This window comes from Bufo gargarizans, chromosome 2, assembly GCF_014858855.1.
Source record: "Bufo gargarizans isolate SCDJY-AF-19 chromosome 2, ASM1485885v1, whole genome shotgun sequence".
Taxonomy (NCBI): Eukaryota; Metazoa; Chordata; class Amphibia; order Anura; family Bufonidae; genus Bufo; species Bufo gargarizans.
In genome coordinates, this window is record NC_058081.1 from 405518163 (window position 1) to 405590251 (window position 72089).

Sequence of the window (72089 nt, forward strand, 5' to 3'; positions counted from 1 at the left end):
CCCCTCCCACAGACTCTTGCCCCCGGGTGCCAAGCACCTGGGTGGGGGCAGAGGGCGGACCCCCTTCCTGGGATCCCGAGGGGTTCGTGGCGGGTTCATAATAGGATACCAGCTTGCCTAGATCGGACCCCAACAAAACAGGAACTGGTAGCTGGTCTAGGATACCAACTACCTTTTCTTGAACACCCACCCCCCAGTCGATGGAAACCCGGGCTTGGGGAATGTGAGAAAGAGTGCCCCCCACCCCAGTGAGGGTGAGATACTTGTCTGGGATGATGTCCTTTGTGGGCACAAGGTGCGGACGCACCAGGGTGACATCGGCTCCCGTGTCCCGGAAACCGGTGACTAGCTGGTCATTCACTGTAACAAGCTGGTGATTGCTGGTGATGGGGTGAATCTCCTCCCCACCGGCGAACAAAACAGTTGAGGATGATGGTTCACGCTGGGGTGCGCTGGCTGGCTGTGTCTGTCGTGGGCGAGGTACAGGTGGTTCAGATGCTGGCTGTGGCTGTCTCCGCTCAGGACAGTTGAATTTCATATGTCCAGGCTTGCGGCAGTAGTGACAGGTGATTCCATTAGGTGCCCCAGGTCTGGAAGCAGTAGCTGCACTTGGTGGTCTCTGTGGTGGACGGCCCACAGAGGCAGGGGGGTCTGCCCTGACATTGGGCAGACCTCCTCTCCAGTGAGATGGTGCAGATTTACGCAGATCGGGCACTCGGGTTGTGACAAAAGTCTCAGCTAAGTCTGCAGCAGCGGTTGCTGACGCAGGCTTCCGTTCTAGCACGAATTGTCTCACATCCGCAGGGCAAATACAAAGAAGCTGGTCTAGCACCATCAAGTCCTCTAGGATGTCATAAGACCCTTTTGTTAGGCCTAAAGTCCACTGGCGGAATGTAGTGCGTAAGCTGCTGACCACATCCGGATAAGAGTCCGTACGATCCTTTTGTAAGGACCTAAACCTTTTCCGATAGACTTCAGGGGTCAGCTGGTATTTAGCAATGATAGCGTCTTTTATGGCGGAATAATCTTCATCCTGCTCCATGGATAACTCCGCAAACGCGTCCAGCGCTTTGTAGCGCAACAGGGGGGTCAGGTGTCTGGCCCACTGCTCTTGGGGCAGACGATACTGACGGCAGGCTTTCTCAAAGGATCGCAAAAACAAGTCTATGTCAGTGTCCTTTTCAATGGGAGCAAATTTAAATTTTGCACTCACGTGTGATGCTGCTCCTTCTGCAGGAAAGTTGGGTGATGAGCTTCGGCTGGGTTGATGTATTCTGGCCATGCTCAGTTCATGCCGACGTTGGCTTTCTGCAGCAGCGGCCTCCCTCTCAGCTCGGCGTTCTTCGCGCTCCGCCATGTACTGCAGGTACTTTACCGGGTCAGTGTCCATTAGTTTTTGGAGGGCCTGCTGCATCATAGGGTCTGTACAAATAGATAGTCCTGGTACTGGCCGCTTCCGGGCGAGTACTTAAAGAAAAATTAGGATCCGTACTGAAATACTGCGCTGGGGGGCCAACAGGGCCCGCAGGATGTTCCCCCTCCGAGTAGTCAGGATTCTCAGTCTCCGGTTCCTCAGGACTTGAGTCAGATGGGCCGGTGTCTCCCGCAGTAGACACATCCAACAGCCGCAGTTGTTGGTTATCCCATCGGAACAAGTCTTTTATCAGGTCGGTCTTCGTCTTGCGACCGACTTCAATGCCCCGTTCTTGGCACAGATTTTCCAGATCTGCCAAAGCCATTTTCTTGTATTCCCCGGACATTTTCACGCCAAATAAAAGATAGATAAAGAAAACAAGATTTCGGGGAGGGTACTGGACTACACAGTCTCTCTGTACACACAGATAAATGTATTGCACTCAGCCACACCACCACCAAATTGGTTTGGTTCTGACAGAGGTAAATTAGTTAATCTCTGTTCAGATGTTCTAAACACATGCAAAAAGGAATCCCAGTAGCTGCCTACCAATATGTGACGAACTGCGACCGCCGCGGCCACAATACGTCACGAAACCGTCACAGCGCCCCTAGTGGTCAATCCGCAAACAGGCCCCCCAGCCACTTCCAGCACACCGACAGTCTAACTTGAGTCCGTACAGTCGATAGGCTGAAAGCGCAGGGAGTGGACCTCCGATTGACCGCAAGTAAGCGTGCGACGAACTGCGACCGGAACTACACACAGGGTAGTTTAACTGCCACCACCTTGCAATTTATGGGAGCAAGGACCCCACTATCTAGATAACACAACCGAGTAGCTTTCCCTTCGGAGAGGCTAGGGTAAGTTTTTGCAGTGTTTGAAAACAGGCATATGGCTAGAGAAATGACTTGGAGGTCATTTATTATATATCTATATACAATACAAATTATCACGATGCACAGTAATTATTAACACAATAATCAAGGAGAGTATAGTCCAATAAACAAAAAGAGAGAAAAGAAAGAAAATACTTAGTTTCCGCAGAAAAGATGTCCGTTGGGGAAATAGTCCGTTGCAGGGGTCAAGTCCAAGAAGCCTTTGTCCAGTGTAATATGCCTACAGCCCACAGGTTCTCTGGCTGAGGCCCTCTTTAGGTGTTGTTAAAAGTGGAGAACTCCTTTAGCAGATTCTAGATGTGTTATAAAGGGTCTCAGAATCAAGGCGGGGAATTGAGAGTCCGCCTGCTGGGGCCGGCTGTATTCCTGAGGTGAATGTCAGTTCTGAAATATGGCATGTGCCATATCGTGGGATGTCTCCGCTGTACACAAGTAACAAGCACATATTCACATTCCCTACAAAATATGGAGTTCAGGGATACCAAATATTACTATTATAACTGGTTCTATGATGGGGTAACACCATAACTTTACCTGGGCACATCTTAGAGTTATGTTTGTCCTATGTAAACGTCCAGTGAATTCTGAGTGACACGATGATGTAATTTTTACGTCCGTAAGATGCATGGTCTCTCTTGAAAAGGTAAAAATCATATCTCAGATTCATGTTGCAGTCTGGGAAACCTTGGTGCCGGCTTGTCTGCAGCAAGCCAGCTTACAGACCCTGATAGCAGCGACACCAATCGGCTCCCCCCAGGTGCCGTCTTCACACCTAGCTGTGATATCTCTTCAGGAAGAGAAGTTCTTTTGTCAACCATAGGAAGCCAGCTGTAATTGCGTTATCTGCTAGGCATCTATTGACTGACTTGAACAAAAGGACTATGTTGTTCTCTGGGTACAACAGAAGAAGACGCTCTGAATAATCAAATTGTAGGTTCTGGGGCCTAGGGAAATAATTACTGTTTAATAAGGCAGAGTAATATTGATAATATTGGGAGGACAGTTCAATATTCTCGCGGCTCATCCGTGACAGTAACCATGAGGAAAACATCTAGTAAGGGACGATGGTCGTGGTGGTGTTAGTGGACCCTCTGGTGCTGGGAGAGGACGTGGCCGTTCTGCCACAACCACACGTCCTAGTGTACCAACTACCTCAGGTCCCAGTAGCCGCCAGAATTTACAGCGATGTTTGGTGGGGCCCAATGCCGTTTAAGGATGGTAAGGCCTGAGCAGGTACAGGCATTAGTCAATTGGGTGGCTGACAGTGGATCCAGCACGTTCACATTATCTCCCGCCAAGTCTTCTGCAGAAAGCGCACAGATGGTGCCTGAAAACCAAGCCCATCAGTCTGTCACATCACCCCCATGCATACCAGGGAAACTGTCTGAGCTTCAAGTTATGAAGCAGTCTCTTATGCTGTTTGAAGACTCCGCTGGCAGGGTTTCCCAAGGGCATCCACCTAGCCCTTCCCCAGCGGTGGAAGACATAGAATGCACTGATGCACAACCACTTATGTTTCCTGATGATGAGGACATGAGAATACCACCACAGCACGTCTCTGATGATGACGAAACACAGGTGCCAACTGCTGTGTCTTTCTGCAGTGTGCAGACTGAACAGGAGGTCAGGGATCAAGACTGGGTGGAAGACAATGCAGGGGACGATGAGGTCCTAGACCCCACATGGAATGAAGGTCGTGCCACTGACTTTCACAGTTCGGAGGAAGAGGCAGTGGTGAGACCGAGCCAACAGCGGAGCAAAAGAGGGAGCAGTGGGCAAAAGCAGAACACCCACCGCCAAGAGACTCCGCCTACTACTGACCACCGCCATCTGGGACCGGGCACCCCAAAGGCAGCTTCAAGGAGTTCCCTGGCATTGCACTTCTTCAAACAATGTGCTGAAGACAAGACCCGAGTGGTTTGCACGCTGTGCCATCAGAGCCTGAAGCGAGGCATTAACGTTCTGAACCTTAGCACAACCTGCATGACCAAGCACCTGCATGCAAAGCATGAACTGCAGTGGAGTAAACACCTTAAAAACAAGGAAGTCACTCAGGCTCCCCCTGCTACCTCTTCTGCTGCTGCCGCCTCAGCCTCTTCCTCCGCCTCTGGAGGAACGTTGGCACCTGCCGCCCAGCAAACAGGGGATGTACCACCAACACCACCACCTCCGTCACCAAGCATCTCAACCATGTCACACGGCAGCATTCAGCTCTCCATCTCACAAACATTTGAGAGAAAGCGTAAATTCCCACCTAGCCACCCTCGATCCATGGCCCTGAATGCCAGCATTTCTAAACTACTGGCCTATGAAATGCTGTAATTTAGGCTGGTGGACACAGACAGCTTCAAACAGCTCATGTCGCTTGCTGTCCCATAGTATGTTGTTCCCAGCCGGCACTACTTCTTCAAGAGAGCCATGCCTTCCCTGCACAACCAAGTGTCCGATAAAATCAAGTGTGCACTGTGCAACGCCATCTGTGGCAAGGTCCACCTAACCACAGATACTTGGACCAGTAAGCACGGCCAGGGACGCTATATCTCCCTAACTGCACACTGGGTAAATGTAGTGGCAGCTGGGCCCCAGGCGGAGAGCTGTTTGGTGTACGTCCTTCCACCGCCAAGGATCACAGGGCAACATTCTTTGCCTCCTGTTGCCACCTCCTCCTACTCAGCTTCCTCCTCCTCTTCTTCCACCTGCTCATCCAGTCAGTCATACACCTTCCCCACCAACATCAGCACAGCCCGGGGTAAACGTCAGCAGGCCATTCTGAAACTCATATGTTTGGGGGACAGGCCCCACACCGCACAGGAGTTGTGGCGGGGTATAGAACAACAGACCGACGAGTGGTTGCTGCCGGTGAGCCTCAAGCCCGGCCTGGTGGTGTGCGATAATGGGCGAAATCTCGTTGTAGCTCTGGGAATAGCCGGTTTGACGCACATCCCTTGCCTGGCGCATGTGCTGAATTTGGTGGTGCAGAATTTCATTCACAACTACCCCGACATGTCAGAGCTGCTGCATAAAGTGCGGGCCGTCTGTAGTGTACGGGAGAGTAATACCCCGTCACTACAGAAGGGTCACTTGGGTATTGTCGTTCCCCCTTTAAGGGGAGGTTGGTAAAAACATCTTGTAATGTCATGCTATGTATTTTCCTGTTACTGTGAAACGTGCTTATGCAGGCCGGCTAGGGTGTCATTCCAGCTCTGAGTCACTAGAGGGAGCTAGGGAGCCCTAGGTTATATAAGGCCCAGTCAGGAAGTAATAGCAGTTGGAGGATTAGTCAGACAGTGGGAGCAGAGGTCAGAAATGATCCTGTGTCTGAGAGAAAGCCAGGCTATGGGCCTGTGAGAGCATAGCAGGCCTGAAGCCTGCCGGCTAGGAGAGGGTAGTAAAGGCCCTGTAACCGGGTTCCGGATCCAAGGAAAAGGTTCCCCTCCTGAGTCATCATCCGTTTAGCTGAAGCAGCATAAACAAGCCACCACCCAAGACACAGAATACCACAGAAGCCGATCAGATAAAGCAAGAGGTACTCAAGATAACAGAGGAGGTACTAGATAAGGACAGCTTCAAGGGTACGCCAGATAAAGGGCATTAGACCTTGGAAAGAAAGTCACATATGAGTCAGGACCCAGTAAGGAATAGTGAGCAATCCGCCTGTACTGCATCTCCTGCAATCAACACTCTGTATTATACATTGCTAAGACCGGCCATTCTGTGATGTCAAGAACCACCTGTATTCTTCTAAAACCAACCGTCTTTTATGGAACTGTGCTGTACCAGTGTCCGTGTATTATCCTGACTGATATTCAGTAAAAGTTCCAGTTTTTGTTGGCTATCCTGTGCTTGCTTCATTTTTCCACCATACTTTACACGGCGTGTCACCGTTTAATTGACACTGGCGTCACGAACTGTTAAATACCTGCCTGTTCCAGTATTTGCCCCAATTGAAGACGACAGTGGATCCCAGGTTAGTGGTCAATCTGCACTACAAAGCCCAGCATACACTACTGACCCCCTGGGACACTGCATCGCTCTTTTTGGCGTCACGAACAGGATCCGCATACTTCTACAGTGCAGAGAAGTGTGAACTGTGTGCTTTAACTATTCCACCACCGTATTTCAAAGACTGTAACCTTTATTTCTAAAATCTGTGGATTGAAATTGTGCCTGGGAGGAATCAGGGACGCTGTACTGTGTTGCGCTACCCCCAGAGAGGAAATACTGTGTTTTATTGGACTTTTCATCATCCTGCTTGCTGGCAGTGAATTGCGGCTTCAAGACATTTAAAATGGCCGCCGGCGCCATGAGGCTTTTTACTGCGCCATCAGGATGTGCAGAGGCGCGAATGTTTGGCGCCGAAACCTTCCAAGAAGAAGGAGGAGACGACTGCCCTGGAGCGCCGCCCACCTTGAGGAGTGGCGAAGCGGCTAACTACTTTGAAAAGTTACGCCTGGGAGGCGGGGCTCCAATGGAGATAGACTGGCCCAGTGCGTGGGAGGAGTCAGAAGCGATGCAGCAATCAGGAAGTGAAGGGATGGCGTGTGCTGCTGAGAGCGAGGATGAGACCACGTGCGAGTGGGGCGCCACTCCACCAGACTTTCCGGAGTTGGGGCCGTGGGATCCTTTAGCCTGGACGGTCAATCCCGGAGCCCAGGCCATGGATCTGAGCATCACCCGACCCGAGTCCCCACCGATCCGCCGCCGGCATGCAGAATGGCCGGCTATCATGGAAGAGCTGAAAGCCGCGGTGGCAGCAAAGAATACTAGCCGGAAGAAGCGCTTCGAGGAGATGGCTAAGTCGATCCAGGGAGACTCTTTCCCGGGTAAGCCCCAGCTCGAAAGGCGCCGAGGGATAGTAGTGTCATTCGATAAGGACAAAGGCTATGGATTTATCCAGGAGCTGGGGACTGGCCGGGACTTTTATGTCAACCGGCGATCGGTAAAACGGCATTACCTCCCAGAACATCTCCACAATCTAACCATAGGGGAAATCGTGGAATACACTCCCGCCGAGAGCTTAAGAGGCCCCTACGCCACCGCAGTGACTCGGCCGAAGGCGCCGGCTGAAAACTGGGACCCTGCAAAAGACAAGGCCGACCCGGTTGAGATAGCCAGCGCGTGCGTGGACAAGGGCCGGACCACCCATCTTCAAAACCAGGTCTACCTCAGTCCAGATGTCTTCTGGGAGCCGATCGTGCTGCAGGGCCTGGAGGAGCGGTACCCCCCTCCGGCTGCAGTGAAACGAGAGGAAGAGCAGGAGCGGCAGGACAGCTATCGGAGAGCCGAGGAAAGTGCTGAGGCCCGGCGCCAAGCAGCCGCTGCCATTGTTCCCCCAGCGGCCGGACCCCCTGGACCTCCGGTAGATCCGACCACCTGTACCAAAGCAGAACTGGAGGCCCTACGAAAGAGGGTGTACTGGGTGGCGGACCTCGGCTGCGCAGGAGGCGAGCGGTGGTTTCCATTCCCGAGGACGGAGGCCGAGATGGAGGCCGTGAAAGACAAACCTCCCCCTCTAAAAATTGTTAGGGGAGATGGATTTCAAATGTGGCCGTCCTTGCCGGAGCAACTGCTGCAGGTGCCATATGTCGACTCGTCGTCTGAAGAAGAACACGATACTCGGCTGTAAGTACTTTTGCCCTCCTGTTCATTTCCGTTATGGCCGTTTGTCCCTCCAGTTTGGCAGAGCTGGTGAAGCTCGCTGCCAGTTACCCACGGCCGGTGGCATTCTAATTCTATAACGTGCCACTGTGTACCAAGGCTTCCAGCTGCCTTTGTTTTGTTTGGGACATCCGGTTTGCTGCTGAATTCCCGGTTGTGCCTTGAAGTTGTTGCACAAATTTTACCCCTTTTACCCCCATTTCAGGTTGAAAAGACATTTTTATGTCAGCACTATTTTAAAGGGTAAGCAGGACTTGCCAGGATAACAAGGCCCTGGTATTGTCAGAGTCCTGTATTGTCATTTTATATATGTGCTGCTGACAGTATTTAATAACCGGTTTTTCTATTCAAGTATATGTGCCCAGAGATGGACTTCCTATGTGCAAGCCTCTGAGAGGTTAATTTTATTATGGACTTATTTATTGTCATGGACTATCCTGGTTCTTTCAACATCCGCTGTGCCAGGTCAGCGCCCCCGTTCCACTCACTATCCTGTGAAAAAGAGAACGACGCCCCTTGTCACCAGACTTCGCCATTTCCAATTGGGTCTGATAAGAGTGTAATTGACATATATGTATGTATGCATGTGTCTTTCTCTATTTCAGGTCATGATTCCAGTTGGGCGGGCCCTGATGGAGTACGAGGTCGTACTCAGCTTAAAGCAACGGGGTATGTAGTGTACGGGAGAGTAATACCCCGTCACTACAGAAGGGTCACTTGGGTATTGTCGTTCCCCCTTTAAGGGGAGGTTGGTAAAAACATCTTGTAATGTCATGCTATGTATTTTCCTGTTACTGTGAAACGTGCTTATGCAGGCCGGCTAGGGTGTCATTCCAGCTCTGAGTCACTAGAGGGAGCTAGGGAGCCCTAGGTTATATAAGGCCCAGTCAGGAAGTAATAGCAGTTGGAGGATTAGTCAGACAGTGGGAGCAGAGGTCAGAAATGATCCTGTGTCTGAGAGAAAGCCAGGCTATGGGCCTGTGAGAGCATAGCAGGCCTGAAGCCTGCCGGCTAGGAGAGGGTAGTAAAGGCCCTGTAACCGGGTTCCGGATCCAAGGAAAAGGTTCCCCTCCTGAGTCATCATCCGTTTAGCTGAAGCAGCATAAACAAGCCACCACCCAAGACACAGAATACCACAGAAGCCGATCAGATAAAGCAAGAGGTACTCAAGATAACAGAGGAGGTACTAGATAAGGACAGCTTCAAGGGTACGCCAGATAAAGGGCATTAGACCTTGGAAAGAAAGTCACATATGAGTCAGGACCCAGTCAGGAATAGTGAGCAATCCGCCTGTACTGCATCTCCTGCAATCAACACTCTGTATTATACATTGCTAAGACCGGCCATTCTGTGATGTCAAGAACCACCTGTATTCTTCTAAAACCAACCGTCTTTTATGGAACTGTGCTGTACCAGTGTCCGTGTATTATCCTGACTGATATTCAGTAAAAGTTCCAGTTTTTGTTGGCTATCCTGTGCTTGCTTCATTTTTCCACCATACTTTACATGGCGTGTCACCGTTTAATTGACACTGGCGTCACGAACTGTTAAATACCTGCCTGTTCCAGTATTTGCCCCAATTGAAGACGACAGTGGATCCCAGGTTAGTGGTCAATCTGCACTACAAAGCCCAGCATACACTACTGACCCCCTGGGACACTGCATCGCTCTTTTTGGTGTCACGAACAGGATCCGCATACTTCTACAGTGCAGAGAAGTGTGAACTGTGTGCTTTAACTATTCCACCACCGTATTTCAAAGACTGTAACCTTTATTTCTAAAATCTGTGGATTGAAATTGTGCCTGGGAGGAATCAGGGACGCTGTACTGTGTTGCGCTACCCCCAGAGAGGAAATACTGTGTTTTATTGGACTTTTCATCATCCTGCTTGCTGGCAGTGAATTGCGGCTTCAAGACATTTAAAATGGCCGCCGGCGCCATGAGGCTTTTTACTGCGCCATCAGGATGTGCAGAGGCGCGAATGTTTGGCGCCGAAACCTTCCAAGAAGAAGGAGGAGACGACTGCCCTGGAGCGCCGCCCACCTTGAGGAGTGGCGAAGCGGCTAACTACTTTGAAAAGTTACGCCTGGGAGGCGGGGCTCCAATGGAGATAGACTGGCCCAGTGCGTGGGAGGAGTCAGAAGCGATGCAGCAATCAGGAAGTGAAGGGATGGCGTGTGCTGCTGAGAGCGAGGATGAGACCACGTGCGAGTGGGGCGCCACTCCACCAGACTTTCCGGAGTTGGGGCCGTGGGATCCTTTAGCCTGGACGGTCAATCCCGGAGCCCAGGCCATGGATCTGAGCATCACCCGACCCGAGTCCCCACCGATCCGCCGCCGGCATGCAGAATGGCCGGCTATCATGGAAGAGCTGAAAGCCGCGGTGGCAGCAAAGAATACTAGCCGGAAGAAGCGCTTCGAGGAGATGGCTAAGTCGATCCAGGGAGACTCTTTCCCGGGTAAGCCCCAGCTCGAAAGGCGCCGAGGGATAGTAGTGTCATTCGATAAGGACAAAGGCTATGGATTTATCCAGGAGCTGGGGACTGGCCGGGACTTTTATGTCAACCGGCGATCGGTAAAACGGCATTACCTCCCAGAACATCTCCACAATCTAACCATAGGGGAAATCGTGGAATACACTCCCGCCGAGAGCTTAAGAGGCCCCTACGCCACCGCAGTGACTCGGCCGAAGGCGCCGGCTGAAAACTGGGACCCTGCAAAAGACAAGGCCGACCCGGTTGAGATAGCCAGCGCGTGCGTGGACAAGGGCCGGACCACCCATCTTCAAAACCAGGTCTACCTCAGTCCAGATGTCTTCTGGGAGCCGATCGTGCTGCAGGGCCTGGAGGAGCGGTACCCCCCTCCGGCTGCAGTGAAACGAGAGGAAGAGCAGGAGCGGCAGGACAGCTATCGGAGAGCCGAGGAAAGTGCTGAGGCCCGGCGCCAAGCAGCCGCTGCCATTGTTCCCCCAGCGGCCGGACCCCCTGGACCTCCGGTAGATCCGACCACCTGTACCAAAGCAGAACTGGAGGCCCTACGAAAGAGGGTGTACTGGGTGGCGGACCTCGGCTGCGCAGGAGGCGAGCGGTGGTTTCCATTCCCGAGGACGGAGGCCGAGATGGAGGCCGTGAAAGACAAACCTCCCCCTCTAAAAATTGTTAGGGGAGATGGATTTCAAATGTGGCCGTCCTTGCCGGAGCAACTGCTGCAGGTGCCATATGTCGACTCGTCGTCTGAAGAAGAACACGATACTCGGCTGTAAGTACTTTTGCCCTCCTGTTCATTTCCGTTATGGCCGTTTGTCCCTCCAGTTTGGCAGAGCTGGTGAAGCTCGCTGCCAGTTACCCACGGCCGGTGGCATTCTAATTCTATAACGTGCCACTGTGTACCAAGGCTTCCAGCTGCCTTTGTTTTGTTTGGGACATCCGGTTTGCTGCTGAATTCCCGGTTGTGCCTTGAAGTTGTTGCACAAATTTTACCCCTTTTACCCCCATTTCAGGTTGAAAAGACATTTTTATGTCAGCACTATTTTAAAGGGTAAGCAGGACTTGCCAGGATAACAAGGCCCTGGTATTGTCAGAGTCCTGTATTGTCATTTTATATATGTGCTGCTGACAGTATTTAATAACCGGTTTTTCTATTCAAGTATATGTGCCCAGAGATGGACTTCCTATGTGCAAGCCTCTGAGAGGTTAATTTTATTATGGACTTATTTATTGTCATGGACTATCCTGGTTCTTTCAACATCCGCTGTGCCAGGTCAGCGCCCCCGTTCCACTCACTATCCTGTGAAAAAGAGAACGACGCCCCTTGTCACCAGACTTCGCCATTTCCAATTGGGTCTGATAAGAGTGTAATTGACATATATGTATGTATGCATGTGTCTTTCTCTATTTCAGGTCATGATTCCAGTTGGGCGGGCCCTGATGGAGTACGAGGTCGTACTCAGCTTAAAGCAACGGGGTATGTAGTGTACGGGAGAGTAATACCCCGTCACTACAGAAGGGTCACTTGGGTATTGTCGTTCCCCCTTTAAGGGGAGGTTGGTAAAAACATCTTGTAATGTCATGCTATGTATTTTCCTGTTACTGTGAAACGTGCTTATGCAGGCCGGCTAGGGTGTCATTCCAGCTCTGAGTCACTAGAGGGAGCTAGGGAGCCCTAGGTTATATAAGGCCCAGTCAGGAAGTAATAGCAGTTGGAGGATTAGTCAGACAGTGGGAGCAGAGGTCAGAAATGATCCTGTGTCTGAGAGAAAGCCAGGCTATGGGCCTGTGAGAGCATAGCAGGCCTGAAGCCTGCCGGCTAGGAGAGGGTAGTAAAGGCCCTGTAACCGGGTTCCGGATCCAAGGAAAAGGTTCCCCTCCTGAGTCATCATCCGTTTAGCTGAAGCAGCATAAACAAGCCACCACCCAAGACACAGAATACCACAGAAGCCGATCAGATAAAGCAAGAGGTACTCAAGATAACAGAGGAGGTACTAGATAAGGACAGCTTCAAGGGTACGCCAGATAAAGGGCATTAGACCTTGGAAAGAAAGTCACATATGAGTCAGGACCCAGTCAGGAATAGTGAGCAATCCGCCTGTACTGCATCTCCTGCAATCAACACTCTGTATTATACATTGCTAAGACCGGCCATTCTGTGATGTCAAGAACCACCTGTATTCTTCTAAAACCAACCGTCTTTTATGGAACTGTGCTGTACCAGTGTCCGTGTATTATCCTGACTGATATTCAGTAAAAGTTCCAGTTTTTGTTGGCTATCCTGTGCTTGCTTCATTTTTCCACCATACTTTACATGGCGTGTCACCGTTTAATTGACACTGGCGTCACGAACTGTTAAATACCTGCCTGTTCCAGTATTTGCCCCAATTGAAGACGACAGTGGATCCCAGGTTAGTGGTCAATCTGCACTACAAAGCCCAGCATACACTACTGACCCCCTGGGACACTGCATCGCTCTTTTTGGTGTCACGAACAGGATCCGCATACTTCTACAGTGCAGAGAAGTGTGAACTGTGTGCTTTAACTATTCCACCACCGTATTTCAAAGACTGTAACCTTTATTTCTAAAATCTGTGGATTGAAATTGTGCCTGGGAGGAATCAGGGACGCTGTACTGTGTTGCGCTACCCCCAGAGAGGAAATACTGTGTTTTATTGGACTTTTCATCATCCTGCTTGCTGGCAGTGAATTGCGGCTTCAAGACATTTAAAATGGCCGCCGGCGCCATGAGGCTTTTTACTGCGCCATCAGGATGTGCAGAGGCGCGAATGTTTGGCGCCGAAACCTTCCAAGAAGAAGGAGGAGACGACTGCCCTGGAGCGCCGCCCACCTTGAGGAGTGGCGAAGCGGCTAACTACTTTGAAAAGTTACGCCTGGGAGGCGGGGCTCCAATGGAGATAGACTGGCCCAGTGCGTGGGAGGAGTCAGAAGCGATGCAGCAATCAGGAAGTGAAGGGATGGCGTGTGCTGCTGAGAGCGAGGATGAGACCACGTGCGAGTGGGGCGCCACTCCACCAGACTTTCCGGAGTTGGGGCCGTGGGATCCTTTAGCCTGGACGGTCAATCCCGGAGCCCAGGCCATGGATCTGAGCATCACCCGACCCGAGTCCCCACCGATCCGCCGCCGGCATGCAGAATGGCCGGCTATCATGGAAGAGCTGAAAGCCGCGGTGGCAGCAAAGAATACTAGCCGGAAGAAGCGCTTCGAGGAGATGGCTAAGTCGATCCAGGGAGACTCTTTCCCGGGTAAGCCCCAGCTCGAAAGGCGCCGAGGGATAGTAGTGTCATTCGATAAGGACAAAGGCTATGGATTTATCCAGGAGCTGGGGACTGGCCGGGACTTTTATGTCAACCGGCGATCGGTAAAACGGCATTACCTCCCAGAACATCTCCACAATCTAACCATAGGGGAAATCGTGGAATACACTCCCGCCGAGAGCTTAAGAGGCCCCTACGCCACCGCAGTGACTCGGCCGAAGGCGCCGGCTGAAAACTGGGACCCTGCAAAAGACAAGGCCGACCCGGTTGAGATAGCCAGCGCGTGCGTGGACAAGGGCCGGACCACCCATCTTCAAAACCAGGTCTACCTCAGTCCAGATGTCTTCTGGGAGCCGATCGTGCTGCAGGGCCTGGAGGAGCGGTACCCCCCTCCGGCTGCAGTGAAACGAGAGGAAGAGCAGGAGCGGCAGGACAGCTATCGGAGAGCCGAGGAAAGTGCTGAGGCCCGGCGCCAAGCAGCCGCTGCCATTGTTCCCCCAGCGGCCGGACCCCCTGGACCTCCGGTAGATCCGACCACCTGTACCAAAGCAGAACTGGAGGCCCTACGAAAGAGGGTGTACTGGGTGGCGGACCTCGGCTGCGCAGGAGGCGAGCGGTGGTTTCCATTCCCGAGGACGGAGGCCGAGATGGAGGCCGTGAAAGACAAACCTCCCCCTCTAAAAATTGTTAGGGGAGATGGATTTCAAATGTGGCCGTCCTTGCCGGAGCAACTGCTGCAGGTGCCATATGTCGACTCGTCGTCTGAAGAAGAACACGATACTCGGCTGTAAGTACTTTTGCCCTCCTGTTCATTTCCGTTATGGCCGTTTGTCCCTCCAGTTTGGCAGAGCTGGTGAAGCTCGCTGCCAGTTACCCACGGCCGGTGGCATTCTAATTCTATAACGTGCCACTGTGTACCAAGGCTTCCAGCTGCCTTTGTTTTGTTTGGGACATCCGGTTTGCTGCTGAATTCCCGGTTGTGCCTTGAAGTTGTTGCACAAATTTTACCCCTTTTACCCCCATTTCAGGTTGAAAAGACATTTTTATGTCAGCACTATTTTAAAGGGTAAGCAGGACTTGCCAGGATAACAAGGCCCTGGTATTGTCAGAGTCCTGTATTGTCATTTTATATATGTGCTGCTGACAGTATTTAATAACCGGTTTTTCTATTCAAGTATATGTGCCCAGAGATGGACTTCCTATGTGCAAGCCTCTGAGAGGTTAATTTTATTATGGACTTATTTATTGTCATGGACTATCCTGGTTCTTTCAACATCCGCTGTGCCAGGTCAGCGCCCCCGTTCCACTCACTATCCTGTGAAAAAGAGAACGACGCCCCTTGTCACCAGACTTCGCCATTTCCAATTGGGTCTGATAAGAGTGTAATTGACATATATGTATGTATGCATGTGTCTTTCTCTATTTCAGGTCATGATTCCAGTTGGGCGGGCCCTGATGGAGTACGAGGTCGTACTCAGCTTAAAGCAACGGGGTATGTAGTGTACGGGAGAGTAATACCCCGTCACTACAGAAGGGTCACTTGGGTATTGTCGTTCCCCCTTTAAGGGGAGGTTGGTAAAAACATCTTGTAATGTCATGCTATGTATTTTCCTGTTACTGTGAAACGTGCTTATGCAGGCCGGCTAGGGTGTCATTCCAGCTCTGAGTCACTAGAGGGAGCTAGGGAGCCCTAGGTTATATAAGGCCCAGTCAGGAAGTAATAGCAGTTGGAGGATTAGTCAGACAGTGGGAGCAGAGGTCAGAAATGATCCTGTGTCTGAGAGAAAGCCAGGCTATGGGCCTGTGAGAGCATAGCAGGCCTGAAGCCTGCCGGCTAGGAGAGGGTAGTAAAGGCCCTGTAACCGGGTTCCGGATCCAAGGAAAAGGTTCCCCTCCTGAGTCATCATCCGTTTAGCTGAAGCAGCATAAACAAGCCACCACCCAAGACACAGAATACCACAGAAGCCGATCAGATAAAGCAAGAGGTACTCAAGATAACAGAGGAGGTACTAGATAAGGACAGCTTCAAGGGTACGCCAGATAAAGGGCATTAGACCTTGGAAAGAAAGTCACATATGAGTCAGGACCCAGTCAGGAATAGTGAGCAATCCGCCTGTACTGCATCTCCTGCAATCAACACTCTGTATTATACATTGCTAAGACCGGCCATTCTGTGATGTCAAGAACCACCTGTATTCTTCTAAAACCAACCGTCTTTTATGGAACTGTGCTGTACCAGTGTCCGTGTATTATCCTGACTGATATTCAGTAAAAGTTCCAGTTTTTGTTGGCTATCCTGTGCTTGCTTCATTTTTCCACCATACTTTACACGGCGTGTCACCGTTTAATTGACACTGGCGTCACGAACTGTTAAATACCTGCCTGTTCCAGTATTTGCCCCAATTGAAGACGACAGTGGATCCCAGGTTAGTGGTCAATCTGCACTACAAAGCCCAGCATACACTACTGACCCCCTGGGACACTGCACGTCTGTTTGCGCTTCTGGCATTCACATCCTGCCGCTGCTCGCCTGTCTGCGCTACAGCGTAACTTCGGCCTTCCCGCAGCAGCAGCAGGCCATAGTGGAGTTTCAGCTGCAGCACGCACGGATCAGTCGCACTGCGGAACAGCACCACTTCACCACCAATGACTGGGCCTCCATGCGAGACCTGTGTGCACTGTTGCGTTGTTTCGAGTACTCCACCAACATGGCCAGTGGCGATGACGCCGTTATCAGCGTTACAATACCACTTCTATGTCTCCTTGAGAAAACACTTAGGGCGATGATGGAAGAGGAGGTGGCCCAGGAGGAGGAGGAGGAAGAGGGGTCATTTTTAGCACTTTCAGGCCAGTCTCTTAGAAGTGACTCAGAGGGAGGTTTTTTGCAACAGCAGAGGCCAGGCACAAATGTGGCCAGCCAGGGCCCACTACTGGAGGACGAGGAGTATGAGGAGGAGGTGGAGGAGGATGAGGATGAAGCATGGTCGCAGCGGGGTGGCACCCAACGCAGCTCGGGCCCATCACTAGTGCGTGGCTGGGGGGAAACGCAGGACGATGACGATACGCCTCCCACAGAGGACAGCTTGTCCTTACCTCTGGGCAGCCTGGCACACATGAGAGACTACATGCTGCAGTGCCTGCGCAACGACAGCAGAGTTGCCCACATTTTATTGTGTGCGGACTACTGGGTTGCCACCCTGCTGGATCCACGGTACAAAGACAATGTGCCCACCTTACTTCCTGCACTGTAGCGTGATAGGAAGGTGCGCGAGTACAAGCGCACGTTGGTAGACGCGCTACTGAGAGCATTCCCAAATGTCACAGGGGAACAAGTGGAAGCCAAAGGCCAAGGCAGAGGAGGAGCAAGAGGTCGCCAAGGCAGCTGTGTCACGGCCAGCTCCTCTGAGGGCAGGGTTAGCATGGCAGAGATGTGGAAAAGTTTTGTCAACACACCACAGCTAACTGCACCACCACCTGATACACAACGTGTTAGCAGGAGGCAACATTTCACTAACATGGTTGAACAGTAATTGTGCACACCCCTCCACGTACTGACTGATGGTTCGGCCCCATTCAACTTCTGGGTCTCTAAATTGTCCACGTGGCCAGAGCTAGCCTTTTATGCCTTGGAGGTGCTGGCCTGCCCGGCGTTTAGCGTTTTGTCTGAACGTGTATTCAGCACGGCAGGGGGCGTCATTACAGACAAATGCAGCCGCCTGTCAACAGCCAATGTGGACAAGCTGACGTTCATAAAAATGAACCAAGCATGGATCCCACAGGACCTGTCCATCTCTTGTGCAGATTAGACATTAACTACCTCCCCTTAACCCCTTCCCGACCTATGACATGTATACTCGTCATAAAGCACTGCTAGTTAGTGCTCCATGACGAGTATATTCGTCATGGCATTAAACTGTCACCATGTCTGCAGACATGGTGACAGCGCTGAGTGCCGGCTGTTACACACAGCCAGGCACCCAGGGTCAAAGCCGAGGGGGGTCCTGTGACCCCCCCGTATTGGCGATTGCTTCAAACCGCAGGTCAATTCAGACCTGCGGTTTTTTAGCGCTTTATGTCGTTTCTGATCCCTGCGGTCCCTGACCGCAGGGATCAGAAACTTTAAAATTCCCCAAATAACGTTTTTTTACCCCCCCCCTGCACCCCTGAATGGTATTATGTGGGCGGGTGGTGCAGGGGGAGGGTTGCGGGCCGTGCGGGAGGCGGGCGGTGCGGCAGGCGGGATCGCGATCCCCCGCCCGCCTCCCCGTCAATAATCGTTGGTGTACAGTGAGTATACCAGGGTGTCAGCACATTGCTGGCACCCTGGTATAAACGGCTGACATCGTTGATGCGATGTCAGCCGTTTAACCCTTTCCATACAGCGGTCCGTACGGACCACTGTATGGAAAAGGTTAACAGCGCAGGGAGCTCCCTCCCTCTCCGATCGGGGGGCTGCTGTGCCTTTGCAGCCCCCGATGGGAGAGGGAGAGAGCCCCAAGACAGCCCCCCTCCAGCCCCGTCCGCTCAGTTGTGACAGACGGGGAAGGTTCCCATGGCAACAGGATGCCTTCTCAGGCGTCCTGCTGTCCATGGTACTGAACAGATCTATGCTGAAAGCATAGGTCTGTTCAGGCAAACTGTAAGTAAAATACAGTGCAGTACTGTATAGTATATTGTACTGTACTGTATTATACAGACATCAGACCCACTGGATCTTCAAGAACCAAGTGGGTCTGGGTCAAAAAAAATGTTAAAAAAAGTGAAAAAAGTAAAAGATAAAAAAAACATTTATCACTGAATAAAAATAAAATAAATAAAAAACGCTACACATATTGGGTATCGCCGCGTCCGTAACGACCTGATCTATAAAACAATCATGTTACTTTCCCCGCACGGTGAACGCCATAAAAATAAAAAAATAAAAACTATGAGGAAATATAAATTTTGCCCACCTTACTTCCCAAAAAAGATAATAAAAGTGATCAAAAAAGTCGCATGTACGCCAAAATAGTGCCAATCAAACCGTCACCTCATCCCGCAAAAAATGAGCCCCTACATGAGACAATCACCTAAAAACTGAAAAAACTATGGCTCTCAGACTATGGAGACACTAAAATATGATTTTTTTTTGTTTCAAAAATGATATTATTGTGTAAAACCTAGATAAATTAAAAAAAGGTAGACATATTAGGTATTGCCACGTCCGTAAGAACCTGCTCTATAAAAATACCACATGACCTAACCCCTCAGATGAACACTGTAAAAAAATTAAATAAAAACGGTGTCAAAAAAGCAATTTTTTTGTTACCTTACATCACAAAAAGTGTAATAGCAAGCGATCAAAAAGTCATATGCACCCCAAAATTGTACCAATCTAACCGTCATCTCATCCCGCAAAAATGATACCCAACCTGAGACAATAGACTAAAAACTGAAAAAACTATGGCTCTCAGACTATAGAGACATCTCAGCAGCTCTGGCAGAGTAGTTCTATTCTAACCCCATCCGTCGCCTATATAAAGTTTTTTAGCCTCATTTGGGCTCTCAGGAGACGCGGCTTAACATCAACCCATTTTGAGACCTTTCTGGGGTCAAAAGACCGCTCCGATCCGGGGCTTTGAGAGAGGCCTAGCGGAAAAGGAATCCCCGGCCTGGATTTGAGGCAGCGTGGGGCCGTTTACAGCTCCTTTCCACCACTCCGGCGGGCAAGAATAACTCTGCCGCAAGCCCAGTGCATGTTCGCTGGTGCTGCCGAATAACACCTGCCCCTTATTGGAGATCTGCCTGCGATCTACAGACTGCATCGATCCGGAGGGAGTGAGGCCTAGCGGTATGGAAGTCCTCGGCCTGGACCTGTGGTGGAGCGGAGCCTCCTGCAGAGCGCCCTGGCGGCGCCGGTCGGCAAGAAGAGTCAGTACTGCACGCCTGGGACAAGGTAATCATATATACACATCGTGCCTACCTCAACCCAGCAGCATTAAGTCTATAGCACCGCGCTACGGCTGTCTCACTGAGCGGGCGCCATCTTAGATACCCGGCCATAGCAATCATATGAACTGTCACCAGCGATTGCTATATCCCTCAGGACAACATAAAAAACGTACCGGTCAGCCAGTGTGAGATCGCTATTGAAGAAGTCTGACTGTCATAAGCGCCGCTGGTCACCTAGCTGCAGTCAGCTGCAGTCTTCTTCTACATATAACAGCTTCCCAAAGCCCACAGTGCTTGCTAAGTGTTGGACCTGAGTGATCTTACAGTACAACAGATCCTCTTGAAGATTGGGGCCAAAACTGGATGAATGTCTGATGTTAAAGATTGCCTTTGCTGATTATGCACATTTAAAGAGACAGTACCCCATATTAACAGCTTGTGAGAACTCTTCAGAACGGCCACTCTCTCTGGCAACACTGCAAGGAACTTTATACCGTTGATACACATATTACTTTAGCACTGCAGCCAATTGAAGGGCGACTACCTAAAGGAGAGAGGGGGAGAGAAGAGAGAAAAGCTAATTTCAGAAGCTCCCCTTGATTGGAGTCGCTCCCTCCTGTAGAACCCGTACTGGTGTTAAATGATTATGTGAAGTGCTAGCAACTCCCTCACAGCTCTCTTTTATTAGCAAACCGGACCTGAAGATGGTCAAGATCGGAGGCCAAAAACCCACTGACCAGGCTGGTCCCAACAGATCGCTGAGCCAATCCGGCGAAATGGAGAAATTTATTAAGAAGGCGGCGGCTGTGGCAGTGAGCAAAGAATCCAAAGTGACTCCTGGAACACCTCGCTCCGGCTACAGGCAAGCAACAACTACAGGCGCCGATAAAATAGAAGATGACTCCGGTGACACAGATCGCCTACCCATCTCCAGAGCTTTCCTTAAAGAAGCCCTAGCCGATGCGTTAGGACCCCTCAGCCTGGACCTCTCTTCCATTAAAGAAGATATGCGCCATATAGGCCGCAGAGTGGAGGTGTTGGAAGACACCCAGGCCACAGTTTTGCAACACCAGAGTGAAATGGCTTCTAGCTTGTCCCTCGCCCAGAACCACATCAACATCCTGTACACTGCAATTGAAGATCAGGAGAACAGGGGCAGGAGAAACAATCTCCGCTTTAGAGGCATTCCGGAATCTATTTCTGCATTGGAAGTTCCTGAAACAGTTGTCCAGATCTGTCTTAAACTCCTGGGTCCTGACTCTGCGCACGAGGTCCTAATTGAAAGAGCTCACAGAGCGCTGCGCCCCAAGCCACAAGCCGGTGAGCCCCCTAGAGATGTTATCTGCAGATTTCTGAATTTTCCGGTGAAGGAAGCAATCCTGGCTGGATCTAGGAACTCTGATACTGTGGACTGGGAGGGCAACCCCATTTCTATTTATCAAGACCTGGCTCAAACCACCCTGAGGAAACGAAAGATGTTGAAGCCACTTACTGATCTACTGCGACATCGTAGGATCCTATACAGATGGACATTTCCATTTGGACTTTCCTTTCTTCATGATGGGCGTCGTGTCCACATCGCTTCCTACAGTGACCTGAGTAGAGCCTACGATCTTCTCCAGATTCTGCCGCTGCCTATAGAAAACTGGGACTTGGCCCAAAACTTGTCAACTTTACCAAACCTCCCTACGGTGACTCCGTGGGAACCTCTCCGCACCCCTAAATCTCAAAGATCTAGAAGGGGGAATGCTGCTTCTACTCCTAAACGCCTGTCTTTAACAGATAATTGATACCCTTCTGATCTCTCTTCCTCTTCCTCTACCTTTCTTTATCCCTCCTTCCCCTTTAAATGAGATCACTTAGGTCTCAGCCCTTGATTTTTGATATTTTTGATATTTTTGACACTATAATATTATTCTCCACACTACTTGGCTCTAACCCCTGAGTGGTGATCTAGGAATTTGTTAATTTACTGCCCTTGCTGTTACCTTTTCTCCACTCAGGGTGCAAAGGATATACAGTAGGGACTTCCGTCCCATCTGTCTGAAAGCTATTATAGCTCTATTTCTGATTAATAGTTTGTGCTTTACCAGATAACATATCATGTCCCTTTCCTCCCTTCCACTTTCTCTTTCCCACCTATTCCCCCCCCCCCCTCGCATACATTCGCAAAGTTGAAAGCCTAATACTACTGTTGTCTTCTGGCTTGACACAATTCTTAAGTCACTCCGAATTAACCCTCCGGTTCTACTAACTCCTTAGAGGGATTTGCTACCCAATGACATTCTTCCATTTTTCCCTCCCCCCCTACATCACATCACTCTTACAGGGAACTATAGTTGTCATGTTCCCTCTCTCTAACTACCTTATTAACCATTTAAGATTGCTTTTTATGGTTTTGTTCTTTATGTTTGGTTTATGTTGTTTTGACAGGTGCTCAAGGTTTTCAGTGATTGCTCCCCTCACGAGCGGTTTCGACATGGTGTTGGTTGAGAAGACATGGTCCTGGAATGGCTTGAGATGGTGGTCTCGTATGCGCTTCTCTTGTGGTGGTACCCTCCTCCCCCTCCCGTGGCCGGCTGGTATCCCCCTAACTGGTATGCCATTTGGGTTCTGCTCCATTCTTTTCTCCTCACTCAAAAATGTCTGACCTTAAATTGGTATCCTATAATGTTAAGGGCTTAAGATCTCCCGCCAAGAGAAGCCAAATCTTCTCCATGTTGCATAAAGAGAAATGCTCCGTGGTCTTTCTACAGGAGACCCACTTTAAGCATGATAGATACCCCGATCTCTCCTTTTCCAAATTTCCCTGCTGGTACCATTGTGGAGCTGGGGGTGCCGCCTCAAGAGGAGTCAGTATAGGTTTCCGTAGAGGACTCCCTTTCCAGTATGTGTCCCATATGCAAGACCCAGATGGTAGATATCTTATTCTCAAAGGCAAAATAGGGCAAGACTTGTACACTTTTGTTAATGTTTATGCCCCCAATTCGGACCAGGTCAGTTGGCTCTCTAGTATCTTGTCCCTCGCAGATTCACAAGGAGAAGGATTCATGATTATTGCAGGAGATTTTAACCTGGCCTTTAACCCCCTTATTGACACTTCATCAAAGAAATCATCTACTTCTACAAAAGCCCTCAGTCTACTGCGCACTAAATTATTCAACATGGGTATGGTTGATGTATGGCGATGTCATAATCCTGACTCAGTGGACTTCTCCTTTTACTCCTCGGCCAACTCCTCGTACAGCGGGATCGATTATATTTTAGCCCCAAAAGAGAAACTTCAGCTCTGTTCCTCGGCCCGAATTGGGGACATTACATTGTCTGACCACTCCCCTATCTATTGTTCTATACATCCTGAGGTTAAAAGCAATAGGTACACAAGCTGGAGATTTAATGAGTCCTTGTTGGGAAACTCCAAGCATAAGGCACAAATATTATCCTTCCTTGAGGAATATTTCAGATTGAACAATACCCCTGATATATCCCCCCAGATCCTCTGGGATGCCCACAAGCCCTATATCGGAGGCAGGCTGATCAGCCTCTGTTCTTTTTTAAAGAGAGAGTCTGAGAAGCAGCTTAATACATTACTGGCCAAAATCCATACATTGGAAAAAGCGCATAAGCGGTCCTTGCTCGACCATCAGCTAATGGAACTCTCTTCTCTTAGGACGCAATTAAAGAATTTGCTAAATGAGCGCTCTGCCAAGTTTTACTTGTCGGCGCAACAAAAAACCTTTGCTCATGGAAATAAAGCGTCAAAATTCATGATGCGAAGAATAAAACAGAGAAGAGATTCCCGTTATGTGCAAAGCATTAAATCTCCTCAGGGTAATTAGCTTTTCAAAGCTGAGGATATTGCGGAACAGTTTAAACTGTTCTACGAATCATTATATAATCTCCCTCCTTCTGCCCTTCTGAACTCTTCTTTAGATAGAGAGGCCAATATCAGGTCCTTTCTGGACACTCTCAATCTCCCGTCACTAACCATTACACAGCAGGAATCCCTGTCCAAACCATTTACCCCTCTTGAATTAACATTGGCCATCAAGTCTACCCCTAAAGGGAAAAGCCCCGGCCCCGACGGCCTCCCTATTTCTTATTACTCTGCCTTTGGGGAATTATTACTCCCTTTTATACTTCCCATCTGCAACCGTACATTAATGGGTCACCCTCTTTCTCCCGACATGACGAAAGCTACAATCACAATAATCCCTAAAGAGGGCAAAGACCTCACATCATGCTCCAACTACCGTCCCATATCCTTACTCAATGTAGACCTCAAACTCATCGCAAAAATGCTTGCTACGAGACTGCAAAACTTTCTCCCCCAATTGATCCATTCTGATCAAGTGGGATTTGTCAGAGGCCGGGAAGGGAAGGATAATACTGCTAAAATCCTCAATGCTCTGTTCTATGCCTCCCATAAAGCCATCCCTCTGGTCATGATTGGCACGGATGCCGAAAAGGCATTCGATAGAATAGACTGGACATACATCAGGATGACCCTCTCAAAATTCTGTCTGCCTATACAATATATAAATGCCGTGTTTTCTATGTATGAGCATTCTTCGGCATCCGTGTCAGTCAATGGGCTTATGTCTTCCCAGTTCCCAATAAGAAATGGCACGAGACAAGGCTGCCCACTTTCCCCCCTTATATTCGTTTTAATAATGGAATCCCTCCTACAGGCTCTCCGGCAAGACAAGGAAGTCAAGGGTTTGTTGGTTGGGCACCATGAGTTTAAACTAGCAGCCTTTGCGGACGACCTACTGATCCTAACCACCAACCCCCACACCTCCATGCCCAGAATTATATCGAAACTCTCCTTATTCGGTTCTTTATCCAACTTCAAGGTTAACCCTTCAAAGTCTCAAATTCTCCATATGGGTTTATCTCCCCTAGCTCTTTCATCCCTTCGTATAAACTCCCCATTTAATTGGCATACCCAATTATTAACTTACCTGGGAGTCAGGATCTCCCCTCACCTGTCGGAACTATTCAGCTTGAATTTCAAACCTCTCCTAGCATCTATACAAACCCAAATAGATTCGTTAAATTTTCCATACCTATCTTGGTTTGGAAGGAAAAATATTTTAATGTCCCTAATTATCCCCAGACTCACCTACTTAATGCAAGTACTCCCTATAGAAATTCCCAAATCTTTCTTTGCTACTCTAAATAAGCTTATAAGAAAATTTATTTGGAGCGGTAAACACCCACGCATCTCATTCCTTACATTAACTAAACCTAAAGCTAGGGGCGGTATTGGACTTCCCGACCCAGAGACATACATGAAAGCTATACAGCTTTCTCGGGTTGTTGACTGGATTAGACATCCCCCTCATAAATCCTGGGTCATACTGGAAAACGCCTTCTTATCCTCCCCCATTAGGGCTCTTGTACTAGCTGACAAACTACCCCCCTCTCTTGGCTCCATTTCGAATCCTCTTACTCGAAATACATTAAAAGTTTGGAAAAATTTCTCACGTTCCCTAGGCGCTCCTGTGTCCCAGCTCCTGGACCCAAACGGGTGTGTACTCTCAGACTTGGAAATTGGTCAAGTCTTAGGCACTCAGATCCACAACCCTGTCCTTATGAGCTTCATTAAAACCGAATCTCTCCTCCTTGCAAAAAAGACCTCCTCTTCCGACAATATCTGTTGGTTCGAAGAATTGATCAGTAACAAGAAATACCCTCCTAAAATTGTGTCCACAATCTATAGACATCTGATGTCCCCCTCCTCTGCTCCCAAACCTGCGATAATTGGTTTGTGGGAAAAAGACCTCCAAAGAACCCTGACACCTCTTGAAATAGCCAAAGCTCTAAATGCCCCACATAAGCTCTCCAGGTGTGTGCGTATCCAGGAAAACAGTTATAAAATCCTCATGAGGTGGTACAAGACTCCTGATAAGACTTGCCTATACAACCCTACAGCCTCAGATAGATGCTGGCGATGCTGCAAAACCAAAGGGTCGTTTCTACACATCTGGTGGTCTTGCGAGCTGATCAACCCGTGGTGGCTTACCTTGATCGGATTGTGCAACCAGATCTGTCAGACTTCCTTCCCCTGCTCACCGGATATGGCTCTATTATCCCTAGGACTAGGGGGGGTTAACTCACGTAAGTTCACTCTCTTTTCGCTTTTAATAGCTGCGGCCAGATTAATTTTACCAACTCACTGGCTGTCCCTCTGAAGTTCCTAGTGTGGAACAATGGTCAAATAGAGTTGACCAGATCTACAGAATGGAGGAGATCTCCCACTGGGAATCCCGCACCAGACACACCTTTCTCCAAATCTGGTCCCCTTGGAAAGCCTATAGGAATTTCCCTTAACTCTTCTCCTCTGCCCCCTAGTTTCTGGGCCACTGTCTCATTCCAATGTCGCGTTACAATGCCTCAATACCTTGTCTTCTTACTAATGGCTCTCATTCCTGCACCGTGTCGATATAACCCTCAATAATGTTATTGTCAATACTATTGTCAACACTATTACCTTAACATCCTGTCACAAAGTTTGGTTAACTTAATGTTATAGTTTATTCTTACTTGACATCTGCTCTTATGCAGCCTCCCAGGCCTTTCTTCGTGTGTGCAAAAGCACAATGTATTTTTTGCATTTTGGAACGTCAATACCACATATGTACAACTTTCGATATTGTATACTAATCAATGCTGTCTGTTATTATTATAACTATGAAAATATAAAAACAATAAAAATTGTTAATAAAAAAAAAAAAAAACATGATTTATTTTGTTTCAAAAATGATTTTATTGTGTAAAACCTAGATAAATTAAAAAAAGGTAGACATATTAGGTATTGCCACGTCCATAGGAACCTGCTCTATAACAATAGCACATAATCGTACCTGTCAGATGAACGTTGCAAATAATAAAAAATAAAAACAGTGCCAAAACACCTATTTTTTGGGAAATTTTCAATTTTAATCCATTTTTTCCTGTAACAAAGCAAGGGTTAACAGCCAAATAAAACTCAATATTTATTGGCCTGATTCTGTAGTTTATATAAATGCCCTATATGTGGTCGTAAACTGCTGTATGGCTACACGGCAGGGCACAGAAGGAAAGGAATGCCATATGGTTTTTGGAAGGCAGTTTTTGCTGGACAGGTATTTTTGACACCGTGTCCCATTTGAAGCCCCCTGATGCACCCCTAGAGTAGAAACTCCAAAAAGTGACCACATTTTGGAAACTACACCCCTCAAGGTATTCAAAACTGATTTTACAAACTGTGTTAACCCTTTAAGTGTTCCACAAGAGTTAGTGGCAAATGGAGATGAAATTTCAGAATTTCTATTTTTTGTTACTTTGCCTCACAAAAAGTGTAATATAGAGCAACCAAAAATCATATATACCCTAAAATAGTACCAACAAAACTGCCACCAAATCCCATAGTTTACAAAATGGGGTCACTCTTTTGGAGTTTCTAACCTAGGGGTGCATCAGGGGGGCTTCAAATGGGACATAGTCCCCAAAAAAACTGTCTAGCAAAATCTGCCTTCCAAAAACCATATGGCATCCCTTTCCTTCTGCGCCCTGCCGTGTGCCCATACAGCGGTTTGCGACCACATATGGGGTGTTTCTGTAAACTACAGAATCAGGGCCATAAATAATGAGTTTTGTTTGGCTGTTAAACTTTGCTTTGTAACTGGAAAAAAAAAATAGTAAAATGGAAAATTTGCCCAAAAATTGAAATTCTGAAATGTCATCTCTATATGCCAATAACTCTTGTGCAACACCTAAAGGGTTAACGTAGTTTGTAAAATCAGTTTTGAATACCTTGAGGGGTGTAGTTTCTTAGATGGGGTCACTTTTATAGAGTTTCTTTTCTAGGGGTGCATCAATGGGCTTCAAATGGGACATGGTGTCAAAAAAACTGTCCAGCAAAATCTGGCTTCCAAAAACCATACGGCGCACCTTTCACTCTACACCCCGCTGTGTGCCCGTACAGTAGTTTACGGCCACATATGGGGTGTTTCTGTAAACGGCAGAGTCAGGGCAATAAAGATACAGTCTTGTTTGACTGTTAACCCTTGCTTTGTTAGTGGAAAAAATGGGTTAAAATGGAAAATTAGGCAAAAAAATGAAATTCTCAAATTTCATCCCCATTTGCCAATAACTCTTGTGCAACACCTAAAGGGTTAACGAAGTTTGTAAAATCAGTTTTGAATACCTTGAGGGGTGTAGTTTATAGAATGGGGTCATTTTTGGGTGGTTTCAATTATGTAAGCCTCACAAAGTGACTTCAGAGCTGTAGTGGTCCCTAAAAATTGGGTTTTGGAAATTTTCCGAAAAATGCTTCTAAACTTCTAAGCCTTGTAACGTCCCCAAAAAATAAAATGTAATTCCCAAAATGATCCAAACATGAAGTAGACATATGGGGAATGTAAAGTCATCACAATTTTTTGGGGTATTACTATGTATTACAGGAGTAGAGAATTTGAAACTTTGAAATTTTTCCAAATTTTGGGTAAATTTGGTATTTTTTTGTGCAAAAAAAAATATTTTTTTGACTTCATTTTACCAGTGTCATGAAGTACAATATGGGACGAAAAAACAATCTCAGAACGGCCTGGATAAGTAAAAGTGTTTTAAAGTTATTCACACATAAACTGACACTGGTCAGATTTGCAAAAAATAGCCTGGTCTTTAAGGTAAAAAATGGCTTGGTCCTGAAAGGGTTAACCATATATTATTGTACTCCAGGGCACTCCCTCATTCAATCCTATTTTTATTTTCATTTTACCATTATATTGCGGGGAAACCCAAAGTTGAATGAACCTCTCCTCTCCTGTCTGGGTGCCGGGGCCTAAATATCTGACAATGGACTGTTCCAGTGTTGGGTGACGTGAAGCCTGATTCTCTGCTATGACATGAAGACTGATTCTCTGCTGACATGAAGCCAGATTCTCTGTTATGGGACCTCTCTCCTCTGCCTGGGTGCCTGGGCCTAAATATCTGACAATGGACTGTAACAGTGGTGGGTGACGTGAAGCCTGATTCTCTGCTGACATGAAGCCAGATTCTCTGTTATGGGACCTCTCTCCCCTGCCTGGGTGTCGGGGCCTAAATATCTGACAATAGACTGTTCCAGTGTTGGGTGACATGAAGCATGATTCTCTGCTATGACATGAAGACTGATTCTCTGCTGACATGAAGCCAGATTCTCTGTTACGGGAGCTCTCTCCTCTGCCTGGGTGCCGGGGCCTAAATATCTGACAATGGACTGTTACAGTGGTGGGTGACATGAAGCCAGATTCTCTGCTATGGGACCTCTCTCCAATTGATATTGGTTAATTTTTATTTATTTTATTTTTATTTTTATTCATTTCATTAGCCACATTTATCTACATTTTGCTGCCTTTTGCAGCCCTCTAGCCCTTTCCTGGGCTGTTTTACAGCCTCTTTAGTGCCGAAAAGCTTGGGTCCCCATTGACTTCAATGGGGTTCGGGTCGGGTTCAGATCCAGGTGTTCGCTCAACTCTATTTGGGACATCTCTATACTCAAAGCAGCAAGGGAGCTGGAAGAAGTCCTCTTTGAAGCGAACAAAATCCTACTGTTTCAGGACTTGGCTGCTAGCACCCTAGCTAAACGCAAGGCGTTGAAGTCCCTTACAGCTGAATTGAGGAAGAGGAGCTGCCCATGAGGTGGCTTTTCCCCTTTGGTCTTAGCACTACAATCAACGGCCGACAGTCATTTGCCACCCAGATGATCTTCCCAAGATTTGGGAGGCACTTGGGATCTCCCGGCTGGATATCCCATGATGGCTCCCTTCTGTCAACATGGAGAGGCTACCCAAGCTTACTGCTCCGACACCTTGGCAAGCTATGTCCAAGCAAAAGCAACCGAAGAAGAAGCCGCTGACAGGGGACTGAGTTATTTATCCCTGAGATTAATGTGTTCAGGTTTAGCTTTCCTCACTGCTGTCTCGAGTTCCAGTAAGATACGTTATCTCCTCCTTACTATAAGTGTGCCTTATACTGTTTGGAATTCAAGGTTGCCAGCGTTCACACAGGTTAATTCCCAGACATTTCCTAGCACTTTGCTCATATGTTTAAAATGACATGCTTTGGGATTGAGGGGTGGATTTGGTGCTTTAGTATCACCACATGCTATCAGGAGATGTTGGGATAGCAGTGTTTCCTGTCTCTGCACCCTGCTTTTCAGTTCCTAATCTTAGTTTGATGAAGTTGATTGGTCAGATTGCAAGATTTAATTTAAGAGGTCGGGTGAGTGAAATAACTAGATTTATCTAGAAGTCTCTACCTATGTCCCCTCCCCCAATCTCTTATCTTCAGTATTTCATGGCTCTTACTGCGCTTTGTTGCGCCTATGGGGCTCCTGTGCCCTTTCACCTTTTTAATATTTGTTTTACTGTCTTTTTATTTCATTTTTCTGAGTCGAGTTACATGGTTCACAACCATTAGAATAGAAGTTGGTGCTGGTACTAAGATACAATGATATGGCGCACATCACACTTTACTCGCTTAATGTGAATGGAATGAATATACCACAGAAACGTAGCCAGGTTTACCATACACTTTGGAAAGAAAATCGAGATAGTGTGTTTTTACAAGAGACGCATTACAGACTGGCATCACGCCACTTATTCCTCGGCATCAAGAGGTGTCTCCATTGGTCTCAGTAAAAACCTCCCACTTCAGGTGACAGCGAAATTGAGAGATCCCAATGGAAGGTTTCTGTTTATTAAAGGGAAAATCCTAAATTCATTGGTCACCTTAGCCGCTATTTATGCCCCTTGAAAATGTTTGCTGAAGGAATCTTAATATTAGGAGGTGATTTTATTTTATTTTTTTAAATTATTTATTTAATCACCAAGGGTCAAGCAATCTGATGGGTTACCATCTTCACATGTCATTTTCATAAAGAGAGTGAACAATATGAAACATATGATGGGACAGTTAGCGAAAAAGCTGTCCCGTAGAAGCATTTTCTTAACCACTTCAGCCCCCCTAGCTGAAACACCCTTAATGACCAGGCCACTTTTTACACTTCTGCACTACACTACTTTCACCATTTATTGCTTGGTCATGCAACTTACCACACAAATTAATTTTACCTCCTTTTCTTCTCACTAATAGAGCTTTCATTTAGTGGTATTTCATTGGTGCTGACATTTTAACTTTTTTGTTATTAATCAAATTTAACAAAATTTTTGCCAAAAAATGACATTTTTCACTTTCAGTTGTAAAATTTTTCAAAAAAAAACTACATCCATATATACATTTTTAGCTAAATTTATTGTTATACATGTCTTTGGTAAAAAAAATGGTTTGGGTAAAAGTTATAGCATTTACAAACTATGGTACAAAAATGTGAATTTCTGCTTTTTGAAGCAGCTCTGACTTTCTGAGCACCTGTTATGTTTCCTGAGGTACTTCCACATTTCGGAAAGTAGAAATCCTAAGGTATTCGCTGATGGGCATAGTGAGTTCATAGAACTTTTTATTTTTTGTCACAAGTTAGCGGAAAATGATGATTTTTTTTCCTTACAAAGTCTCATAATCCACTAACTTGTGACAAAAAATAAAAACTTCCATGAACTCACTATGCCAATCATGAAATACCTTGGGGTGTCTTCTTTCCAAAATGGGGTCACTTGTGGGGTAGTTATACTGCCCTGGCATTTTAGGGGCCCAAATGCGTGCAAAGTAGTTTGCAAACAAAATCTGTAAAAAATGGCCTGTGAAATCCAAAAGGTGCTCTTTGGAATGTGGGCCCCTTTTCTCACCTAGGCTGTAAAAAAGTGTCACACATCTGGTATCGCCGTGCTCAGATGAAGTAGGGCAATGTGTTTTGGGGTGTCTTTTTACATATACCCATGCTGGGTGAGAGAAATATCTCGGCAAAAGACAACTTTTACAAATTTTTTTAAACAAAGTTTGCATTTGACCAAAATATTTATCTCACCCAGCATGGGTAAATGTAAAAAGACACCCCAAAACACATTCCCCAACTTCTCCTGAGTACGGTGATACCACATGTTTTTGCAGCCTAGGTGGGCAAAGGGGCCCACATTCCAAAGAGCACCTTTCGGATTTCACAGGCTTTTTTTTTACAGATTTTGATTGCAAACTACTTTGCACGCATTTGGGCCACTAAAATACCAGGGCAGTATAACTACCCCACAAGTGACCCCATTTTGGAAAGAAGACACCCCAAGGTATTTTATGATGCATATAGTGAGTTCATGGAAGTTTTAATTTTTTGTCACAAGTTAGTGGAATATGAGACTTTGTAATAAAAAAAATAAAAAATAATCATTTTCCTCTAACTTGTGACAAAAAATAAAAAAATCGAGGAACTCGCCATGCCCCTCACAGAATACCTTGGGGTGTCTTCTTTCCAAAACGGGGTCACTTGTGGGGTAGTTATACTGCCCTGGCATTTTAGGGGCCCATATGCGTGAGAAGTAGTTTGAGATCAAAATCTGTAAAAAATGCCCTGTGAAATCCCAAAGGTGCTCTTTGGAATGTGGGCCAATTTGCCCACCTAGGCTGCAAAAAAGTGTCACCCATGTGGTATTGCCGTACTCAGGAGAAGTTGGGGAATATGTTTTGGGGTGCCATTTTACATATACTCGGCAAAAGACAACTTTTCCAATTTTTTTTATACAAAGGTGGCATTTGACCAAGATATGTATCTCATCCAGCATGGGTATATGTAAAATGACACCCCAAAACACATTACCCAACTATTCCTGAGTACGGCGATACCACATGTGTAACATTTTTTTTCAGCCTAAATGCGCAAAGGTGCCCAAATTCCTTTTAGGAGGGCATTTTTAGACATTTGGATCCCAGACTTCTTCTCATGCTTTAGGGCCCCTAAAAAGCCAGGGCAGTATAAATACCCACATGTGACCCCATTTTGGAAAGAAGACACCCCAAGGTATTCAATGAGGGGCCTGGCGAGTTCATATAATTTAGCGGAAATATTTTTATTTTTAATTTTTTTCTCATTAAGTCTCACTTTCCACTAACTTGGGACAAAAATTTCAATCTTTCATGGACTCAATATGCCCCTCAGCGAATACCTTGGGTGTCTTCTTTCCAAAATGGGGTCATTTGTGGGGTGTTTGTACTGCCCTGGCATTTGAGGGTCTCCGCAATCATTACATGTATGGCCAGCATTAGGAGTTTCTGCTATTCTCCTTATATTGAGCATACGGGTAATGAGATTTTTTTTTTTCAGTTCAGCCTCTGGGCTGAAAGAAAAAAAATGAACGGCACAGATTTCTTCATTCACATCGATCAATGTGGAGGGGAAAGTCGTCTGCCAGGACATAGGAGCTCCTCCCAACATCCATACCCACTTAGCTCGTATGCCCTGGCAAACCTGATTTCTCCATTCACATCAATCGATGTGGATGAATAAATCATTTCCGGTATTTTTTTTTTTTTTTTTTATATACAAAGTGTTTGCCAAAGCATATGAACACCGCCACCTCCTCAGCTCATATGCCTCGGCAAACGTATCTTTTACTGCAGAGGAGAAATCTCGTCTTGCAGTGCCGCATACACCGACTTTTGTGTTATCTGACAGCAGCGCAATGCTTCTGTCAGAATGCACATCAGTGCTGCAGCTAGTCGATCGGTTGGTCCACTTGGAAGGTAAAAAAAACAAAAGAAAAAAGAAAAAAACAGGCCGCAACGCAATACAAGGAGAGGTTTGCAACAGCTGCGTGTGAATGGGCCCTAACAGCCCTGTGTACCTGTCCTGTGAGATGTGATAGCTATGCTAAGTGTACCTGTGTGTGGTACTTCCGGAAACACTCCACTAAGCATAGGGCAGGGTGGTCAGGGCAGTCAGGACAGAAATAGCGGGTGTCACGCCTTATTCCACTCCTGCTACAGACACAACATCTTTTTCGGGGTGACGGTTGGGTTGAGGTACCAGCAACGACATTAGGGAAATGTCGCTCGTGTAGACGGCTAACTACACTGGTAGATGGGGCCACAGAACCTCCTGGATACAGGAGGTTCTCGTTGATCTCTTCCTGAAATTTGAGGAAGGATCTTGTTCTCCCACCCTTACTGTAGAGAACAAAACTATTATGCAGAGCCAATTGAATTAAATATACAGACACCTTCTTATACCAGCGTCTGGTGCGTCGGGAAACTGAATACGGAGCCAACATCTGGTCATTGAAGTCCACCCCTCCCATGTGAAGGTTATAGTCGAGGACTGAGAGGGGCTTTTCAATGACACTGGTTGCTCGCTCAATTTGGATTGTTGTGTCTGCGTGAATGGAGGAGAGCATGTAAACGTCATGCTTGTCTCTCCATTTCACCACGAGCAGTTCTTGGTTACACAAGGCAGCCTTCTCCCCCCTTGCAAGACGGGTGGTAACGAGCCGTTGGGGGAAGCCCGCGCGACTAGTTTGCACGGTGCCACAGCAGCCAATCTGTTCTAGAAACAAATGCCTGAAGAGGGCCATACTTGTGTAGAAATTGTCCACATAAATATGGTACCCCTTGCCAAATAAGGGTGACACCAAGTCCCAGACTGTCTTCCCACTGCTCACCAGGTAGTCAGGGCAACCGACTGGCTCCAGGGTCTGATCTTTTCCCTCATAGATCTGAAATTTGTGGGTATAGCCTATGGCCCTTTCACAGAGCTTATACAATTTGACCCCATAAAATGTATTAGGGACTCGTCTATGCAGATGTTTTGCTCAGGGGTATACAAGTCTGCAAATTTGTGGTTGAAGTGGTCTATGAGGGGCCGAATTTTGTGAAGCCGGTCAAAAGCTGGGTGGCCTCTGGGACGGGAGGTGGTGTTGTTGCTAAAGTGCAGGAAACGCAGGATGGTCTCAAATCGTGTCCTGGACATAGCAGCAGGGAACATGTGCATGTGATGAATTGGGTTTCTGGACCAATATGACCGCAATTCATGCTTTTTGGTTAGACCCATGTTGAGCAGAAGGCCCAGAAAAATTTTAATTTCGGAAACTTGGACTGGTTTCCACCAGAAAGGCTGGGCATAATAGCTTCCCGGGTTGGCAGATATAAATTGAGTGGCATACCGATTTGTTTCTGCCACAACTAAGTCCAAGAGCTCCGCAGTTAAGAACAGCTCAAAAAATCCCAGGGCCGAACCGATCTGAGCTGTCTCAACTCGAGCTCCAGACTGGGCGGTGAAAGGGGGAACTACAGGTGCGGCTGAAGTTGGGGACTGCCAATCAGGGTTTGACAGCACCTCAGGGATTCTAGGGGCTCTACAGGCCAGTCTGTGCGGTGGCTGCAACGGGGTAACTACTGCACGTGCCACCGTACCAGCTTCAACTGCCCTTCTGGTGCTCGGCAGTGCTGGTACTAGGTCCAGGATGGGTTGCGCTGCTGGTGTATGCCTCACCACGTAATCCGACAGCGTCAGCCCCACTCTGCTGCCCTTGAAGTGGATCCTGCGCAACTTGTGGTCTAGCGACACGGGCCGGGTACGCCTGGTGCTATCAGGGACCTCAACCTCCTCGTCCGAACTTTGAGTCAGACTTCCACTGCTTTCTACAGGTTCATATTCTGACCCGCTAGATTCATCAGATGAGGGTTCCCATTCCTCATCCTACTGGGTCAGAAGCCTGTAGGCCTCTTCAGAAGAATACCCCTTGTTTGACATTTGGGCTACTAAATTTAGGGGTATTCCTTGAGACTACCCAAGAAAAAAAGCAAGCCTGTTTTACAAATGGGAGGCTAGCGAAGTACCGGAGGCCGCTGTGGTTGATAAAAAACATCAAAACTGATTTTTTTTTTTATTGCCGCGGCGCTTGTAAAGTGATTGTGCAGTGATAAAAAAATAATAATTTTGGGGTCACTGCAGCGGGTCAGGCGTGGGTGAACGCACATGTGGGCCACCGATCAGGCCTGATCGGGCAAACACTGCGTTTTGGGTGGAGGGCGAGCTAAGGTGACACTAATACTATTATAGATCTGACTGTGATCAGTTTTGATCACTTACAGATACTATAAAAGTACAAATGCTGATTAGCGATACGCTAATCAGCGAATCAGTGACTGCGTTGCATGGGGCTGGGCGCTAAACGATGGCTAAACTACCTAACCAAGGGGCCTAAACTATCCCTAAAACCTAACAGTCAATACAGTAAAAAAAAAAAAAAAAGTGACAGTTTACACTGATCACTTTTTTCCCTTTTACTAATGATTGACAGGGGCAAGAAGGGGTGATCAAGGGGTTAATTGGGGTGCAGGGGGGTGATCTGGGGCTATGTGTGGTGTTTGGTGCTACTCACTGTGATGCCTGCTCCTCTGCTGGAACCAACCGACCAAAAGGACCAGCAGAGGAGCAGGGAAGCCATTTAACACATTATATTTACAAATATAATGTGTTAAATGGCTTCTGATTTGATATTTTAAAAATCGCCAGCCTGCCAGCTACGATCATTGGCTGGCAGGCTGGTGACGAAATAATGACTGAACTTTTGCCGGCCCGCAATGCGCATGCGCGGGCCGGCTCAGTCCGAAATCTCGCGTCTTGCGAGAGAACGCACGGATGCGTCCAGGAGGAATGAATCGACCGCCTCCCGGACGGATCCGTGCGTTATGCAGTCCGGAGGCGGTTAAACAAGACACCAAAAAGAACAAGCGCTAGGCGTGTTCCATCAAAACAAATCCGACATACTATTTTGAGCTTTCCGTAAAAAAATTTTTTGGGGGACATTATTTGGAATTAACCATTCAAAACATAAGACTCAGACAAGGACCGAACAACAAGAAGGGGGGGATTAGACAAAAAAGGGGGGAGGAAGGGTCAGAGGGGGGAATAAGTGCCTATTGTGTCAGCAGGTCTTTGTACTCCTGTGTACCCTGGAAGATAAACCATTGGGTCCATGCCTTGACATGAGCACTAGTAGTATACCCTAAAGCCGACGTGAGCTCCTCCATTCTCCATTTCTCCTCAACCTTCTGAATCCAGTAACTCATCCGTGGGTGTGAGGACGACTTCCATCTCGCCAGGATGCAGGCCCTTGTGGCTATGACCAGGGAACGCAAACAAGAATGCGTAACACCTTCATCGGTAGGTCTGAGTAAAATATCAAGAAGAATCCGGTGTATTCGGTATTGGGAAGGGAAACGTTTTGGCCAATGCCCCATGAACCCCATTCCAGAATGCACGCAGCTTGTGGCACTCCCAGAAGATATGTATCATTGTTCACGGCGCTGCAGCACAGTGTCAACATAATTGAGAGGTGGAGGGAAACATTCTCTGCAGTCGAGTCGGTACATAATACCATCTAGACATAATCTTATACCCTGCCTCCTGAAATGTGCTCACTACCGACAATTTGTGTACCAGAGAAATCAGCTTAGGCCAGTGGTCGGAGGGGATGTCAGAGCCCAGGTCTTTTGCCCATCAGTCAACGTAGGAAGGACGGTACCCCGGATCTGGTGTGGTTAGGGCTTTGTAGCATTCTGATAAGGAGTGCCTGTATGTCCCTGAGCCAATGCACATCTTTTCAAAGGAAGTAAGGGATCTATCTAAGCCACTCGGAGAGGGTAAAGTACATAGAAAATGTGCTGTCTGGCCCTCCAATGTCCCAGAGGGCAAGGATCTGATCTTTCTTCCAATTCATTATATGTTAGCCATCTCCCGGAGATCCGGAAGAACGGGGCACGACTTTTACCTAATGTGCGCCATTGCTGGAATGGACTGCCCGAACATCCAGCTGGGAAGTCCGGGTGTCCCAGGATTGGGAAAAGCGGAGATGGGTTAGGAGATATCAATGAGGTATCTCTAGACTTTTCAAATTGCGCTAAGGTAGGGCCTATGGTCGGATGCGTGGATAGGGGTCTGGGGGAGTTTCGACAATGGAGAGCTGGAGCAATGATGTTCGATGGACACCCATTGTTTAACTTGGGTATGCCGACACTAATCTACTATTCTCTGTAATAGTGATGCCACATAGTATTTCCTAAGGTCAGGGACCCCCAGACCTCCCCTCTCCTTCGGTATATGTAATAGGGAGCGGGATAATCTATGTTTCCCCCCGCCCATATAACTCTAAAAAGGCTACGATGAGCCTTGTAAAAAGAAATTGCCGGCAGCCGAATCGGGAGGGTCTGAAAGAGGTACAGCACTCGTGGGAGGACATTCATTTAAAAAAATTGCACAGCGCCCAAACCAGGTATAAATACCTCTGGACCATCTCTTTAGGTCCGCTTGGATCCGACCCAAGAGAGGCATATAGTTCCGGCTGTACACCTCTCCCAGATCCCTAGGGATAGAGGTGCCCAAATATTTAATTGCCCCCGTCACCCATCTGAACCTGAAGGTGGCGGCTAGATCTGATTCTAGAGAAGCTGAGAGGGACACGTTCATGGCTTCAGACTCTTGGAAGTTGATTTTAAGATTGGACAACCTTTGGAATGTACGGAACTCTGCTATCAGATTAGGGAAAGAAGTCCTGTGCCTGGTGACCATGAACATTAAGTCATCCGCATATGCAGCAATCTTGAACTCCCGGTTACCTACTGAAATGCCTGTGATGTTCGGACTTCTCCTAATTGACCGTAAGAGAGGCTCAAGGGTGAGAATGAAAATTAGCGGTGAGAGGGGACACCCCTGCCGGGTCCCATTACGTATTGGAAAGGAGGACGAAAGCAACCCATTGACCTTAGGCGCTACAGAGAGTGATGTGTAGAGAGAATGTATCTAGTACGACATCTGACCTGTAATACCTATATGGTCCAGCACCTCAAACAACCACTGCCACCCGACCCTGTCAAAGGCTTTCTCAGCGTCAGTAGAGAGGAGACAGAGAGGGGTGGACCGTTGCCTGGCGTGGCTGACCAGATTCAGAATTTTGGTGGTTTTGTCTCTCGCCTCCCTCACGGAAATAAAACCCACTTGATCAGTGTGAATGAGACCCGAAAGCAGAGGCACCAGCCTTTGTGAATAGTTTGAGGTCCACATTCAGTAGAGATATGGGTCGATAGCTTGCACACACCGTGGGGTCCTTCCCTTCCTTGTGAATTACAGTTAAATGTGCATGGGTCATATCAGATGGAAGAGGGTGACCTGCAGTGATCCCATTCAACGCCTTGGTGAGAGGGGTCAGAAGGAGGGAGGAAAATCTTTTATAGTACGAGGCAGGTAAGCCGTCCGACCCCGGGGCCTTACTGGGCTGCATGGACTTCAAGGCTTCTTTAAGTTCTGACTCTTGAATCGGCCTATCCAAGTCTCGCAGGGATCTTAGGCATGTCAGAGTCTACAAGGTATGCACGTATCGCTTCAGTCAGGGATGGGTTGGCAGTACCATAGTGGGGTAGATTATATAGATTCTAGTAAGTGTGCAAACACTTCCGCAATAGATTCAGGATCAGTTACAAGTCTGCCCCCCTGGGCTGTCACTCTGGGGATGTAACTTTTCACTCTTTGATCTCGTAAAGAGCGGGCTAACAATTTACCGCTTTTATTCCCAAATTCAAAAAAGAACCTTCGGCCGCTAGCAAGGATAGTTTGGGTACGAACATCTAGTTTCTCCCTAAGCTTTCCCCAGGCCATGAGTAGGGCCGCTTTGGAATCCAATGCATAGGATCTTTTATGGGTTTGTTCCAATTGGGCGATCTCTTTCAGCAAATGAGCAATTTCCAACTCCCTCTCCCTTATACGCCTAGCTCCATATTTGACAACCCCCCCCCCCCCCGGACTACACATTTGTGAGCAGCCCACACCATAATTGGTGAAGAATCTGCAGTTTAATTCTCCTCAAAATAGCAGGTTAGGACCTCAACAATTTCGGGAGAAACTGACAAATCTTGCAACAAAGATTTGTTCAAGCGCCAATTCCATGGCCTGGAATTTGGCCGTTTGGACTTCAGTTAAACATGAAGCATGGCGTGATCAGAGAAAGTGATGGGATCAATGGAGGATGCAGAGACAAGGGATACATCTGAGTGTCTTGCAAAGAAATAATCTAGTCTGGAGTAACAATCCCTTACCGCTGAGTAGATCGTAAAATCCTTTGTGACCAGATGTACCGTCCTCCACACATCCACCAGCTGGTACATGTGAAGTAGACGTTTGAAACAATGTAGGAAGGCATATGGCAGATGTGATGTGCCTCTCGAGACATCTACTGATGGATCTAAAGCCACATTGAGATCCCCTCCTACCAGTAAAGTGCATTCTGCAAATTCATCAAGCTTAGACAAAATCCCCTCCATGGCTTTAAGCTGTTTGGAGTTGGGTAAGCATACCTTAGCAAAAGTAAAAAGTTGTTCTCCTAAGGGGCCTTTGACAAAGAAGTATCTACCACTGTCATCTTTACAAGAGTCAATAAGTTCCCATGGGGCAGATCTGGCAATCAGGATACTAACCCCCCTTGATTTAGATTCTGAATAAAAACTATGATACATATCGGGGTATCTGGGGGATTTAAAGGACGACATGGCGTCACTGCGAAAATGCGTCTCCTGGATAAAAGCGACCTGTACCTTTGTACTCCATAGGAGCCGGAGAATGGAGGAGTGTTTTTCGGGAGTGTTCAGCCCGTTGGCATTGATCGAGGCAAAGTTGATAGTGGACATGTTTCAGATCTGAAAGACAAAGATGTGAGGAAAGGGACACAGAGGAAGGGATAGACACGATCAGGAAAGGGAAGACAAAACACACTGGATAACCCATATAGGGTAGTAATTATGAAAGAAATAACTCTGAACAGAAATAGCAAAAAGAGTTCCTGAGAAACCCTAAAGAAAACTGTGGGAACCAAGCCCACTTTGCAATTCTTAGCAAACTGAGAGAGCCAGCCAAGACTCACTACACTATGTTGGAAGAGGGAGAGCAAATCGAAGCGTCTCCCTTTCCCTGGGTCCAGCATATGTTAGACGTATGAGAGGATGGGGACATAACTGCTAAGAGGCGGCCCACACGCCAACGCCACATATGTCTGCATCTGCTGAACTGTTTAAAAAGGAAGTTAGGGTAAACATAAGAGCCTATCCTACAGTTAAGCTAGATTGTGAGGTCAGTCCATAGGTGCAACGCTCTTCTAAACAACCTCTGGCAGGGCGACAGGAGTAGAGTCACGCTGTGGATCCTGATATGGTACTTCTGGGTGTGTAGAAGGACCAGACATAGGGAATGTAGAGATCGGGACATAAAACCAGTCCGGCAATTGTGGAGATGGAATGTCCAAGAACCGTCCCAGGTCACCCGCTTGGTCTGGAGTATGGAGAGCAAATGAAGATCCGTTCTTGCGGACGATGAGGTGAAAAGGGTGACCCCAGTGGTACGTGGCCCCAGCTTCCCTGATGATCTGTAAGAGTGACTTAAGAGATCTCCTCATCTGCAAGGTTCATCTGGAAACATCTGCGAGGAGCTGGATTTGGGAGTCACCGAACATCACGGGACATCACGGGACCATGCCTCCAAGCCTTTTGTAGGATATCTTCTTTAATGCGGAAAAAGTGAATTCTGCACAAAACATTGCGTGGAGTAAGATTCCCAGAGCGTCTCGGACCCAGAACTCTGTGGACTCTGTCCAATTCGATCTCTGCGTCAGTGGGCCTGGACAGGAGGGTATTAAAAATAGAGGTAGCCACCTTACATAGATCCGTAGCTTGCACCTCTTCCGGTATTCCACGGAGTTTAATATTGTTTTGGCGACCGCTATTTTCTTGGTCGTCAAGCTGCAACAGAAGGTGTCTGTTCATAGCTTTCTGGGACACAATGCTGTTTTCTACTATGGTGAGGCGAGAGTCCAGGGCACCAGATACCTTGGCCTGCGACGTGATCTGAGCAGCAATATTTGAGATGTCGGCCCTCACCTCTGCTATTGTTTTATCTTGTTTGGCTTCTACCTTCCTTATCAAGGCCTCCAAGTCGGATTTGGTGGGAAGGGAGCTTAATAGCGATCATATAACTTTGAGCCTCAGTCTTTTAGACTTTCTGGATGGAGAAGTCAAGGCAGAGGTAGAGGCCTCCGAATCCTCTGTGGGAGACTGAGTGCGGAAGATCCCCGGAGTAGACGAAAAATCTCCTGATACATTTCGTGGAGATTGTCCCGCAGTCTGATTATTTGACCCAAAGTCCCGTGCCATGGGGAGTCAGGCGGGGAGAGGAGATATGACTCTCCTGCAAGTCCTTGGTAAAGTGTCCCCGGGATGTGATCTCTGCGTCCCCGCCGGGTTCATTCATCGCTATGACCCGCCCGATTGTCTCCCCTGCGAGGGATGTAACTGAATTCTCCACTCCTGATATGCTCGAGGTCATTGGTGTGGGGCCTGGAGCAGGAGGGAGAATGAGTAGCGGCAGTGCTGCTGTCTGGATATTCTGGCCTGTGGGGCCCTATGGAAGCTGCACCGCCTTTTTCAGAGTCTTGTAGCGGGAGAGGGTCTGAGGTAAGAACTGACCTCATGTTGGAGGGCTGCGAGCATGAGCACTGTGGTGCGGGTCGCGTCTGCTCCACACTGGTGCACAAAGCGTGGAGGGACTATGAGCCAGGGTGTGGAGTGCTCACCAGCATCGTGGCCTCTCCTGCTGGTTCCCCTGCGGACTCCATCTTGAAAGTGCCGGGCTCACTCTCTGCGGCCGGAGTTTGGATGAAAAACTTCTGAATATGTGGCTCAGGGGCGAGGTAACTGAATCCCCCTCTCCCTGAGCGCCTGACCATGGCTTCTTGCGCTGTTCGTGGGGTCTCTGAGAGGCAGAAAGGGTAGCTTAAAGGACCCAGGGTCCGGGAGCTCAGGAAGGTACGTGTTCACGCCTAGGAGGTGATTTTAATCTCACACTGGATCATGTGGTAGATTCCACGTCTGCCACGCCTCATCTATCAGAAAGTTCTGGCAGACGTGGTTCTATATGATGTGTGAAGATTATTTCACCCGGAGGTTAAGGACTTTACCTTTTTCTCTAAGGTCCATGGCACCTACCAGCACCTTGATCATGTGTTCCTCTCTAACAGTGCTATACCCACGGTTATGAATGCTTCCATAGGGTCTATGACGATTTCGGATCATGCCCCTGTGAGTGTGAAATTACAAATTAGAGACATGCCCAGAAAGTCCTGGTCCTGGAGGTTGAACACCACTCTGTTAGAGGAGAATGTGCATAGGGAATGGATTAATAAGGTACTCTTAGATTACTTTAATCTGAATGAGACCCCTCATAAAACAGCCCAGACTGCCAAGGTACTGAATCAACTAAAATCCATTAGGTCTCAACTAAAGGATAAACTGAATGTTAAATCTGCTAAAATACTTCAGGCATTGCATTTTAAATATTACTCACATGGAGACAAAGGTTCCAAATCGATGTTGAACCTGTTGAAGGCCAAGAGGAATAAGTCCTTTATCCCGATAATTAAATCTAATGAAGGACATAGATTAACCGCTACCCCAGCAATTGTGAAGGAATTCTGTAGGTTTTACACCTCTCTATATAACCTGGATGAAGAGGGTGAGACTGAAACTAGTGAAAATATTCCCCTGCAATCCCGCATTAACGATTTTTTTTAAAATCCATTACTATGCCTACCTTATCTGCCGAGGATAAAACAGAGCTACTAAAACCGTTTACAGATAATGAAGTTGCTAAAGTTCTCCATAGCATTCCATTAGGGAAAAGCCCAGGACCAGATGGTCTCCCTATAGTATATTATAAGAAATTTGCTGACACATTGATCCCATACTTTACTAAGCTATGTTATTTGGCTCTTCCTCCACAGGCCTTTCGCTCCTTAACACTGATCTAAAATGGTGAGATAAACTACTAAGTCACCGCATGGCGGGTTTGTTACCTGGGCTTGTGGGAGAGGAACAAGTAGGATTTATGCCAGGTAGAGAGGGTAGGTATAATATCAGCCGGGTGGTAAACGCAGTCTGTTATGCCAGGAAGAAAATCATGCCTTTAGTCCTATTGGGGATCGATGCCGAAAAGGCATTCAACAGAGTAGGATGGACTTAAATACGTAGCGCGCTACTAGTGTTTGGTTTCCCAGTGGAATTCATAGCAGCTATCTTCTCCTAGTACTCGGCTCCCATAGCCCGCATTATGGTAAACTTTCATTATTAGGAATGGTACTAGACAGGGCTGCCTCTCTCCCCAACTCTTTTCATATTAGTCCTTGAAACCTTGTTGTTGAAATTTAGACAAGATTCTGATATCAAAGGAATCCAACTAAGTGGAGACACACACAAGATGACGGCCTTTGCCGTCGATTTGCTACTGATGATCACCAACCTAATGAAGCCATGACACGAATATTAGATACCTTCAGAACCTTTGGAGAGATCTCCAATTTTAAAATTAACCTTGAGAAATCCAAGGCCATAGGAGTTTCACTAACTTCCACCCAACTGAGACGGATTAAAGATATATCCCCATTCAAATGGCCCACCACTGTGATAAAATATCTAGGAGTTTTGATATCAGCCAATCCTGCCACATGTTTCATCTAAACTACTCTCACCTAATAGTGAAAGTTCAAACATTTTTGAATAAATCCTTGATCCCTAGGATTTCCTGGATAGGTAGGAAAAACGTGTTAACTACATACAGTACAGACCAAATGTTTGGACACACCTTCTCATTCAAAGAGTTTTCTTTATTTTCATGACTATGAAAATTGTAGATTCACACTAAAGGCATCAAAACTATGAATTAACACATGTGGAATTATATACATAACAAAAAAGTGTGAAACAACTGAAAATATGTCATATTCTAGGTTCTTCAAAGTAGCCACCTTTTGCTTTGATTACTGCTTTGCACACTTTTGGAATTCTCTTGATGAGCTTCAAGAGGTAGTCACCTGAAATGGTTTTCACTTCACAGGTGTGCCCTGTCAGGTTTAATAAGTGGGATTTCTTGCCTTATAAATGGGGTTGGGACCATCAGTTGCGTTGTGGAGAAGTCAGGTGGATACACAGCTGATAGTCCTACTGAATAGACTGTTAGAATTTGTATTATGGTAAGAAAAAGGCAGCTAAGTAAAGAAAAACGAGTGGCCATCATTACTTTAAGAAATGAAGGTCAGTCAGGCCGAAAAATTGGGAAAACTTTGAAAGTGTCCCCAAGTGCAGTCACAAAAACCATCAAGCACTACAAAGAAACTGGCTCACATGCGGACTTCCCCAGGAAAGGAAGACCAAGAGTCACCTCTGCTGCAGAGGATAAATTCATCCGAGTCACCAGCCTCAGAAATTGCAGGTTAACAGCAGCTCAGATTAGAGACCAGGTCAATGCCACACAGAGTTCTAGCAGCAGACACATCTCTAGAACAACTGTTAAGAGGAGACTGTGTGAATCAGGCCTTCATGGTAGAATATCTGCTAGGAAACCACTGCTAAGGACAGGCAACAAGCAGAAGAGACTTGTTTGGGCTAAAGAACACAAGGAATGGACATTAGACCTGTGGAAATCTGTGCTTTGGTCTGATGAGTCCAAATTTGAGATCATTGGTTCCAACCACCGTGTCTTTGTGCGACGCAGAAAAGGTGAACGGATGGACTCTACATGTCTGGTTCCCACCGTGAAGCATGGAGGAGGAGGTGTCATGGTGTGGGGGTGCTTTGCTTGTGAGACTGTAGGGAATTTATTCAAAATTGAAGGCATACTAAACCAGCATGGCTACCACAGCATCTTGCAGCGGCATGCTATTCCATCTGGTTTGCATAATTTATTTTTCAACAGGACAATGACCCCAAACACACCTCCAGGCTGTGTAAGGGCTATTTGACCATGAAGGAGAGTGATGGGGTGCTGCGCCAGATGACCTGGCCTCCACAGTCACCGGACCTGAACCCAATCGAGATGGTTTGGGGTGAGCTGGACCGCAGAGTGAAGGCAAAATGGCCAACAAGTGCTAAGCATCTCTGGGAACTCCTTCAAGACTGTTGGAAGACCATTTCAGGTGACTACCTCTTGAAGCTCATCAAGATAATGCCAAGAGTGTGCAAAGCAGTAATCAAAGCAAAAGGTTGCTACTTTGAAGAACCTAGAATATGACATATGTTCAGTTGTTTCACACTTTTTTGTTATGTATATAATTCCACATGTGTTCAATTCATAGTTTTGATGCCTTCAGTGTGAATCTACAATTTTCATAGTCATGAAAATAAAGAAAACTCTTTGAATGAGAAGGTGTGTCCAAACTTTTGGTCTGTACTGTACATTCTTCCTCAACTATTATATGTACTGCGTTCCCTTCCAATCTCGGTACCTAAAGCCTTTCTAGATAAATTGAGGTCCATCATGGGGAAATACCTATGGGCCAAGAAGAAAGCTAGACTACCTTACTTCTTACTTACACGAAAGAGGAAATAAAGGGGGATTTCACTACCTGGGTGATTGAGACTAACCCAGTGTGGGACTCAGTTTCTGAGCTCAGATTGTGTGATCTCTCGAGGTTGTCCACCTCCTCTGATTATTACAGATCCCTCCAAGGTGAATCACCGAGAGTTGGTACTGATATACAAAGATGGGATTTTGAGGTTACGTGCAGGAGGTTTAAGTCATCCAAACATCTTCCGATGACGGATCCCTCATGGTTAGAGACCACGGTCTTATTACCAAAGTTACCACCTAAGAGCCTTTCACTGATATATAGACAGATCTTAGAGAAAAGAGATGATAACACCTCCCTCTTACTTGAGAGACTGGGAAAGGGAACTAAGTATAAGTTTGGAAGAGTCTAGTAGATCCTTTATACTGTCACACATGGATTTTCCAGATGTGTCAGGGTGCAAGAGAATTCACTTAAAACTCTCACTAGATGGTATTGCACACCTGAATTCCTATATAATATTCACTTAAGTAACTCAAGCGACTGTTGGGGGTGTCTGGAGGGTACAGGCAGCCTATCTCACATCGGGTGGTCCTGCCCGAAAATCATGCAGTTTTGGGGCACCGTTGAGGACATCATTAATAAGATATGCCCAGGTCACTTAACACTCACTGCCCCACTAGTATTGTTATGGAAGCCCAAAGGCAACTCCACTCCCCATAAAAATAACTTACAGACACACATGATTATGGCTGCCAAGCTACTTATCCCAGCGCTGTGGAGATCTCCCGATCCGCCAAGCGTATCCTTGTGGTACGAGAAACTGAACCACCTGTGCAGAATGGAGGAGTTGGTGAGTTGGGAGACTCATAACAGGCAAGGTTTCTTAAACACTTGGCAACCATGGTTGACACATATCGAAACACAGCAGAGGAAGGACACTCACTCCGATCAAAGTGATCAGGGATCCCCTGATTAGAAATTAGGGTTTAAGGGTTTGCTGGAACCTTGGGAACAGACAAGTCAGGGCAAAACTGCGCTTTCCTACTACAACATTCTGTTGGTATCTGAACAGGAGAATGTGTGAAGTTAGATATAGCATTAAGCAGTATTTTGATTTAAGCTTATGGGGGATCTGTGGATGACACTGCTGGGGGATCTGTGGATGACACTTATGTTATCCACAGATCCCCATAAGTGTCATCTACAGATCCCCCATCAGATGCATCAGTGTGGAGGGAGGAGGCAGAGACACTCATGGCGGGGCCCGGTGCAGGGAGATGCCGGTCTGCGTAGACTTAATGCTATACTTACAGTACTACAGTAAGTACCGAACAGTGCGTATACATTTAGATATAGATCAGATTGAATGTATTTAACAGTTGCGGGGCCCAGTGTATTAGAGTAGAGTCACTGCACCGGGCCCTGTCATGAGTGTCCCTGCCTCCTCCCTCCACACTGATACTTCGCTGGCCGCACTGGGCAGCATAGCGGCCAGCGAAGTATCCGCTTTATAAGACGCACGGCCATTTTCTCCCCACTTTTGGGGCGAAAAAAATGCATCTTATAAAGTGAAAAATATGTTGTTGATAAATAAAAGAAAAAAAAGTGAATATATCTTTGCGTGCTTCTCCATACTATCATATTTTTTATATGCCCAGAGATAAAGTAGAGTTCCATATCTGGTACTGAAAGTCCTCCCTCCCTTTCATGAATGCATAAAATTTGTGCCTTTATCCTTGGTTTCTTCCCTCGCCATAAGTCTGTTAAAAGACCAGCAATTAATTTTAATATTTTTTGGGGAATTATTACTGATGAATTCCATATAATATAATTCAAGGAAGGAAGTAAACACATTTTCACCAAGGAAATTTAAAAAATATAGTCTTTTCCATATATCGATTTTCTTCCTAATTTCCTGCATTTTAGGGACCACATTCAATTGGACATAGTACTTACCCAGATATTTAACAGGTTGGTTAAACTTCTTAATTTCCAGTGCGCCTGGTAAAAAAAAAGGTTCAGAGGATCAATCAGGACACAAGCTGATTTAGCCCAGTTTATATTGAGCCCAGCTTGCTCACCGTACCGTTCAAATACCTGTAAAATCTTCATAAGTGTTCTATGTGAGCCAACAAACAGCATATCATCCGCATATAGGGCTATTTTTTCCTCATGATCACCGAACTTGAACCCCACAATTTCTTCATCTTGCCTAATCATTTCTGCTAGCGGTTCCACAACAATAGCAAAAAGCAGAGGGGAAAGAGGACATCCCTGCCTAACCCCCCTGCAAATCTTTGTTATCAGAGTATTCCCCATTCAACATCACTTTTGCAGAGATTTCGGTATATAGTAAATTTACCCATGATATAAACTTATCACCCAATCCCATATTCTTCAGCGTCGTAATAAAAAAAAGGGCCATTCTATTGTATCAAATGCTTTAGAGGCATCTATAGTGACAATTAGTCTTTCCCTGCAATTTGTGGGTTCAAGCTGGGTGTTCAAAAAGTAACGCATAATATTATCAGTTGTAGTTTTACCTGACATAAATCTCGTCTGATCCTCATGAACAAGCCCAGAAACCACACCTTAAGGACTCAGCCCTATTTCACCTTAAGGACTTGGCCATTTTTTGCAAATCTGACCAGTGTCAATTTAAGTGCTCATAACTTTAAAACGCTTTGACTTACCCAGGCCGTTCTGAGATAGTTTTTTCATCACATATTGTACTTCGTGACACTGCTAAAATTCGGACAAAAAAGTAATTTTTTTTGCATTAAAAAAGTTACATTTTTTGCATAAAAAAATTATTTTTTTACCAATAAGTAAAAGTTTCTCTACTTCTGTAATACATAGTAATACCCCCCAAAATTGTGATGACTTTACATTTCCCATATGTCTACTTCATGTTTGTAGCATTTTGGGAATATTTTATTTTTTGGGGATGTTACAAGGCTTAGAATTTTCGAAGCAAATTTTGAAATTTTTCAGAAATCTTCAAAATCCCACTTTTTATGGACCAGTTTGGGTTTGAAGTCATATTGTGAGGCTTAGATAATAGAAACCTCCCAAAAATGACCCCATTCTAGAAACTACACCCCTCAAGGTAATCAAAACAGTTTTTTTCAAACGTTATTAACCCTTTAGGTCTTCCACAAGAGTTAATGGCAGATGGAGAAACAATTTCGAAATTTCTATTTTTGGGAAAATTTTCCAATATAATAAATTTTTTCCAGGAGTAAAACAAGGGTTAATTGCCCAAAAACTCACAATGGGTTGCCCTGATTCTGTAGTTTGCAGAAACACCCCATATGTGGTTGTAAACCACTACTACTAATTGGCTAAACACAGGACATAGAAGAAGGGGAACGTCATATGGTTTTTGGAAGGCAGATTTGGCTGGACTGGTTTATTTACACCATGTACCCTTTCAAGCCCTCGCATGCACTCCTAGAGTAGAAACTCCATAAAAGTGACCCCATCTAGGAAACTACGGGATAGAAGGACGGGATCTATGTGGCTATGTGGTCGAATGGGAGAATAGAACCAATTTTTTTTATACTGCTGAGGCGGCGGGAGATTAAATTAGAGAAAAACCAAAGAGCTGAGACAGAAAATGGGTCGGTTGGGGCCGGGAGGGAGTAATGCTTTGGAAGAGAGCCAGGGCTAAATGCCATTCTGGGTTAATCAGTAAGGGGGGATGGGGTTCGGTGTTTTTTTTGTTTGTTTTTTTCTCTTTCCTCTCTCCTCAGCTCTCTCCCTCTTTCCCCTCCACCAGCTGTTTTCAGTATATTTGGAAATGGCTAGATATATAAACAGACTTTTATGAGAATTATCTCTTGGAATATCAGGGGCCTGAGTAGAGGTGTAAAAAGAGTGGTGGTGTTTTATGCAATACACAGAACTCTACCTGCTATAGTCTGTCTACAAGAGACACATTTGATAGGCAAAACAACAAAAGGGTTGTATAGACCATGGATACAACATTCTTTTCACTCAGTATATTCATCTTACGCTAGAGATATGAGTGTATTAATACATTGCAACATCGATATTAAAATTGGGGAGACAGCTATAGATGGTGAGGGCTGATATGTTCTGATCGACTGCCTACTGGAAGGAAAGCCTTGGATAATAGCAAATGTTTATATACACTACGTGCAGAATTATTAGGCAAATGAGTATTTTGACCACATCATCCTCTTTATGCATGTTCTCTTACTCCAAGCTGTATAGGCTCGAAAGCCTACTACCAATTAAGCATATTAGGTGATGTGCATCTCTGTAATGAGAAGGGGTGTGGTCTAATGACATCAACACCCTATATCAGGTGTGCATAATTATTCGGCAACTTCCTTTCCTTTGGCAAAATGGGTCAAAAGAAGGACTTGACAGGCTCAGAAAAGTCAAAAATAGTGAGATATCTTGCAGAGGGATGCAGCACTCTTAAAATTGCAAAGCTTCTGAAGCGTGATCATCGAACAATCAAGCGTTTCATTCAAAATAGTCAACAGGGTCGCAAGAAGCGTGTGGAAAAACCAAGGCGCAAAATAACTGCCCATGAACTGAGAAAAGTCAAGCGTGCAGCTGCCAAGATGCCACTTGCCACCAGTTTGGCCATATTTCAGAGCTGCAACATCACTGGAGTGCCCAAAAGCACAAGGTGTGCAATACTCAGAGACATGGCCAAGGTAAGAAAGGCTGAAAGACGACCACCACTGAACAAGACACACAAGCTGAAACGTCAAGACTGGGCCAAGAAATATCTCAAGACTGATTTTTCTAAGGTTTTATGGACTGATGAAATGAGAGTGAGTCTTGATGGGCCAGATGGCTGGATTGGTAAAGGGCAGAGAGCTCCAGTCCGACTCAGACGCCAGCAAGGTGGAGGTGGAGTACTGGTTTGGGCTGGTATCATCAAAGATGAGCTTGTGGGGCCTTTTCGGGTTGAGGATGGAGTCAAGCTCAACTCCCAGTCCTACTGCCAGTTTCTGGAAGACACCTTCTTAAAGCAATGGTACAGGAAGAAGTCTGCAAGGTAAGAAAAACATGATTTTCATTCAGGACAATGCTCCATCACACGCGTCCAAGTACTCCACAACGTGGCTGGCAAGAAAGGGTATAAAAGAAGAAAATCTAATGACATGGCCTCCTTGTTCACCTGATCTGAACCCCATTGAGAACCTGTGGTCCATCATCAAATGTGAGATTTACAAGGAGGGAAAACAGTACACCTCTCTGAACAGTGTCTGGGAGGCTGTGGTTGCTGCTGCACACAATGTTGATGGTGAACAGATCAAAACACTGACAGAATCCATGGATGGCAGGCTTTTGAGTGTCCTTGCAAAGAAAGGTGGCTATATTGGTCACTGATTTGTTTTTGTTTTGTTTTTGAATGTCAGAAATGTATATTTGTGAATGTTAAGATGTTATATTGGTTTCACTGGTAAAAATAAATAATTGAAATGGGTATATATTTGTTTTTTGTTAAGTTGCCTAATAATTATGCACAGTAATAGTCACCTGCACACACAGATATCCCCCTAAAATAGCTAAAACTAAAAACAAACTAAAAACTACTTCCAAAAATATTCAGCTTTGATATTAATGAGTTTTTGGGGTTCATTGAGAACATAGTTGTTGTTCAATAATAAAATTAATCCTTAAAAATACAACTTGCCTAAAAATTCTGCACTCCCTGTACTGCCCCCCTTTAAAGTAGATGTCCTACAAAAAATTCACAACTTTGTGTTAAAGGTAGGGGATAAAGCACTGTTGGTTGTTGGAGATTTCAACAATGTTATGGATAGCAAAATAGATAGACATAGAGTAGGTAACACTCCCAAAAATTGCACAGGATTTAAATGATAAAATATCACAGAGGAAATAAGCTGGATGGATATTTGGAGAGTAATGCACCCTAAATAAAAAATAAAATAAAATATTCATGTCTTTCAAAGACAGCAGTAATAAACATAGTATGGGAGGCTGCAAAGGCTTACATCAGAGGAATCTTTATAAAATATACAGCAATATACAAGAAAGGAATTACAAAGAACAATCCCCAGGAATAGATGGTATTCCTTTTGAAGTTTATGCCCAATTTAAAGAAGTATTAACCCCGAAACTATTGATAATGGGGGAATATTCGAGGAAGTTAGGAAAACTGCCAGACTCTCTGAGGGTAGCCCTAATTACATTTATTTTAAAGCCAGGAAAGGAGCCAACCTTTCCGGATTCATATCGGCCCATCTCTTTAATTAATATGGATAATAAGATACTGGCTAGAATTCTGGCAGGTAGACTTAACCCCTTAAGGACGCAGGGCGTACCGGTAAGCCCTATTTCCAGAGTACTTAAGGACTCAGGGCGTACCGGTACGTCCTAACTTTAAATCGGGATACCGGCACCGCGGGGGTTAATCGGAACGGGATGTCGGCTGAAATCATTCAGCCGGCATCCCGTAACAACGCAGGGGGGGTCAGTTGATCCCCTGTATCGGCGATCGCAGAAAACTGCAGGTCACTTCAGACCTGCGGTCTTCTGCGTTTCCGGTCCATTCGGGTGTCCTGTGACCTGATGAACCGGAAAAAGACTGCGATCGGTGGCGTGATTACACACCACCAATCGCAGTACGAAGATTTGGAGAGGCGGTGCTGGCCCTGGTTCTGAACACTGCTGTCCAGAGTGCTGATTGGTGCAGGGGAGAGAGGTGCGAGATTCAAACTTCCTGCGCTCCTCTCTCCCCTCCTCTTCCTGTTCTGCATGAGCACCCAGCAGCATCGTCCAGCACCAGCTCCTGAGTCCCCCTAAATTCGGCATCCATCACTCTCCTGCACCCATCGCCTTCCAGGTAGGTTAGGGTCAGTGAGGGAGAGGCACCGTTAGGCAGGAAAAAAAGGAAAAAGTTAGGAAAAAATAAAATAAAAACTTTTATCTAAATCTTTCTCTCAGATCCCAGACCCCCCTGCAACTTGCACCCCCCACGCGGTTGATGAGTGTCTCGTTGTGTTGAAGGGGAGACTCAGTTTCCGCCAATATATTCCCACAAAGCGGGCGAGGTATGGCATGAAGCCCCATACTGGAAAGAAGGGACAAACCCCCAAAAAGTGCAGTGTGTGTCGCAGGAGGGGGATACGGAAGGACACCACCACTCAGTGCGACACGTGCCCCAATCATCTGGGCCTCTGTGTTATCGATTGCTTCAGGGAGTATCACACTTCCATGGAATACTACATTTTTATAATTTCCAACAGTACACTAGAGAAGATAAAAAACTATGGCTCTAAGACTTTGGAGATACGGAAACAATTTTTTTCCCCAAAAAAATATTAGTTTTAGTGCAGGCATCCTCAAACTGCGGCCCTCCAGATGTTGTAAAACTATAACTCCCAGCATGCCCAGACAACCTACAGCCATCAGCAGGGCATGGTGGGAATTGTAGTTTTACAACATCTGGAAAGTCTGAGAGCCATACATATTGGGCATCGTCGCGTGCGTAAAAGTCGTCGCTATAAAAATAACTTTTGACCAAACGCCTCGGATGAACGGTGTTAAAAATATAAAATGAAAACGGTGCCAAAACACCCATTTTTGGGCCTATGGGGGACTCCATGGCACTGGCTTGTGGCACGAGAGACACTACTTCCTCGGCATCCTGAGAGGAAATGGGCCTGCTGCCACTGGCAAAAAAATCGTGAATAAGTCAGACACTCCTGACACCTGCGTCCGCACCTCGGTGGGTAGAGGAGCTGGCAGTGGTCCAGCACTGGAACCAACTACTCTCCTACCCCTGCTGCTCGAACGTGAAGACCTCATATTGAATTTGTTTTTTGTTTTTTGTTTTTTATAACAAGACATAGACAAAAATGCAGACACAACACCAACAGTAATAAACTAAAACTAATAAACTTTTTTTTATTTTTATTACACAGACACTAAACTAGAAAACTCAAACACACCTAAAGCCTACACTATACCTAACCTAGACCCTGCACTAGAAACTATCAGCTACACTATTTCCCAGCCTATACTATCTCACACTAAATAAATGAATATATTTCTGCTATCTATACCCTACAATACTTTCAGCTACACTATTACCTAACCTATACTATTTAACACTAAATAAATGACTATTTCAGCTAAATAACACTATACCCTAAACTATAACTATCAGCTATACCAGGGGTAGGCAACCTCCGGCACTCCAGCTGTTGTGAAACTACAACTCCCAGCATGCATACTTGTTCTGCTCTTCTAAGAACTCTCATAGCAATGAATGAAGCATGCTGGGAATTGTAGTTTCACAACAGCTGGAGTGCCGAAGGTTGCTGATCCCTGAGCTATACTAACCTACACTATCTAACACTATCAGATTCAGTTCTCTATAAATTTAATTTAGAATTTGCTTTTAAAAAAGCACAGCACTGCACCTCCTCTCTCAATCAACACAACATGAAACTGCACAAAATGGCTGCCGTGAAAAAATCTTGTATAGTAAGGGGTGGGCAACTTTCTTATTGGTTGCTAGGGATGTTGCTAACCTCTTTGACTCTTTCTCATTGGCCCACAAGCTAAAATAAGGGAGGGATTAGTGTCTTTAGGTAATTTGATTCCAGCTCACCCGCCTTTTCTTACAAGGTGCACGGATAAAAAGGATGAAGCCTTGTTATAGTAAGTTGAAAAAAGGAAGTAAATCCTGCATTCAGAATTGCTGAAGTCGTTGGTTCTTTTATTGGTCATGCGATATATCAGGTACAGAGGTACATAACAATTCATAACCAGTGATGCCCTTGTCAGTCTACGCGTTTCAAACGACAACGTTCTTATTCATGATGGGATTAGTGTCCTTTGGAATTGCCAATATTCGCAGCAGCGCAAAAAAATTCACATTATGAAGATTTGAGCTTCAATCACTTACTCGTCAATGTAAGTTAGGCTACTTTCACACTAGCGTTCAATCGGATCCGTTCTGAACGGATCCGCTCATATTAATGCAGACGGTGGCTCCGTTCAGAACGGATCCGTTTGCATTACCATGAAAAAAAAAAAAAAAAAATTATTATTATTTTTTTTTCTTCATGGTAATGCAAACGGATCCGTTTTGACTTTACATTGAAAGTGAATGGGGGACGGATCCGTTTGAAAATTGAGCCATATAGTGTCAAATTCAAACGGATCCGTCCCCATTGACTTCCATTGTAAGTCTAGACGGATCCGTTTGCCTCCGCACAGCCAGGCGGACACCCGAACGCTGCAAGCAGCGTTCAGGTGTCCGCCTGCTGAGCGGAGCGGAGGACAGACGGAGCCATACTGATGCATTCTGAGCGGATCCGCATCCACTCAGAATGCATTAGGGCTGGACGGATCTGTACGGGGCCGCTTGTGAGAGCCTTTAAACGGAACTCACAAGCGGACACCCGAACGCTAGTGTGAAAGTAGCCTAAGATTAGAGCCTTTGGACTTTTTGGACACAATCAAGAATATGTGTACTGTAAATTTGTGTATAAAAAAACAAACAAACAAGCAAAGGAATATTAGTTTTTACAAATATATATCACTATTTGTGATATCATGAAGTGCCGATATTCACGATAAAAATTTGCTTTTCGAATATTCGCGCTCAACACTAATGTATAAGCCAGGACACAACTCTGCATATAGTGACCACTCCATTTTTTCAGGCGTCCCAGAAAAATAGTGATTCTTGCTAATTACTGCATACACACTTGAGAGAGGTGAATCAATGTATGAGCCATGTAAGATAGCGGAAGGAGAGCCCATTTAGAAGATACCTTGGTTTGCAGATCTGTGAGTAGTGATATCGCAAACATAAAATGTTCCATTCGCGAACGTGCAAACTTCAATAGGAAGGCGAATTTGAAAACCCACAGGTACTCTTTGTGGCCACAATAGTGATGGAAAAGTTGTTTCAAGGGGACTAACACCTGGACTGTGGCATGCCGGAGGGGGATCCATGGCAAAACTCCCATGGAAAATTCCGTAGTTGACGCAGAGTGTGGTAAGTTGAAATCGCAATGCGATTTATAGAACTTGAATTAATCGCATTGCGATTTCAACTTTCTCAAATCCGACAGTACATTCTAGCATGGAGTCGTTCCCATGGTGATGGGGACGCTCCATGAGCACGGAAGTCAGCAGAAGTTCTGTTGAAATCGCAATGCGATTTATAGAACTTGAATTAATCGCATTGCGATTTCAACTTAGAGCTTCTGCTGACTTCCGTGCTCATGGAGCGTCCCCATCACAATGGGAAAGGCTCCATGCTAGAATGTACTGTCGGATTTGAGAAAGTTGTAATCGCAATGCGATTAATGCAGGTTATATTAATCGCATTGCAAATTCAACTTAGAGCTGCTGGGTTCCTAATGGTTGTATTGCTAGAATATAACGAAGATTGAGAATATAGTGCTATATTCGCTATATTTGTCAATTCTAGCAATACAACCACTAGGAACTTAGCTTGCATTCGCTAGCTTGAATTTGCAATGCAATTAATATAACCTGCATTATTCGCATGGTGATTACAACTTAGATCTGAGTTCCTAATGGTTGTATTGCTAGAATAGACAACAAATATAGCACTATATTCTCAATCTTCATTATATTCTATCAATATAACCATTAGAAACCCAGCTCTAAGTTGAAATCGCAATGCAAATAATATAACCTGTATTAATCGCATTGTGATTACAACTTTGTGACACTGCAGCTTCAGAATTAATCTAAGATGGATGCTGTCCTTGCTTTTTGATAGGTGGTGGGAGGGTATGCTGATTGGCTGGAATGTGTCTGCTGACTGTGAGGTACAGGGTCATTGTTTGCTCAATGATGACGTATAGGAGGCGGACCGAACATGCGATATTCGCCGGGAACTGTTCGCCGGCGAATAGTTTGGGACATCTCTATCTGTGAGGAGGTAGTGAATCCTGCAAGTGAATCTATTGAGACGCCTAGTGGTCATATCTTTGCAGCTTATGTTTGGGTGGATGCCGACAAATAATTTCAATAAAGTGATTTACAGTTCTGTTAATTAGACTCCTTCCTAAGAAATAGGAATACATTATTATATTGTACAGTGACTCTTTCAATGAAGATACAGTAAATTAGTGCACCCTTTACTATAGTGCTGCCCATGTACTCTTAATAAAATAAAACAGGACTACTTACATCACACACCACTTGAATTTCTCTGATATAGAGCTCAATAAAATATAAAACATTAATTTTATTAAAAGACTGAAAGGGGTTCTGAACCCATGAATACTACATGCAAAGCAAGTGTCTTACCACTGAGCTATAGCTTTAGACATTGAAGGTTGTGATTTTCTTCATCTATGTGATGTAAATACAAAAACACAGAAAACCTAAAAGTCTTTGTGACCCTGACAAGTGAAGGAAGTCAGATATCAGCGTCACACATCATTTGAATTTGCCTCTTATCTAGGGCTTAATAAAATGTTAAGTGTTTTAGAGGCTGAAAGGAGTTTGAACACAGAAACACTAGATATGAGGCAATTGCATTACCACTGAGCTATCAGCTACACACTCATATAACATAGAAATGTTAGATTACAGCATTTCAGACACAGAGCTATAAACTCAACAATAGACGTTCTTTGGTTGTGTGATTTAGCATACAAATACATAGTATATCTATAACTCATTTTCACTTTGACCCTGACCTATGAAGAGCATAAGTCAGTCAGGTGTCACACTGGCATTATTTTGTTTGTTGAAAAAGGATATCCGAAAACTCTAATCAAAGAATCAAAAAAAATGATCCCTACAACTTTGACAAAGTGATTCGCTTCAACATAAAGAAAATAAAAATAAAAACACCCAAGATAAGACTCAGTTTAACCTCATCGCAAGATTTAATGTTAGACATGCTAAAATCTGTCAAATTATGAGAAAACATTGGGGAATACTACAAAAGGATCCTATCCTCAAACACATACTTCACCCAGTACTGGGCTTAACCTTTAGAAGGATCCAAACCCTGAAAAACAAAAAAAATATTGAGAAAGGAAAGACCAGGAAGCTGACAAAACCAATCGAAAAAGGGGCTTTTAGATGTAAAGCAAAGAAATGCAAATGTTGTGGAATGATTAAGGACAAGACTAGAACTATCAATATCCCACACTCTGGTGAAGAAATTACGCTTAGACAATCTTTATGAACTGAGGCTCAAGAAATATAATTTATTTACTTACATATCCTTGCAATTTGCAATATATAGGGAGAACTACCCAAACTCTCAGAGAGAGAATGAATGAACATCGCTCGAACATCCATCGTAAAGTACTAGTGAATGGCTTTTCAAGGTATTTCTTTGAGCACCATAATAGCGATTCCACCCTTGCGAAAGTTACTCCCGTTGAATGGGTCCCTTACTCATTTCAACAGCTGGCTCGAAAAGAAATGTTTTGGATTTACAAATTTAATACGCTTGCCCCTTTTGGCTTAAATGAAGCCCTTGAATTTGCAAACTACTAATGTATTTTCTGACATGGTCTGATCCCTTTTATGTGATTATGACATCGGATTACAGCGAGACTAGTTCTTTAATGCACTGAATTCCCCCTACTTAGAACAATACCCCTGTATTTATCATATATCTATATATTTTTATATTTATTTTATATTTACCCTTTTTTTAATCTGGTAATGGTTTTATGTCAAATTGTACCTTACATTGAACTTAATTTTATACGAATCTTCATCCATCAGTGTATATGTCCCATATATATATATATATATATATATATAAAATAAATGAAGACACCGCAGCACATCCGTTGGTGAAAAAGAAAGTGGGGACCTTTATTCACCCATGCGACATTTCGGTCCACTTGCTGGGACCTTTCTCAAGCAATACATCATAAAAAAAACTGTGAGTTTTTATGTGGTCATATCAAATTAGCATACATAAGTGACAATTAATAAAGTATACAAAAAAAAGTGCCAAAAAACATCTCATATAGATATATAAAAGACATCATATCTGGAAGACAGTATAATTAAATACATATATTCATATATCCAAAGCATCCAGGTATAGTGATTCTTAAGTAACATAATAATTTACACAAGTGGCAATCAGCAGTGTATAATTATAATCTGTACAAGTGCAGATGTAATCGGGCCCAACGTGGAATCGGGCAAGCTCAATGGTAGGCGGATACAATGTTGCGGATAACACCGCATGGATACTGCGTCCCGGAACTGAAGCTGCGCATGTCCGTGATGTCACTCTGGGAGTAATCACGTGATCCCTTGTGTAATTATCACCTGACACGTCGCACAACAGTTCGCTTTAGTAGAAAGTATAATGCAAATACAAGCGTCTTGTCAATATATAAATCTAGAACAGTGGCTAGTAATTCAGGATGAAACACCCCGGGTATAATATCAGGTGATGTGATATCTTGCGATGCACTGTCATCTGAAGAATGTAAGTAGAGGAGGAGGGGACCAGCGGCAGCCGTTGTCCTCCCATCTCGCTCAACTGGTTGTAACCCTATTGGATGAAAAACATCCAAAATAGCCATAGAATAACGCTTGCAAAAATATTTCAAAAAGTCTAATGTGTATACAGCTGTCACGGGATAAGCCGCACATGTCCAAAAGCATCCAACTTCCTGTTGAGCAAAGCCCTTCCATCCATTGGTCCTATAAGTGACAAAGATAAAAATATATATTATCCAAATATATTTATTAAAAAAGGGAAGAACAAATTCTTCAACACACGAGCCGACAGGGACAGAACAGTGAGAGATCATATGAATAACCATGGCTTATATTCTACATTCAAACCCCCGGGTTTGACGGTTTGTAGTTTAAAGATCCATTCAGACTCGCGTTTTTTGAGCATTTTCATGTGGTTACCACCAGTCCGCGGTAATGGAACATGGTCAAGGATCATGAATTTAAGATCACCTTCAACATGGCCCATATCAGCAAAGTGGTGTGAGACAGGCAAATCCTTGCATTTCTTACGTATAGAAAAACTATGCTGATTAAACAGTGACTTAAAATCGCATGTGGTCTCGCCCACATACAATAACTTGCAGGGGCACCATAAAACATAAATAACAAAACTCGAGTCAAAAGTCAAATAGAATTTAAGGGGATAAGATACCCCTGCGTTAGGATGAATGAATTCACGTCCCTTCACCATGTACTTGCAATTTACGTAGTGAAGGCACGGATAACTGCCACTTTTTTGGGGAGCCAAAAGTTATTGTGGGCCTATGTCGTTTTTTACTAGTTTATCTTTTAAGTTACAAGCTCTCTTATACGACATTATAGGTCTAGTAGAAAATTCTGGGATATTTTTATGTTCTATACTCAGAATCGACCAACGCTTATTAAGAATTTTACTAACATACGGACTGGCTTCACAAAAGGTGGATACAAAGGGTATTTTCTGGGATTGATCCCTCTTAGTGCCCTGAAATAGTTCACTTCTCTCTTTTTGATTGATACGTTTTAGTTGCTGTTGCAATGTAGATACTGGATAATGCCTCTTTCTAAAACATTGTGTCATTTTTTCCAGAGTTTTGTCCAGTAAGGATGTATCTCTGACTATTCCTTTGGCTCTAGTAAACTGACTAAACGGTAATGACCGCACCATCGTCCGTGGATAAGCACTGTCAAACCTAAGGACGGTGTTGCGGTCAGTAGGCTTGGTATAGACCTCAGTGCTCAACGCACTGCCAGTGCGTCGGACATTGACATCTAAAAAATGCATGGTGCTGGTAGAAAATTCTAGCGTAAATTGTATATCAGGAATCAGGCTATTTAAATAATTGTGGAACAATTGTAACTCCGATACTGTGCCCGTCCAAATAACAAAAATATTGTCTATGTATCTCAACCACCTCAGCATACACTGAAGCCGACAGGGACAGAATTGTGGAGACTTGTGGGGGCAATGTGGACTTCCTCTCTGTTCCCTCACTGCTGGATATCAAAAAGAGGTACGAACGTGATGCTAAAAAATTTCTTACTTTGGAACTACATTCCACAACTCTTGTTGAATATGTTAAAACTAATCGCATACCCAGGGGGATGCGTATACAACCGAGATCCTCTATGTATTTACATGATTTGGAATTCCGCTCCAAATATGAACGGATTTCCAATAAATATTCATTGGACTTGATGCTTTTGAATATAGAATTTATGCGCAAAGATCTGCTTTCCACAACAGCCAGCAAGATGGAGGAGGAGGCCGCATTGAGGGCAACTTTGTCCCCACAGGACTTTGATGAATATTATAACAAGTTTCAACCCCATTTGAATAAGCTCAAAAGTGAGATCCAAGAAACAAAAATAGGAAAATGGCAAAGAGATACAATGGACTATACTACGGGACATATATATGTATAATTGGGCTGATGGCAATCGACTGAATTCCAACCAGAGTCAAAAAAGAGTAAAAAAGCGGGATGAGTCAAATATCAGTAATTCTGCTACTTTTTTAGGACCTCCACCAACCAACAGAAAAAAGCCACAAGAAGAAGCGGTCGGAACAGAAACCCTTGCGAAAGATCAATGCCTGATTGAACAGACTGTGGTAATATATCTTCTCACATTTTGACACCGGTACAACTACAGCTGCTAGAAAAAGGTTTAAGTTTCTGTCCAGCTAGTGCTACTAATTGATACGAGTTAGAAGCTGATTCACTGTATTTTTTTAGATTGATTAAACTCAAGATTCACTTTCAGGATGTACACAGTATTACCACTAAGTCTATGCATGAGTTATGCTTGTCTGATTTGAGGGGAAAAAATATTTTTCCCCTCAAATATCTTCTAAGGCCTTTGAAGTATTTTCAGATGCAGTGTTGAGAGACATACAAGAGTTAAAACAATCTGGCCTTTTTCTTTTTTTAAAGAGTTTTATCTTTTATTATACTTTATAGTACAAAACTTTATATCAATATTACTTTGCGATGTTATAAAATTCATAAACCCGTCAATTAAATGACATTAATTTCCCTTCGCCAATCCCCCACCCGACCCCACTTTGCAGGAAAAAAAAAAAAAAAAATCCTTCATGGAGAGCCTACGGGGGAAAGAGGTTCTAATTAATTAACCCTATTCCAATCTTTCCAGAGTTTTTCCCATTTCAAGTAAGATCCTCTTTGTTTGTGCAGAATCATTTCATAAGTTTTCACTTTCTTGACCAGGCCCAACCATTTGTTGTACTCTGGTACAGAAGGGGAAAACCATAATCTAGTGATCAGGAGCCTAGCTAAAAACATAACCTTGATCAGCATTTGGCGTTTTATAGGCTGACAATTAAGCTCCGATAAATCTCCCAGGACCCATATCCTTGGTGACAAAGGGATAGAAATGTTAAGTTTGTGAGCCAGATTGTTTTGGACCAGGCTCCAGTATCTGCTCACCATGGGGCAGTCCCAGAACAGATGTAAATGGTCTGCCCCGGGATCGCCACAGCGTGGGCAATCGGAAGAGGCCCTAAGGCCTCTTTTATATAACCATGTGGGTGTCACATAAATTTTGTGCAAAATATTAAATTGTACAACAATGTGATTGAAATTGTGTGAAACCAACTTTAAACTATCCCCCATGTTCTCCCAACTTGGAGAACCCACCTCTGAAAGTAAGGAAGACCAGGCTCTCTGTCCTGGAGAAAGAACATCCAAACAAAAATTATTCATTAAGTGTTTATAGCAATGTGATATTTTAATTCTCGTGACAGTTTTCTTGCAAATTAAATCGTGTAGAAATAGAGGGGTATCAATAAAAAATTGGCTATCCGGTATGCAAGATAGTGCTGACCTCAGTTGGAAATATGGAAACCAAACCACCTCACCTAAATTTGCCCTTTGTTTTAGTTCCATGAGGGGCAATATTTGTCCCTCACTAACCACTTGGTGTAGATACTGAACATTTTTGTTCCTCCAATACTGGCAGCAATTTAAGTCATTTAAATTAAGGAGCTTAGAGTTGTGCCACAATGGGGTACAAATAAGTGACGCCTTAACTCCACACCATCTCCTTATGGCCAACCAAGTCCTCATAGCCAGATCTGCTTTCCACAACAGCCAGCAAGATGGAGGAGGAGGCCGCATTGAGGGCAACTTTGTCCCCACAGGACTTTGATGAATATTATAACAAGTTTCAACCCCATTTGAATAAGCTCAAAAGTGAGATCCAAGAAACAAAAATAGGAAAATGGCAAAGAGATACAATGGACTATACTACGGGACATATACAGACGTGGACAAAATTGTTGGTACCCTTTGGTCAATGAAAGAAAAAGTCACAATGGTCACAGAAATAACTTTAATCTGACAAAAGTAATAATAAATTAAAATTCTATAAATGTTAACCAATGAAAGTCAGACATTGTTTTTCAACCATGCTTCAACAGAATTATGTAAAAAAATAAACTCATGAAACAGGCATGGACAAAAATGATGGTACCCCTAACTTAATATTTTGTTGCGCAACCTTTTGAGGCAATCACTGCAATCAAACGCTTCCTGTAACTGTCAATGAGACATCTGCACCTCTCAGCAGGTATTTTGGCCCACTCCTCATGAGCAAACTGCTCCAGTTGTGTCCGGTTTGAAGGGTGCCTTTTCCAGACTGCATGTTTCAGCTCCTTCCAAAGATGCTCAATAGGATTGAGGTCAGGGCTCATAGAAGGCCACTTTAGAATAGTCCAATTTTTTCCTCTTAGCCATTCTTGGGTGTTTTTAGCGGTGTGTTTTGGGTCATTGTCCTGTTGCAAGACCCATGACCTGCGACTGAGACCAAGCTTTCTGACACTGGCTAGTACATTTCTCTCTAGAATTCCTTGATAGTCTTGAGATTTCATTGTACCCTGCACAGATTCAAGACACCCTGTGCCAGACGCAGCAAAGCAGCCCCAGAACATAACAGAGCCTCCTCCATGTTTCACAGTAGGGACAGTGTTCTTTTCTTGATATGCTTCATTTTTTCGTCTGTGAACATACAGCTGATGTGCCTTGGCAAAAACTTCGATTTTTGTCTCATCTGTCCACAGGACATTCTCCCAGAAGCTTTGTGGCTTGTCAACATGTAGTTTGGCATATTCCAGTCTTGCTTTTTTATGATTCGTTTTCAACAATGGTGTCCTCCTTGGTCGTCTCCCATGTAGTCCACTTTGGCTCAAACAACGACGGATGGTGCGATCTGACACTGATGTTCCTTGAGCATGAAGTTCACCTTGAATCTCTTTAGAAGTCTTTCTAGGCTCTTTTGTTACCATTCGGATTATCCGTCTCTTAGATTTGTCATCAATTTTCCTCCTGCGGCCACGTCCAGGGAGGTTGGCTACAGTCCCATGGATCTTAAACTTATGAATAATATGTGCAACTGTACTCACAGGAACATCTAGTTGCTTGGAGATGGTCTTATAGCCTTTACCTTTAACATGCTTGTCTATAATTTTCTTTCTGATCTCTTGAGACAGCTCTTTCCTTTGCTTCCTCTGGTCCATGTCGAGTGTGGTACACACCATATCACCAAACAACACAGTGATTACCTGGAGCCATATATATAGGCCCAATGGCTGATTACAAGGTTGTAGACACCTGTGATGCTAATTAGTGGACACACCTTGAATTAACATGTCCCTTTGGTCACATTATGTTCTGTGTTTTCTAGGGGTACCATCATTTTTGTCCATGCCTGTTTCATGAGTTTATTTTTTTACATAATTCTGTTGAAGCATGGTTGAAAAACAATGTCTGACTTTCATTGGTTAACATTTATAGAATTTTAATTTATTATTACTTTTGTCAGATTAAAGTTATTTCTGTGACCATTGTGACTTTTTCTTTCATTGACCAAAGGGTACCAACAATTTTGTCCACGTCTGTATATGTATAATTGGGCTGATGGCAATCGACTGAATTCCAACCAGAGTCAAAAAAGAGTAAAAAAGCGGGATGAGTCAAATATCAGTAATTCTGCTACTTTTTTAGGACCTCCACCAACCAACAGAAAAAAGCCACAAGAAGAAGCGGTCGGAACAGAAACCCTTGCGAAAGATCAATGCCTGATTGAACAGACTGTGGTAATATATCTTCTCACATTTTGACACCGGTACAACTACAGCTGCTAGAAAAAGGTTTAAGTTTCTGTCCAGCTAGTGCTACTAATTGATACGAGTTAGAAGCTGATTCACTGTATTTTTTTAGATTGATTAAACTCAAGATTCACTTTCAGGATGTACACAGTATTACCACTAAGTCTATGCATGAGTTATGCTTGTCTGATTGTGGGTTAAGATTGAAAAAATATTTTTCCCCTCAAATATCTTCTAAGGCCTTTGAAGTATTTTCAGATGCAGTGTTGAGAGACATACAAGAGTTAAAACAATCTGGCCTTTTTGATCACATTCAATATCCATATGTGACCAAACAGGAACTACAGACACTCAAATCAGCTGATAAGGGTGGTGCGGTAGTGGTCATGGATACTTCTATGTATCTAGCAGAGGCTGCCCGTCAGTTATCTGATGCTGCGGTGTATGTCAAACTCCAAAGGGACCCCAAATTTGATATACAGCGTGAATTGAAATCACTTGTTAACAGATATACACAAATAGGCCTCTCAGACGAACAATTTAGTGAGTTCCTACAGATAGACCATCCAGTTACTTTATTTATTACCAAAAATTCACAAAAAATTATAGTGTCATCCTGGCAGACCAATAGTTTCTGGCCGTGGTTCTCTACTTAGTAATGCTTCTATTTTTTTGGATAAAGTTCTACAAACCTATGTAGTTAATTCCAAATCTTACCTGAAAGACACTACTGATTTTTTGGTTAAGTTGGCAGACGTGACGATGCTGCAGAACGCCATTTTGGCCTCCTTCGACATCGTCAGTCTGTATACTTCTATACAGCATAATATTGGCATGGCTGTTGTGAAATCTGCTTTGGAGAACTCTGATTATACTATTGAGGCTCAAATTTTTTTCTTGCTTTACAACAATTGATCTTATATAATAATTATTTCCTTTTTGGAGATGATTATTATATGCAAATTCGGGGGACGGCCAGGGGGACGAATGTGGCCCCCACTTACGCCAACATGGCCGTCTCTCATTTGGAGGAGCAGCACGTCTGTGTGTCCCACCACTTCAGCCATGTGCTGAGATGGTGGAGATACATAGACGATATTTTTGTTATTTGGACGGGCACAGTATCGGAGTTACAATTGTTCCACAATTATTTAAATAGCCTGATTCCTGATATACAATTTATGCTAGAATTTTCTACCAGCACCATGCATTTTTTGGATGTCAATGTCCGACGCACCGGCAGTGCATTGAGCACTGAGGTCTATACCAGGCCTACTGACCGCAACACCGTCCTTAGGTTTGACAGTGCTCATCCACGGATGATGGTGCGGTCATTACCGTATAGTCATTTTACTAGAGCCAAAAGAATAGTCAGTGATACATCCTTAGGGCTCTTTCACATCTGCGTTCTTTTCTTCCAGCATAGAGTTCCGTCGTTGGGGCTCTATGCCGGAAGAATCCTGATCAGGATTATCCCCATGCATTCTGAATGGAGAGAAATCCGTTCAGGATGAATCAGGATGTCTTCAGTTCTGCACCGGAACGTTTTTTGGCTGGAGAAAATACCGCAGCATGCTGCACTTTTTGCTCCGGCTAAAAATCCTGAAGACTTGCCGCAAGGCCGGATCCGGAATTAATGCCCATTGAAAGGCATTGATCCGGATCCGGCCTTAAGCTAAACAGCGTTTCGGCGCATTGCCGGATCCGACGTTTAGCTTTTTCTGAATGGTTGCCATGGCTGCCAGGACGCTAAAGTCCTGGCAGCCATGGTAAAGTGTAGTGGGGAGCAGTATACTTACCATCCGTGCTGCTCCCGGGGCGCTCCAGAGTTTAATAGTGTCTTGGCTGCCATAGTAACACTGAAAGCATTTTCAGTGCTTTCAGTACACTTGCGTTTTTCCGGATCCGGCATGTAATTCCGGCAAGTGGAGTACACACCGGATCCGGACAACGCAAGTGTGAAAGAGGCCTTACTAGACAAAACTCTGGAAAAATGACACTATATTATCCAGTATCTACATTGCAACAGCAACTAAAACGTATCAATCAAAAAGAGAGCAGTGAACTATTTCAGGGCACTAAGAGGGATCAATCCCAGAAAATACCCTTTGTATCCACCTTTTGTGAAGCCAGTCCGTATGTTAGTAAAATTCTTAATAAGCATTGGTCGATTCTGAGTACAGAAGATAAAAATATTCCAGAATTTTCTACTAGACCTATAATGTCGTATAAGAGAGCTTGTAACTTAAAAGATAAACTGGTAAAAAACAACATAGGCCCACAAAAAGGTGTACGTCAATTACTTTTGGCTCCCCAAAAAAGTGGCAGTTATCCGTGCCTTCACTACGTAAATTGCAAGTACATGGTGAAGGGACGTGAATTCATTCATCCTAACGCAGGGGTTTCTTATCCCCTTAAATTCTATTTGACTTGTGACTCGAGTTTTGTTATTTATGTTTTATGGTGGCCCTGCAAGTTATTGTATGTGGGCGAGACCACATGTGATTTTAAGTCACGCTTTAATCAGCATAGTTTTTCTATACGTAAGAAATGCAAGGATTTGCCTGTCTCACACCACTTTGCTGATATGGGCCATGTTGAAGGTGATCTTAAATTCATGATCCTTGACCATGTTCCATTACCGCGGACTGGTGGTAACCGCATGAAAATGCTCAAAAAACCCCGGGGGTTTGAATGTAGAATATAAGCCATGGTTATTCATATGATCTCTCACTGTTCTGTCCCTGTCGGCTCATGTGTTGAAGAATTTGTTCTTCCCTATTTGGATAATATATATTTTTATCTTTGTCACTTATAGGACCAATGGATGGAAGGGCTTTGCTCAACAGGAAGTTGGATGCTTTTGGACATGTGCGGCTTATTCCGTGACAGTTTCATCCTGAATTACTAGCCACTGTTCTAGATTTAAATATTGACAAGACGCTTGTATTTGCATTATACTTTCTACTAAAGCGAACTGTTGTGCGACGTGTCAGGTGATAATTACACAAGGGATCACGTGATTACTCCCAGAGTGACATGCGCAGCTTCAGTTCCGGGATGCCGTATTCATGCGGTGTTATCCGCAACATTGTATCCGCCTACCATTGAGCATGCCCGATTCCACGTTGGGCCCGATTACATCTGCACTTGTACAGGTGATGATTATACACTGCTGATTGCCACTTGTGTAAATTATTATGTTACTTAAGAATCGCTATACCTGGATGCTTTGGATACATGAATATATGAATTTAATTATACTGTCTTCCAGATATGATGTCTTTTATATATCTATATGAGATGTTTTTTGGCACTTTTTTTGTATACTTTATTAATTGTCACTTATGTATGCTAATTTAATATGACCACATAAAAACTAACAGTTTTTTTATGATGTATTGCTTGAGAAAGGTCCCAGCAAGTGGAACGAAACGTTGCATGGGTGAATAAAGGTCCCTACTTTATTTTTCACCAACGGATGTGCTGCGGTGTCTTCATTTATTTTGCATTACACACCTTGGTAAGGTGTTATTATCACTGGCACCCAATCAACTGCTACAAGGTGTGCTGCCCTGAACCTCTGTTTTATATATATATATATATATATATATATATACATTTTTATACATATATTTACTCTTTATCTCTGTGCACATATATTTAATATACTGATTGTGTTCATGCAGGCATATATATTCTTTTTACAAATATATTTATATATATATATATATATATATATATATATATATATAAATAAGAAATTCCGCAGCACATCTGCAAAATTTCTTATTTTTATACGTTTTTGGAGGTGGATCGCCTACTCAGCCACTGGCACTCCGCATACACCTTACAGACAGTGGTGCTGCCCACACTTCCTTATTATATATATATATATATATATATATATATATATATATATATACAGATGAAAAACGGACAGCACTCCAAGTAAAATGAATGGTGTTTATTCACCCATGTGGATGGCAACGTTTCAGCTCATACAAGAGCCTTTCTTCAGGCTCTTGTATGAGCTGAAACGTTGCCATCCACATGGGTGAATAAACACCATTCATTTTACTTGGAGTGCTGTCCGTTTTTCATCTGTATCAAGACGGGGTAAGCTGCTACATCCCTGGACCTAGCACCCATCTTGTTTTTCCGGTGCCGACATTATTTTCCTATATATATATATATATGTATAGAGAGAGAGAGAGAGAGAGAGAGAGATAGAGAGAATGAAAGTTTGCAGCACTCCTTAAAAGATAAAATGTGCTATTTATTCACACATATCAAGTGACAACGTTTCGGTTCTCTCACAGATCCTTTCTCAAGTCAAGTGAAACATAAAGTTCGATAGTGCCAGTATAAATACATGATAAAGTTGTTACCAATTAAATAATTAACCAATACAAAAACGTGCACTCCCCTATATAGGAATGGGAATGTTACAATTCATACATTTACACCACATCTCAGAGTGAACAGGAACTAAAAGCCGTCCTGCATATATATCATTATCACAGTGATATTAATAATTCATGATCATAGTGCATATAATAAATTGCATAGTGTGTTAAAATCAGTTATACATCTGTACCTTGCTGGGAGATTGTGGAGTGAACCAGGAGGATGGCGTATTTAGCTTGCGGAGATACACGCTGGTTCTGCGCGTCTGTTCCTCGCCAATGCACATGTGTCAACCCTTACTCCTCCTATTGGGTGGTACATAACTGCTGTACGTCACCAAAGGCGGAGACCAAACGCCGCAACATCTGGTATCAATGTAGTGTCGGCACACTCCGCGCACATCACGTGCCCGCGGACCTGTCGTCACCGCTACCAGCACTGCGTAATTTGCCTTTTCCAACATTTTGTCTAAGGGCATTCTTTTGGGCAATGGATATATCCGTCATCCTCCTTGCTTCCACCACTCTTTTTTAAAGCCAATCTCAAACCCAGCAGGTCACATTCCTGATTTGTTCACTAAAATCATACAACAATACAGAAAATCACATTGTGGCATAATTAATCCATGTAACTTCCACTGGATCCGCCTAATACAGCATTCTGGATACACAAAAAACATGAGCAATAGAGGAGGGGGCACTAGGCCACCATCCCCCCAGCTAGCCTAAACTCAACATTTAAACCTTTGGGTTTCAATGTATCTAAACGGAAGATCCATCTGAGCTTGTTCTTCTTTAATACAGTTAACCTATCACCACCTCTTCCTAACGGTTTTACATGGTCCAAAATCATGAATATCAACTCATTTTCTTTATGATTTTTTTCCACAAAATGTTTTGATATCGTCAAGTCCTTTTTTATTTCTGATGGATTGTCTGTGATTATTTAACCTGGTTTTCAGGTCACATGTGTTTTCCCCTACATAAAGCATTTTGCATGGACACCATAATAAATATATTACCCATGCTGAATCACATGCAAGGTAATGTTTGATATTAAAGGTTTCTCCTGTTTCCGGATGCGTGAATACTGATGCCTTATGCATCAGTTTACAATTCACGCATCCCAAACACGGGAAACACCATGTTTGCCTCAACTGGCCTTTTTCAGGCAATCTTGAATGCACCACCTTATCTCTAACATTCCCTGCCCTTTTATTTTTTATCAATTCTTTATTTTCACATTTTCATATAATCAAGTAGCCAATATGCATTGGTTTGACAGAACAAAGTATGCAGTTCTGACTTAGCTACATACGTCATACAGTAGCAGACAATTAAAGTTGCATAGAATACATACATGTGTCCAATTGTTTAACTTAATAAATTGGCTATAGAGAATAACAATCCGGATGGGGAGAGGATGTATATTCTTTTCTTGTTTTCTCCGATGTGCTAATAACATTCTCTGGCTAGCCATAAACAGAACGTCAAATAATGTTTGAGCATAGAAAAGGAATAGCTATGGAAGAGAGAGAAAAGATTAAGAGTGAAAGCAAAGAAGAGAGGGGGGGGGGAAGGGAGGGGGAGAAGCCTATAAAAACCCCAGTCTAGGTCCTCAGTTTGTTGTGTCTGTATTGTTAGGGCTCACCTACGCCAAAGATCTCCAAGGGTCCCATGTCTGTGCGTATTTATCATGTGTCCTGTCGATCCAGCTAGACATTTCCTCGAATCTGCAGATTTGAGTCACCTCAGCTGACATTTCATGTACGGATGGGGGTTGGTATCGAGACAGTGAAGGGGAATTAATGCTTTAGCTGCTGCTATGATATGTGAGATTAGGTTCTTTTTTGAGGGGGAGTATTGCGGTGTTAGGAGCGCAAGCACCACTATTTCCAAAGTAAGCCTAAAATCAGGGGTTGTAAGTCTCCTGATCAGAGCATCTACATCCCTCCAATAGGGCTGGATCTGTGTGCAATCCCACCAAATGTGCGACAGGGACCCTATGCATCCTCCACACCTCCACCATTCCCTAGTGGACGACAGGCCTCTCTTGTACAAAAAGTCAGGGGTTTTATACCACCTTGATAGGAGTTTGAAGTGATTCTCCTGTAAACGGGTACATCTAGAAAAACCATTAGGACCTCTTAGTATCTGTTTTACTTCACTAGCCATTAGAACCCTATCTAACTCTTTCTCCCACTCCCTGATGTACACAGGCTTTAGAGCTTCACCCTCACTTCCCTCCACAGGGTAGAGCTTTGACACTTTCCTAACCGCAGAGAGTGGTGACAAGACTAGTTTTTCAAATTCAGTCAAGGACCTTTGGAGAAGGTGCTTCACTGTCAACTCCTCACACACAGCTTTAATATGCGGTTTAACTAAGAAGAAACCTGGAGAATCAGTAACCGAGCTCGGGAGCGTTTTCAGAATGGAGACTTCAAAATTTGGGGCGATATCTCCTAGCTTTACCGACGTAAGGGAGTTCCATAAATGCGGTTTGTCTAAGTTGCCATGGTTTAAAAGGTCTGGTAACAGGCTCACTGGCAGCAGAGGTGATGGGTCAGGGGCCAGTTTTCCCTTCATTTCTCTCCACACCTCA